Source organism: Triticum aestivum, chromosome 1A (genome assembly GCF_018294505.1).
Source record: "Triticum aestivum cultivar Chinese Spring chromosome 1A, IWGSC CS RefSeq v2.1, whole genome shotgun sequence".
Taxonomy (NCBI): Eukaryota; Viridiplantae; Streptophyta; class Magnoliopsida; order Poales; family Poaceae; genus Triticum; species Triticum aestivum.
Window position 1 is genome coordinate 354,361,824 of NC_057794.1, and position 72,089 is coordinate 354,433,912.

The window sequence follows — 72,089 nt, forward strand, 5'->3', positions numbered from 1 at the left end:
TGTTCTAGGTAAAGCGAACATCAAGCGTGCGTAGAGTTGTATCGGTGGTCGATAGAACTTAAGGGAATATTTGTTCTGCCTTTAGCTCCTCGTTGGGTTTGACACTCTTACTTATTGAAAACTGTTGCGATCCCCTATACTTGTGGGTTATCAACATGCTGGTAAGTAGTATGACTTGTATCGCCCATAACTTACTTGTGTTCTACTCATGCATATAACATCAACGCATAAAACCTGGCTCTGATACCACTGTTGGGGAACGTAGTAATTTCAAAATTTTCCTACGCACACACAGGATCATGGTGATGCATAGCAATGAGAGGGGAGAGTGTCGTCCACATACCCTCGTAGACCATTAAGCGAAAGCATTATGACAACGTGATTGATGTAGTCGTACGTCTTCACGATCGACCGATCCTCAGTACCGAGCGTACGGCACCTCCGCGTTCAGCACACGTTCAGCTCATTGACGTCCCACGAACTCACGATCCAGTAGAGCTCCGGGAAGAGTTTCATCAGCACGACGGCGTGGTGACGATGTTGATGAAGCTACTACAGCAGGTCTTCGCCTAAACACCGCTACAGTATGACCGAGGTGGAGTATGGTGGAGGGGGGCACCGCACACGGCTGGAGAGATCTCAATGATCAACTTGTGTCTAGAGGTGCCCCCCTGCCCCCGTATATAAAGGAGCAAGGGGGGAGAGGCGGCCGGCCAGGAGGAGGCGCGCTAGGAGGAGTCCTACTCCCACCAGGAGTAGGACTCCCTCCTTTCCTAGTTGGATTAGGAGAAGGGGGGAGGAGGAGGGAGAGAGGAAGGAAAGGGGGCCGCCGCCCCCCTCCTTGTCCAATTCGGACTAGAGGGAGAGGGGGCGCGCGGCCTGCCCTGGCAGCCCCTCCTCTCTTCCACTAAGGCCCATCTTGGCCCATTAAACCCCTCGGGGGGCTCCGGTAACCCCCATTACTCCGGTAAAATCCCGATTTCACCCGGGACACTTCCGATATCCAAATATAGGCTTTCAATACATAAATCTTTATGTCTCGACCATTTCGAGACTCCTCGTCATGTTCGTGATCACATCCGGGACTCCGAACTACCTTCGGTACATCAAAACATATAAACTCATAAAATCGATCATCACAGAACTTTAAGCGTGCGGACCCTATGGGTTCGAGAACTATATAGACATGACTGAGACACGTCTCCGATCAGTAACCAATAGCGGAACCTGGATGCTCATATTGGTTCCTACATATTCTACGAAGATCTTTATCGGTCAAACCGCACAACACTATACGTTGTTCTCTTTGTCATCGGTATGTTACTTGCCCGAGATTTGATCGTCGGTATCCTAATACCTAGTTCAATCTCGTTACCGGCGAGTCTCTTTACTCGTTCCATAATACATCATCCCGTAACTAATTCATTAGTTATCATGCTTGCAAGGCTTATATTGATGTGTATTATCGAGAGGGCCCAGAGATACCTCTCCGACGATCGGAGTGACAAATCCTAATCTTGATCTATGCCAACTCAACAAGTACCATCGGAGACACCTGTAGAGCACCTTTATAATCACCCAGTTACGTTGTGACGTTTAGTAGCACACAAAGTGTTCCTCCGGTATTCGGGAGTTGCATAATCTCATAGTCATAAGAACATGTATAAGTCATGAAGAAAGCAATAGCAGTAAACAAACGATCAAGTGATAAGCTAATGGAATGGGTCAAGTCAATCACATCATTCTCCTAATGATGTGATCTCATTGATCAAATAACAACTCATGTCTATGGTTAGGAAACTTAATCATCTTTGATCAATGAGCTAGTCAAGTAGAGGCATACTAGTGACACTATGTTTGTCTATGTATTCACACATGTATTATGTTTTCGGTTAATATAATTCTAGCATGAATAATAAACATTTATCATGAAATAAGGAAATAAATAATAACTTTATTATTGCCTCTAGGGCATATTTCCTTCAGGTTGAAGTCTCCATCAACGTGGATGTACGATAGCACCACCTATCGGAACCACGTCAAAAATCTCCGTGTCTACATTGCATTTGCTCCCTCCAAACTCCTTCCCTTTACCTTCATATGCAATGATTTACATTCCGGTGCTATACTCTTAGAATCGCATGTGTAGGTTGATTGCATGACTTGTGATAAGTTGCTAAAATCTGCTAAGACTTAAAATTGGGAAAAGGCTAGATTTTTATTTGGTCAAGTAGTCTAATCACCCCCCTCTAGACATACTTTTGATCCTACATATATGGATGGCTCAATAGATTGATCGTAAATGATGACTTTGAGGTGGTTTCATACCCTACAATAATTTCATCTATATTCTCCGCTAGATAAAAACTTTGGAGTGATTCTTTGTCACACATTGAAGGATTGTTATATGATTCAACTATGCTAACACTGTTGAGATTTTGCAGTAGTGAAAGTATGAACCCTAGGCCTTGTTTTCAAGCATTGCATTACCGTTTTTGCTCACTTTTGTTACTAGTTACCTTGCTGTTTTTATATTTTCAGATTACAAAATCATATGTCTACTATGCATATTACATTTGTATCACCATCTCTTCGCCGAAGTGGTGCACTTATACAATTTACCATCGTATTGGATGTGTTGGAGACACAAGAGACTCTTTTTTATTTGGTTGCAGGGTTGTTTGAGAGGCCATCTTCATCCCACGTATCCCATGGATTGATAAATCTTATGTCATCCACTTGAGGGAAATTTGCTACTGTCCTACAAAACTCTGCGCTTGGAGGTGATTTGCTTTTGTGAAGCAAGCCTTATAGCCTCTTATGGTTTGTCCTAACCCTCTAAAAGTCGACTCTCACGTAACTTAAGCCGATGTTTTAATTTTGATAAGTTTATGGTCAATATAGGACATGATAGACATCAATGTGATTGACTTATCAAAAGTACAGCCGGGTCATCTTTTGACTTATCAAAAGTACAGCCAGGTCATCTTTTCGGAGTATCATTTTTTCATGTACTTGTTCAACATTTTTAAATACTTATTCAACATTTTTTAAATACTCATTCAACATTTTTAATAGTTATTCAACATTTTATCCAAATACTTGTTCAACACATTTTGAAATGTGTTTTGAAGAGTGTTTTTGTAATATATATATATATATATATAACATTTTAAAGTTTAAAGAATAGTACGAAAATAAAGCAAAAAACAGGAACAAAAAAGAACAGGTCGCGGCCTCCCACGCGGCTGGGCCAGCCCATCTGGGGCTTCCCCCGATGCGAGGGTTCGCCCTGGTCTCGCATAATCCGAGGAATAGGTGAGGAAATCCTATGTGAAGCATTTTTCGTCAAACTGTCAACGTTTCGCACATCCTTTGTTTGTACTTGGGCTGACCCTTTTGCAGCGTGACCGGTTCCCCTCTTCTGTTTCTCCTCTTCCTCCCGATTCCTTCTCTTCCTCTCGATTCTTCTCCGCCGTTCACCTCTCATCCACTTCGCGTCTTGGGCGGCAGGTGGATGGTTCTTCTTGGAAAAGAATTCTATGAGACCAGGTCTCACGCGAGACCCATCCTGATAGATGACACGTGGCATTCACAAATCTCAAAGCATCCCCCACCCCCACTTAAAATCAGGGGAGAGAGAGATTAGATGCTTTGTGATTTGTGAATGCCACGTGTCATCCATCAGGACGGGTCTCACCTGCTAATCGTGAGACCTGGTCTCATATAATTTTTTTCCGTTCTTCTTCATCTTTCTCACCCCTTTCCCCGCGTTGATTATTTGGGTTTCCCATCCGACATATCTCTCTGATAAAAGCTAGGGTTTCTTGATTTCTTCTTTTTGTTGGCAAACGGTGTTGACATGTTATTCCCCAGGATATCACTTCAATTTTGGGCCAGGTTTGTCAGATCTCCACTTCCTCTTCGTAAACTTTGTGGCTTTCCTTTTTTTAAGTTCCCTAACTGTATTTGCCATGTGTTTCATTTTTTGTTGGCAGATTCGGCTCAAATCCAGTAGATTGTCGTTGTTCTACAGGGCCAAGGTAAATCGTTTCATCAAGTAGTAGATGAACTATCATAGTTCTGGTGCTGGCACATTTGGTCATAAGCTATGGGTGGATTTTTGGTTTCGGTCTGGTGCTTGTACAGTGGAATTGTGGCGCCAAGCATATAGTGCTTGTTTTTGTACATATGGTACTTGTACATATAGTGGTATCAATTTGTCATTCTTTCTTACACAACATTATTTCCATAGAGTTATGGCATTCCACTGGACCTTCTTTTGTGTGAACAATCTGTCTGAAACAATCAATTTCTTAGGTTCATCAAATTTTATCACCCGACAGCAAATCAATAAGATAACATCAAAACTGGTTCGTTTTCCTTTTCCTATTTTCCATTGTCTATGATTTTCTTCTGTAGAATTTTGTGGTAGGTGGCTATCACCTATTAAATAAAGTGTCTAGATAATGCATTGTCTGTTAATATCAACATGGTAGTGTGGTTACAAACTCAAATTTATCTTTTTATTTATATTACTAACCCAACACTATTTTCAAGTCTTTATGAATCGAATTTTGAAAAATGTTGAAGATTATGTTTGTACTTCCCCTGAGAACTGCCCATTGCAGGAAAACACCCGAGTTAACTCATCTTGTATATTCTTCTTGTAATATTCTTTTCTAATATCTTTAAGTGGATTTTTCAAGTGATCCATCTAACTTTTTTAGTTGACATGTACAACCACAACTTTGCTCCGTATGGATTCATTTACATGGACTTATGGGATGGGAAAATCATGAAGGACTTTGATGTTGTAAGTTTATCTGATTTACTATCGAGAATGCTACTTGTTTTCAATTATTTTGCTTTTTATACTGTACTACTGTTAGTAATGATCTTGACCCCCCCCCCCCACACACACATACACATACTCTTTGCCGGAGACAACCACTCTATATATCGCCGGTCATCATCTCCACTCGAGACCTCTGTTTCTCTGCTATATGCATGTACTAGTTGCTACTATAACCTGCTTATTAAGTTAATTTAACCTGAAGGATCTCATGTATGTTTGGTAGCTTAATTAGCATTCACCTCTCTAGTCTGCAAGTTTTGTGAGGTCAATTAAACAATAGCCACTTGCTCCCCTAAAAAAGCACCGGCTAGTTGCTTGTTGATCTGATTTACTTCCCTAGAAAAAGAGTAACTAGTTTGCGAATTATTCATACACCTTCAGTTTTTTTGACACAATCTTTTCTTCTTCTTTTCTACTGTTTTAGGAAATCACTCCTCAATTTTGGCCGATTGTTGATTACAAAATGGCAAAGTTTGACCTGAAGGAGATAGACTTGGAGGCATTGGATGATGCTTTAACAAAGAGATGCTACATTGATGATGTGTATTTCCATTTTTGCCTGATCAACGTATACCTCAGAAAGCATGTTGTTGTCTACTTCCTATGGCAGACAAAATTGCTCCCAGTGTGCAAGTGTGCTAAACGATTGCATGTTTGTTTTTCTTGCTATTTTCCTATGTATCTGACACTACAATATCAGAAATATAATTTTGTTCTGAATGTATATTAATGAAGTTTTTTCTGCTCTATTTGGATACATCTTTGATAACTACCTATTTGAGAATGAATAGGTTGTTGATTTAACATATAATAATTATTTCGTCCAAAATAAATTAAGCACGAATAGAGTGTGAATTAACTAATGTAATTTTATTAGAACTATTTTGTCCAAATGAATTTGTACATGCATATCTGTTTCATGCCTTGTCATATGTGTTAGCATCTTATACATCTTGAATTCCAAGAATATTTTTTGAATCTTAGCACACAGTTTGAATTCCAAGAATGAATTTTCAATGCTGAGAACATTTTCTGAGCACAATAGCATTTTTGGAATCCATGCACAAAGCTTGAATCTCAATAACAATTTTTTAATTCGAAAAACATTTTTTAAATCCAAGAACAACTTCTCAATTTCAAAGAACGAGTTTTTAATGCCCTAGAACATTTTTAATCCAAGAACAACTTTTTGAATGAGTCGGATTTTTTTTGAATCCATGAACAATTTCTATTGCAAGAACTAATTTTAAATGTATTGGACATTCTTTTAAGACAAGAACAAATTTGAATGTCATGAATTTCTTTTGAATCAACAAACAATTTTTCAGCTTGAAAGAACAATTTTTTCAATGCCTCAATTTTTTTAATCCATGAGCAATGTTTTAATTCGAAGAACAACTTTTGAATGCCTTGAACAATTTTTTAATTCCTTGATCCAAGAACAATTTTTTAATTGAACATTTTTTGAATCCAAGAACAAATTTCAAGTTCAAAGAACAATTTTGGAATCACTAGAACATTTCTCAGTCCAAGAACACTTTTTTAAACATCTGAAACATTTTCTGAATCCATGGACAGATTTTTAATTCCAAGAACATTTTTCATGCCTTGAATATATCTTGAATCCGAGAACAAATTTCAAGTTGGAAGAACAATTTTGGAATCACTAGAACATTCTTCAGTTCAAGAACACTCTTTGAATGTCTGGACATTTTTTGAATCCATGAACAAAATTTTTATTCCAAGAACATTTTTAATGCCTTGAACATATCTTGAATCCAAGAATAATTTTTGAATGTCTTGAATTTTTTTGAATCCTATAATATTATCTAGTTTAAAAGATTTGTTTTGAATTTGTGAACATTTTTGAATGTCTTGAACATTTTTTCAATCCAAGAACAATTTTTTCAATGGTTTAAACATTTTTTAATCCGTGAAAAACTTTGCCAAAAACATTTTTTGAATGCTTTGAGCATTTTTTAAATTCAAGAACATTCTATGAATTTCATGAACATTTCTAAATTTGAGAACAATTTGTCAATTTAAATAACACTTTTGAATTGGTGGACAATTTTTACTGCCTTGAACACTTTTTTAATCCAAGAACCAATTTTGTGTTTCTTGTAGAAATGAAACAGCGGCAAGAACTAGATTTATGTTTCTGTGCCTATTTTTTTTCGTTCTTGTCTTTTGGCTGTATTTTTCAAAAGAAAAAAATTAACTTTTCCGCTAGTGAGTGTTAAAGCAGTCAAAGAAATGGTATACTAGGTGTGCGTCGAATCGAAAACACGAGAAGCTACTAGTCCAACCAGGAAACGGGAACAGAAGCAGCTTTTTTTTAGACAAAACAGAAGCAGCTACTAGTCGAACAGAACGAAAAAAATGAAGGGAGTACTGTTTAGGCTGGTCGTAATGAGGGTATCATAAATAATATCATGCATGTTAACTAGATTGTTTGAATGATGTAACACATAATTAAATGAGAAAAGAAATGATGTACTCCCTCCGTCCGAAAATACTTGTCATCAAAATGGACAAAAAGAGATGTATTTAGAATTAAAATACATCTAGATACATCCCCTTTTATCCATTTTGATGACAAATATTTCCGGACGGAGGGAGTAGTATTCCTGTTGACACACGAACACGTCACGTGTACCCTCGACGCCGAGGATGATGCACCGCAGCTCACGTCGAAGGAGACCCGACCGACAACGCGATACGCAAGACAGTCAGCGGGCGCTTTTGAAGACCCGAAACCCCACACGCCCGGGAGGGACCCCGCCAGGGAGTGCGGCGGCTATGGGCTGCCCTAGGTCGATTCGCTCGCCCCTAGAGCCTCGTGGATCGCTACCCTCCAATGCGAAGAACAAACGAATAACGGGAAAGAAAGATACAAGGGTAGGGGATAAAGATAGATGAACACAAAAGTGTAATAGATTGATTGGTTCGATTGGCGTTGTTTCAATCGGCCGTCACCCACAACATATATAAGAGGCGGCTGGACTTCCCGTACAAGCAAAGAATTTATCTAGGCTTTCCTTACAAGAAAATTACATCAATTCACGTCCAAAACCCTAGTTAAATTCGAACTGGTTTATCCGAACTTTCCAAAACTGTTTGGTTTAAACTGGCTGCACCTTGCGGGTCTTTTTTGCGGTGACAAACGATCTCGGATGAAAACAAGCCCAAAAGCAATCTTGACCGTTTTGACGAGACGAACAACTTTCATGTTGAAGGTTTTTTTATCAGAGATAATCTTGAGGGTCAGACCGGTCTCGCAACACAGGCTATTTCCTTGCGCTACCCGTAAGACATGTGTCTGGTGGGGCGCGCCACATCTCGCCTCTTGACAGGGCTGCACTCCGATTGCTCTAACTTTTGCATACGAACTCGGATTTGAACGATTTTTATATCAAAATCGATCATTTCGATGAGACGAAGACAACCCGTGTAGATCATTTTTCCATCCGAGATCATCTGAATAACCTTTTGAGCCCATCTTCAACTTCTCGTTCGATTGACTATCACAGCCTCCAACCCGGCAAGTTTTCCATCCGAGTAAGCTTTCCACACCGGCAATGTTTCTACCCGGCAAGCTTTCACACCGGCAAGGTTTCACTCCAGCAAGGTTTGTACTCCGGCAAGGGTTCCTCCCTGACAAAGTTTCTCCCATGGCAAGATTTCACACCGGCAAGCTTCCACACCGGCAAGGTTTCACTCTGGCAAGGTTTGTACTCCGGCAAGGGTTCCTCCCTGACAAGGTTTATCCCCCGGCAAGATTTCACATCGGCGATCTTTCTGTGCCGGCAAGCCTTCACACCGGCAAGCTTTCACACCGGCAAGATTTTACCCCGACAAGGTTTTCGCCCCGGCATGCTGCTTTATGATCGTGCCACTTTTGAGCGTCAACACATGCCCCCTGTTTTTCGGTAAAGCTAGCGTGCCGAAAAATACTTGTACCAAGTTTGTTCTAAGGACGATGTAAACACTTCATCGGCCATTTATATGTTCTTAGGACGATAAGTATATATCGGCCATGTCTTGTGTGAACTTTCTGATGCAAACTTGGGTGAAACCTTCTCAGCTTGATTAACAATCCGGTGATAAAGTTCCATAGATATGTATCTCAATGTCATCCTTCGAACCATATTGTTCACCCTTTTGCTAGGATTTTGTAGACAATCAACAATAAACTTTCTCCAATACTTACTTTCGCCTGCATAAAAATTTCATTAGTGGCCGAAGTTGTGGACTTCGGTTCGGCCTTACCTATGTTGACGAGACTAAGCATCGGCTATTGAGAGAAATGCAATACAACATGATGGACATGGTAGCCGGATGCTTGCTATGCCAACTCTCTCCAATTGTCATGTCTAAATATATGAACAATTTTAATGCAACCCAAGGTAAATTCTTCATCTAGACATAACCCAAGATAAACTATAAGTGATTCGTCAAAACACATTGATAACCCTTGGATATTTGTTGCACTACTAGTAACGAATCACCGGAAGCCTTAATATGTATAGCACCTATATCAAGGCAAAGCTCCAATCGGAATGACAATGTATATTCGGCTTTGATCATTGTGCAAAAATATTTTAAGCGGCATGAGGCTTCACAAAATATCACCATAAGGATATATATAAACAACACCAACACCTTGGACATTGCTACAAATTTAACCATTAATATATAATCTCCATGGTTCTAGAGAGATCAAGCTGAAATCAATATTATGCATGATGTCAATATGATGCTCAATAATAAAATCAACCATGATTTGGCCTTACATAAATTCTGAATACTAATAAGCCAAAGCACACCCAATCAAAACATAAGTTCACTTTGCAATTTTGGTGAATTGGTCTATGCATAATATCTTCAATGGCATCAATTTGACAAATTCCTTTGCAAGCACTTATCTCAAACTAAGGACGATGTTAGAATACCACACCGGCCATTCTTAGATATATTCTTAGGGCGATAAATAAATATCGGCCATTACAATGAGGTCCATGTAGTATTCACCCACCAAGGTATGTATAGCCGAAATAAACAAATGAAATAGCAATAAGATATTTCGGCCCCTTTGTATTAGCAACAAAAATGTAACTAACCAAATGTATAGTGATTTGGTAATACTCTGTCATGATATAGAAAATTATGTTGCATCCATGGATCAAAATAAGTCCATGGAGGGTAACTGATCATACATGTGGATGAATTCCATGGCAAAGGCATCAATGGCATTGTTGAAGAAAATGGATGATGTGCTAACCGAAGATTTTGATGTTGTGATCCACACCTTCGGCTTAATTGTTTGTTGCTTCCATTATTCTCTTTCTTCACTTTTATTGTACTTGTTGCAATAGAAGCATGCACATCATTTTTGTTATGAATGATCCTCTTGGGAACCCATGTCATGTTCTTCTGTCTCAGCTCTTGTGCACTAAGATTTTGTAATTCCTTCTTTTGCCAATACGTTAAGCCGAGTGGGCATCTCGGCTGTAATTTTGTTTTGACCAATGACAGTTCCTTTTTGGCCTTATGCACTCTCAACTTCTTTTCTTCAGATTTGGCACTTTGACTCTCAATAATTGGTTGCTTTGTCTCATTGCCTTTAGTAGCCAATATTAACACTTTGATTGGCTCTTCTTTATTTGAGATCAAATCTGAAGTTGCACTCTTACGACCATCTCTTTTAACACGGTAAACTTGTTTGACCACCTCTTTATTCATCCTTGAGCTTTGGACCGATTCCTTATGATTGAAACGGTCTTTAACATGTGATTGTTCAGATATTGATCTTCTCGAAGCTGCATAATATTGGTGATATAGTCTAAAATAAGATGAAGAATGTGCCCTTGTATCATATCTGTCCCATGATGGATATGGATCTATATGAGCATAGGGAGGCATCCACGGCATTGGCATTGGCGGCCCAAAATAAGGATATGAATATGTTGCATTAAAATTCTCACTTTGCCAATACCGATCCTCATATTTGCACCTTGGGGTGATCTTGGTTTCTTTGCATGATTGGGCCGATAAGCATTCTTCTCTTCACTCTTCTTTTGATATTTATCCAATAGTTCAGCAAAGGTGATTTTTGATCTCTTACACTTGCGCTTACTTCAGCCTTTGTTTCCTTTTGGTTTGCTTTCATCAATCATTGGATTTGCTTGCTGCCCCCCAGTCCTTGGCGTCTCCATTGTAGCTTCGATGAAATTCTTGCCCTCAAGATTATGTTTATAATGCTCTTCGACAACTTCTTTACTTGAAAGCTTGATCCCATCACCTGCAGTTTTTACCTTCTCTTCAAATGGATCGGCTTGAAGCAGCCGATGCAAAAACTTTCTACCATCGGGACCAATCGGAATAGACTGGTCATCTCTTGGTGTCTCAACAAATTTCAATCGTCCTTTATCGATGACCGATTTAACTATTTGACGAAACATGTTACAATCCTCAAAATAATGCTTGGACGAATCATGCAACTTACAATACATTCGTCCCTGGACAGATGGCTCAACATGGTGATCAAGAATTCTAACATAATTATTCCTCAACAACAAATCAAAGATTTTATCACACATGTTTGAATTAAAGGTAAACCTTTTATTTTCTAGCCGATCTTAATGTGAGAACGGCTTTGGAATTAGCAAACGAATGGTTTAGATTTTGCACCACACCATTCGGCTATGCATTGTGTTTTGCACTCTATTTCCAATGTCTTTGGGTAAGATATTATACTAGCATCGGTTTTCTCAACAGAATTTAACCTTGGCTTTAAATTTCTAAAACGAAAATAGTTAGAACATACATGTCTCAATTGATATCAAGTGCAAGCCAAGTATGAAATAAGTAAAGCTACCCAAATAGATATGAACTTTAGATAAAGCAACAGGGAAAGCTTTGGCTGTAATAATAAGTCACTATCGGTCTTTATAAATGGCGTAATGGGTTGACCGATATGCTCAATAACAACTTTATTGCCAGCAAGTAAATTACCCTTCTTCATTGGTCTTTCAAAATTACTTATGAGGAATTTTCTAATAGATGCATCAACAATAAAGTCCTGACCAAATCTGAAAATAGGTAAATTACTTGCTAAACATACCTCTTCAAATATGTTGGGAGAGCACGATGATGGTGTGACTTGAACAATATCTTGCTCCGCCTTTGGATGGTTCCCCAACGCCTCTTCATCATCTTTTTCTTAATTCCGTGCATCATTACATTGAAAATTTTTGTCGGCCGAACTTTGTTCGGCTACTTGTTCTTGTCCTTGAAGTTCATCAATTTCTCTGGCACGAAACTCATAGGGCAGGAAGTAGGTTCCATTAACTTTGGAAAAATCAAATATGGTCGCCTTGCTATGCTTGCCATGGCCTTTCTCAATAATGTTTGCCTCTTTGCATTTGATGGATTCAGAATATATACTTCTTGATTCGGCTCTCTTAACCGGAACACTTTCATGTTCTGAATCATCTTTCTTTACATTGCTTCTACCAATTGTCAATGCTTCTTTCACTTGAGCCAATTCTGTTTTTTTTTGTTTCTGGCGGCGAGCAGCGAAATTGGCTTTAATCTTTTTCTCAATTTCAGCCCACTTCGGATATGATTGCCCCCCAATGCTTTTAGATTTTTTTCGGCAATGGCACATGGGTGTTGCCGAAACTTTGCAATTGTGTAGGGACTGTATAATATGATGTAATATTAGGTGAAGGCATATGCATTGTTGTAAAACCATATTTTTGCTCCCCAATTTTATCAATTGGCAAAGATTCATCTTCTTGTAAAACTCTAGCTTTTATTGCAGCATAATCAGGAAACAACCCCTTTTCATATTGTTCAAGGCAAAGAGCACTAATCCTCTTGTTTTGTGCCAAGCTCTTTTTTAATGCAGCCACAACCGCTTCTGGAAGGGATTGCTCCGCAACGCTTTTAGATTCTTTCGGCAATGATTCGTGAGTGTTGCCGAAATTCTTGAATTGCATAGAGTATGCATTATATGCTACAGTATTTGATGATGGCACATGTGTTCCTGTAAAATTTTCACTTATTCGGCTGTGACCATGAAGATGTGGGGCCGAATTATGAACATCTACAGTTGCATACGATGCTGAAAAATTACTAATATGAGGTGTAGCATATGATGGTTGAGAGTAACTGGCCGAATAGCTAGTAGTAGAATGGCCAATTCTCCCATCCATTGGCAAGGTTGGATTCACATATTGCAAATCAGTTGCCAATGAATAAAAAGGTGAAACACTTTCTTGTATGCTATTGGAAATTTTAACATGAGGTGTTTCAAATTGATTAAACAAACCCATCATGTTACTCATCGGCATATGGATTTGTGGGGTTGCCGATGCATGAGAGTTTGGATACATATGTTGTACGTTGCTAAAATCATAAGAATTTGAAGCATGAAAATTGTTTTGCATCGGCCCTTGCGCATAATTAAATGCATGATTGATAAAACTAGGGCTAGCCGATACATTATGCTCATTAGGTGATCCAGCAACAACATATGAATTATTTGCATCTACAAAGGAGAATTCGGTATTCATATTACCTTTGTAGATTTCAGCAACTTGATGACGATCTCTTCGTAGCAAGAACGGGCCAGAGACCGTTTGAAACTTCGTCCCCAGCGGAGTCGCCAAAAAGTGTGTTGACACACGAACACGTCACGTGTACCCTCGACGCCGGGGGTGATGCACCGCAGCTCACGTTGAAGGAGACATGACCGACAACGCGATACGCAAGACAGTCAGCGGGCGCTTTTGAAGACCCGAAACCCCACACGCCCGGGAGGGACCCCGTCAGGGAGTGCGACGGCTATGGGCTGCCCTAGGTCGATTCGCTCGCCCCTAGAGCCTCGTGGATCGCTGCCCTCCAATGCGAAGAACAAACGAATAACGAGAAAGAAAGATACAAGGGTAGGGGATAAAGATAGATGAACACAAAAGTGTAATAGATTGATTAGTTCGATTGGCGTTGTTTCAATCGGCCGTCACCCACAACATATATAAGAGGCGGCTGGACTTCCCGTACAAGCAAAGAATTTATCTAGGCTTTCCTTACAAGAAAATTACATCAATTCACGTCCAAAACCCTAGTCAAATTCGGACTGGTTTATTCGAACTTTCCAAAACTGTTTGGTTTAAACTGGCTGCACCTTGCGGGTCTTTTTTGCGGTGGCAAACGATCTTGGATGAAAATAAGCCCAAAAGCAATCTTGACCGTTTCGACGAGACGAACAACTTTCATGTTGAAGGTTTTTTTATTAGATATCATCTTGAGGGTCAGATCGGTCTCGCAACATAAGCTATTTCCTTGCGCTACCCGTCAGACATGTGTCTGGTGGGGCGCGCCACATCTCGCCTCGTGACAAGGCTGCACTTCGATTACTCTAACTTTTGCATACGAACTCGGATTTGAACAATTTTTATATCAAAATCGATCGTTTCGACGAGACGAAGACAACAGGTGTAGATCATTTTTCCATCCGAGATCATCTGAATAACCTTTTGAGCCCATCTTCAACTTCTCATTCGATTGACTATCACAACCTCCAACTCGGCAAGTTTTCCATCCAAGTAAGCTTTCCACACCGGCAATGTTTCTACCCGGCAAGCTTTCACACTGGCAAGGTTTCACTCCGGCAAGGTTTGTACTCCGCCAAGGGTTCCTTCGTGACAAAGTTTCTCCCCCGGCAAGATTTCACACCGGCAAGCTTCCACACCGGCAAGGTTTCACTCCGGCAAGGTTTGTACTCCGGCAAGGGTTCCTCCCTGACAAGGTTTCTCCGCCGGCAAGATTTCACACCGGCAAGCTTCCACACCGGCGATCTTTTTGTGCCGGCAAGCTTTCCACGCCGGCAAGCCTTCACACCGGCAAGATTTTACCCCGGCAAGGTTTTCGCCCCGGCATGTTGCTTTATGATCGTGCCACTTTTGAGCGTCAACAATTCCTAAATATAGGGTGTAGCACGGAAATTAAAGAACACACATGAAGGGAAAATTTCACAAGTTTTGGGCGATATTACAACTGACTAATTGGCATGATAAAATAGAGGAGATTGCCTAATATAGGTAAATGTAATCAAATCCCTAAAAAAATTATCCAAACGAATGATGCAACGCAATACACCTTATATTTTGAGTTTTTTCTCAAAAATCTATACACCTTATATCAAGGAACGGAGGAAGTATTATGATACCGTATATCATATTAAATGATGTACTACTTTATTTCATATATGATAATTAATAAGACAATCTAATATAGTAACCTATGATACTATGCATTACGAAAGTAGTATCATACACTAGTATCATATGCATACTGTCCATTACACGTTCAGGTTTTGCTATCAGAAGACTAAATTCTCCTCATGCCGCAGTTTTTTATTTCGTGGAGTGCATATACTACGGAGTTAGTACATTTTTCTGAGGGACTAGTGGTTGGGGCGCCACCCCGTGGCGCCGCTTAAGAGGAAATTGTGCGCATATTTTTATTTTAAAAAATACATAGAGTCCTTGCCTCCGTCTAAAAACACATCTCAAAAAAAATCCTCACCTTTATCTGAAAAAGAAGTAAAAAATAAAAAATAAAAAATTACCACAACAGCCTACCGGCGAGTGCCACTTTGCATAACCCTCCATTTAAAAATACCAGAGGTCCTCATTTTCATCTAAAAAATACATTTTAAAAAATAATCCACACCTTCATCTAAAAAGAATTCTAAAAAATTTCTCACTGCGGCCAACCAGCTTGCGCCATGTGACATAGTTGGTTGACCGCCCTTTACGCGTAGCTTAATGGTTTTAATAATTGTCTAGTGTTGTAATTCAACAGCGGAGATGGGCCCCAGGCAGCCCAGGCCATGGCCTGGGGGCGTGAGGAAATTCCCCAGCCTAGAAAAAGAAGTTGGCCTGGGGCGCAGCCCACTCTCTCTAGCCCTTCTGCTGGGCCTTGGCCAGTCAGCCCAATAACAAATAGCGGACGAGGGGACTGAGCAAAGAGACGAAAGAAGAAAGGAGCCGTCTCGTGCCCGTCGAACCCTATCCATCCCGCCGCCCGCCGCCCGCCGCCGCGTCCCGTGTCCGGTGTCTCGTTGACCTGCGCCCCTGCCCATCCGGCGAGCCCCATGCAGCAGCGAGCAGTCCCCTTCCATCTCCTTCTTGGCTGCTTCCCTTGCTGATCTGCAGGCTTGCTTCCCTTGCTGATCTGCAGTCCGGCATCCTTCGGCGTTCCGCCTTAGCAAAAGGTACAAAAGGTATCCCCTTCTAGCCATCTCAAGTTCTCAACTCAAGCTTAAATTCCACAGAAAATGTGGCCGTGGCCCTCGGCATTAATGCTTTGATAGATTGAAACATGATTTTAATTAATTCTTGTTGCCCTTAGTATTTTTTTGATCTCAATTGCCCTTAGTTTTGTAATTCCACAGAAAGGACCTGAAGGCCGATCTCCATTCGCTTTATCATGTGATATGCTAGTAATTGCTTTGTGTTTTCTACTCCCTCCGTAAACTAATACAAGAGTATTTAGAATACTAAAGTAGTGATCTAAACACTCTTATATTAGTTTACAGAGGGAGTACTTATTAAATGGCTAGTGTAATCAAAATTAGGTAGCTATTCCAGAACTCAGAGACTTGCTGCTACTCATCACTCTTTATCGTTATTATTCTAAAACTGACTCCTAATGCAGCATCCATGTTAAGCCACGTCACGTTAAAAAGAATAGTCATTGCACGTGATAAAAAAAAGTGCGACCACTGCATGTGATAAAACCCTGAGCCCCGCGCCCACCTGTCTGTCCAAACCCCCTCTCAGCGCTTTCACCTCATCGGGCTCCCCCGCCGTTCTTGCTAGGTTACCGGGCTCGCGTGTCCCGCCGCCAGCAAGCAACACAGCGCCGCAGCCGTTGCTCGCGATGCCGACAATCAGCGTCGGCCGTGACCGCCTCTTCGCCGCACTCGGCAGGGTCTATAGTAAGCGCCCCCCCTCGAAACCCTGGCACATACTCCTTCCCTTAACCCGCCGCAAGAACACCTAACTAATATCGTTTCTTTGTTGTGGATGCTCCAGCGCAAGACGAATTCGAGACACTCTGCTTCGATTTTGGCATCGAACTCGACGACGTGGTGAGCTGCTCAGATCTGTGCCATTTTTCTCTCCTACTTGCATGCTTTGGTATTTGGGTGTTAATTTTGTTTGATGTGATTTGCTTCATTGGGTTTGTGTAGACAACAGAGAAGGCCATTATCCGGAAGGAGAAGCACCTGGAGGAAGATGTCGAAGCGGACGGTGATGACGAGGTCATCTACAAGATTGAGGTTGCTGCCAATAGGTAAGCGCATTTTGGTTTCGCCAGCTGAACTGCTCTGACTTGAGTTGCTATGGTGTGAGATATCTGTCCGTCTTCGGGTATCACTAGCTCAATTAGTCTGCATTGAGCTGCTAATTGTCAAATCAAATGCGTGTATGCATTGGTGTCACTGTAGCTGTAGTCATGTAACCCGTTTGCTTTCTTTTATTTGGGTGAGCAAATTTTGTTCTGCTATTCAGTTCAAAGTTTTTGGTGTTTATCGGTATCGTGCATGGCATGTGTCACTTAATTATTGGACTTTGCGGAGATTGACCTTGTTATCCGTACTAATGTCAGCTCAAGTCTAACCTGCATATATGGTGATTCTTTTGGTTTTGGCATCAAATTCGGAACCAACATCTGTAGGTTTTGTTCACTCTGATTTTTATTTAATTTGACATAAACTTTGGCTGCACCATCCCTATATATGATAGTAATTCTTGTTACTGGTAAGGTTTTAATGAGTAGTTTATTTTGTCTTGCTACTTTTGTATTTAATTCTATTCTCTTGTTCATTTTGGGTGTAGTAAGAAATTATTTGGTGCTGTGAGACACTTGTAGTATATTAACTTGCTTTCTTGTACATGTTTGATGTGAGATAATAATACTTCAAATAGTTAAACTTCCACACAGCACATTGTGTTCAACCACGAACTTTTGCTTTCTCAGCAAAAGAGAAAGAACTGCTTTCTTGTATATGTCTGATGTGACATAAGACTTCAAATTGTTGAACCTTCAAATAGTCTACACTGGTTTTATAGATGGGAGTATCACCTTATTAGTATTGCTGGCATCAAGTATGCACTGGAAATGTCTTGGTTAGCCTTATGCTTTAACGATATGTTTTCTTAGTTTACTAAGTTCAATTGGATGACTTGTTGGTTGTTAAAAAAACTACAAAGAATTAGCATAAGATTTCTTATGCAGTGTGATGTCCATTACAATGCATGCAGATATGATTTGTTATGTCTTGAAGGATTAGCAAGATCTCTTCGCATTTTCACTGGGAGTGAAGCAACCCCTACATTTAAAATTGCTTCAATCCCCCGTGGTTCAATGCTTCAGATGCATGTTAGACCGCAGGTAATGAGTTGAAGAAGGTTCATTTTCACCCTCATCTAGCTCTTTATTATACATAAGGTTAATGCATTTTACCCTTATAATTTCTTATGGCCATATTACGGCATATGCCAAATTTTCTTTTAATATACTTGAAAAAATATGAGAAAAAACAGTAAGGCTGAGTATCTTCAGTGTTTTGCTAACTTCTGGGTAACGGTTCTGTATTAGCTGTGGATAAAATCGATAGACAGAGTCTAAGGGTTTGGTGTTCGTCTCAATTGGAAACTCTCTTGAACAACTTCATTAAAAAAGGGCAACCTGGTGCATGTAGCTCCCGCTTGCGCAGGGTCCAGGGAAGGGTCCGACCACTTTGGGTCTATAGTACGCAGCCTTTCCCTACATTTCTGTAAGAGGCTGTTTCCAGGACTTGAACCCATGACCTCATGGTCACAAGGCAGCAGCTTTACCACTGCGCCAAGGCTCCCCTTCTCTTGAACAACTTCATTGTTAATGCATATTCTGGATAAAAAAACATTTCAGAAAAGGAGAAATGACAATGTGAGTTAAATGAATGACAAAAAAGGGATTTGGAAAAAGAAAACAAAGGCGGACTTAATGCACTAGTTTAATTTCCTATACATATGTTTGTCATGCTTAATCCATTTGTGTCATAAATGTTCCGTTGTAGTCCTGACCATTAATATAACCGAAAGAGGAAATGCAATTCTTAGATGTTAACTTGCCCATGCTTTTGAGATTCTAGACGCTAGCAGCAGATGACATGCCAAGTAATGGATTACGTCATTTTTAAAATGTTGTCCTGTTTCTCTAGAAGGTAATGGATTATGTATGCACACATCTAGTATCTATTAAAGGAAAGTCAAAGCCTTGACCAGCTGATATTTATTTCTTTTGCAGACGTCACAAATTAGACCATATGTAGTTTGTGCTGTCCTAAGAGGAGTAACTTTTGATGAAGTCAGATACAACAGCTTCATTGATCTTCAAGACAAACTCCATCAAAATATTTGCCGGTATAACTTGTCTGGCTAGCAGTGGCGTGTTAGTTTGTTTTATGTGAGTTGAAGATCATCACCCTTAGTTAACTCACTGTACTGTGCTGGAGGACAGGAAGAGAACTCTTGTTGCTATTGGTACCCATGATTTGGACACTCTGCAAGGACCCTTCTCATACGAGGTAGATTTTTGACCTTGCTGCAATTAGCTACAGTTTTTTGATGCTCCTTATTAATTCCGTCAAACATCCCAGAGAGCTTTGTATTTCCGTCAGGCACATCCTTGCTACTTCATTTTTCTGTTCTTCTCTGTGGTTGGTTGGTGGGAGCCCATATTTCTGTTTGAGGATCATTGCTAAAGCTTTTTTTTAATGTTAGTTAAGTTTTTTAGGGATAGAGAAACGCAGGACATGTTGTGGTCCATTTAATTGATTTTGCACGCATCATGAAGCTGCGCATGCCAAGGCTATAGCTTATTGGCCCCAAAAGCTCCCTTTGGCTGCCTCAGGCCCTGTTTGGGGGAGATTCAGGTTTGTCTTGAGTTCACCAGAAGCAAAGTATACTTCTAAACAGGCTGTCTTCAAGTTGGAGCTTACTCTCAGCTTCTATTGATAAACTGGAGCTCCTTTTCACCAGCATTTTAGAGAAGCCATAATTTGGGGGAAACGTGGGCCCAAGGTGCCCCTGTTATTTGAACCTATTATTTGAACCTATTGCATTATGGTCTGAAGCTTTGTAACACGAGCCCAAGGTGCTCCCCACTGTTTGGTGTTATTCCAGCCTATGAGTTCAATCGGTGCGGACTGCTGTTGATTCCGGGGAGGTTAACTGACAGTTGAAAGGTGGGGATTCGGGTCTAGTTAGTAAAATTTGAAGAGTAGCTCTCCCTGACCTGTGTGCAATCTCCTGATGCTATTGACTTCAGATGGAAATTCGGAGAATCGGTGTTAATTTTGGTGTAACTGGTGCATGAACCTTGGAACCATTGTGCATCCTAGGCATGGTTTCGTGTTCATAGTTGTTGTTGATGTACATGTTGAATAGTGGTGTTTGGATGTGACGTCCCCAATTACAGTGCACTATTTATGCTGTCCATATTCTTTGATAGCTTGGCTATTTGAAGTAAATACAAAGAAACACCATAGGTGCTGAGCTTTTCAAGTGTACCATAACTTGCTATTATTTTTCTTTATGTTTCGAGATTTTTGTGGGAATTTTCCACCTTGCAAGCAATTCTTGACTATAGTATACATCTTCTTATGTGCCTCTTGCAGATAAGCTTTTTTCATTTTAATCAAAAATCAAAAATATTGTTTTTCCTTTATAGCTGATGATGCGACAACGCAAATGCCTCTGTTGATTCCTATCATCCTTTATTTGACATATTAATTAATCTTTTCAGGCTCTACCACCACAGGAAATCAATTTTATCCCATTAAAACAGGTAAATAACTCACCACTTTCAACCAGGTGATACATTATCCCCACTTTACACGTTACTGTTAGAGCATTTCTGCAGTCTTTTGTGCAGGTTTCTGGGAAAACAGAAGTTTTGACTTGCATTTCTTCTTTTCGTTTGCTTTGTTATATTGGTTCAGGAGCAAACGTTCAGAGCGGATGCATTGATGGATTTCTACAGAGTAAGTAGCCATGCCACAGGTTATAGTGCCTTGCTACACTTAATATTGCTACTTATGACCATGGGAACCAGGATTTTCTGAAGTTCTGCAGTTCTATACCCTTGATGCTTAGTTCTGATTTTCCTTAAATACGCTCTCTGTACATATTGGTCACCGATAGCTTACACTTTCTTTTGGCAGTCTGACATGAAGTTGAAGAAGTTTTTGCATATTATCGAGAATTCTCCAGTTTACCCAGTTATATATGATAGCAACAGGTAAACCAATTTCATGGTATTGTGGTTACATTTCTCAACTTGTTTTTGTTACAAGGCGTATAGTCTGGTTATAAAAGGCAAGACACATGTTTGGTTGCCAGTTCAATACTTAGCTTAAATTGTTTGTACCAGGACTGTTCTGGTACTTATTCTGGGTCCTTGGTACAAACAAGCAATTTATCGAATGCACTGTACAAACAAGCAAGCTGACACTCTAATACTTGCAGAACTTTATTATCGTTACCTCCTATCATCAATGGTGCACATTCTGCTATCACCCTGAAGACAAGGAATGTGTTTATCGAATGCACTGCTACAGACCTTACAAAAGCAAATATTGTTCTGAATACAATGGTAGGTGTGATGTAATGCTTGCTATCTTTTAGATTGGAAATGTGCTGTCCTTTTGGATGAAGATTAGATTTATTTTGTTGATGCACCTGCTACCTATGTGTCTAGGTCGCAATGTTTTCGGAGTACTGTGAAAATAAGTTTGAAGTGGAACCAGTTGAAGTGGTATCTCATGATGGAAGCACAGCCATTTATCCTGATCTTTCATGTTATAAAATGGAAGTTTCGCTCTCTGATATTGTTGGACCCATTGGAATCTCCCTAGATGAGACGCAGGTATATTTTATTGAAGCCTGAAAAATCATCGAGTTCAGCATATCATTTCGCCGGAAACCATGGACCTCATATCTGGATAAATAGTTCAAATAAGTGATAGATTTTGATCTTTACTGTAGAACAGCTGTTTTTTCTGATGCAAATTGCAATGTTCTACCTGTATGCAAAATTAAATTAAACAAATATTTTTTATAATCAAGTCAATGTTTTCTGCTTGAGTTCTTTGAATTTAAGTTCGCAGCTTTGATTAAGTGTGGTGATATGACTGAGTATTTGAAAGTTCAGGTTATCTCCCTTCTGAACAAAATGCAATTGCAAGCGGAACTTTGTTCATCAAATGGGGAGCCTTGTATTTCGGTGTCTGTCCCTCCTACAAGAAGTGATGTTCTGCATGCTCGTGATCTAGTAGAGGTAACATATGCAATTCCCTACCTATCGAAGGTTCTTTTTTTATAGTTATTATCTAGAATTGGTTGATAGTTTCTGGTTTGATTTTCATTTTCATTCCATACAGGATGTTGCTATAGCTTATGGGTACAACAATGTGCCAAAATCAAAACCAAAGTCTATGACAATTGGTGGAAGGCAACCACTGAACCGTTTCTCTGATAAAATTCGTGCTGAGGTATGTGCTTAAAATATTCAGTACCTTGTAGCAATCCTTCAGTGGTGTTCCATATTCATATGCATATGTTCACTCGATATTTTACTGGGAGAAAAATGTTTGTGGGGCAGGTTGCAAGAGCTGGTTATATGGAGGTGCTCACATTTGTTTTGACTTCACACGAAGAGAACTTTGACATGCTAAACAGGACAGACAATGGAAATAAAGCAGTCATTATTGCAAACCCCCGTACTTCTGAATTTGAGGTGAATTGCTCAAGTACTAAAGGGTGTCTTTATGATTGGATCTTTCATTTATTTGTTACAGCCGTTTGCAGTAGAAAAATGTCTGTCATTTCTTTTGTTAATTGCATGTTAATCAGCGAGCAGTGTAAGCGTCCGTTCATTGAGGCCTGGCCTTCTATGTTTGGTATCTTTATTAGCTTCGTTTTTGAGAATAGTTGTAGATAATTACATATGCGTACAAGTAAAATCAATAATGCATGCACAACTAGTCAACTACCACCAGGTGCTGCATTATCTACTGATTAAAGTTGATGAAATGCTATGGTTCTGTCTTTTTGATTAATTAGTATAATCATGAATTCATGGACAACTACTCTCTAGTGCCGCATTATTTACTGATTGAAGTTGATGAAATGTTATGGTTCTGTCTTTCTGATTAATACCTTTTGGATGCTCTTATAGTTATACATATTGTCATCATACTCCTGGTATATGTGGTCATTCATATTTAGCTGTCTTCACTTACCTACTGCAAAATAAATCAATACATTTTGTTTCTAATGTAAGATCTTGAAATATAATTATACAATTCACATGTGCTTATTCCAGTACGCAATGTATGTTTTGTTTTGCTTGTGATCTTGCAGGTTGTAAGAAGTAGTCTGATGTCATGTTTGTTGAAAACGCTGAAGCATAATATAGACCATCCAAGACCCATAAAGGTACTTTATGTAAACAAACAATCGTATTCATCAGCTTAGTGTTAGCAGTGTTACTGAGGTACCCTTCATGTGGCTAATGTGCATATACTCCCTTTTTTATATAATAACAACATTCTAATTATTGGCTGACAAGCACACTCCAAGTCTCCAACCCAACCGGGTTCTCTCTTTCCCTAGCTCGTTGAGAGTCGTCTTCTGCTCCCTGGCTCCTTCCCTTTTCTTCTCCACCGGCAGTGCCGGTTGGAGCAAGGTTGGGATTGGATGCGGGGCTTCTTCTGTAGATAGTAGGCTTAGATTTATGTTGTTCGGCCTTGTGCTGTGGTCTGGCTTCATGCCGTTGGGAGTCTGCCTTCAGATCTCGCGAGCAGAATCCGGTGGCCGTTGTCGTCGTCCTCTGCAGCGTCTTCATCATGGAGGCAGAGGGATGGCGGCGGATCTGGCGAATCCCCTCTCAATAAGCTCGCGGTGGCACTTGGAGACGCCGCTGTGGTGCTCCTCCCCTTCCTTCTCTGCCGTCATGTGGCGGCCGGGGTAGCGGTGGAGAATCGCAGCAAGTTCAGCTCCAACAGTGCCTCTCCTCGTCGGATCTATATCTCTTGCGAGGATGGAGTCCGTCCCTGCTCTCGAGGAGGTTCTCCAGCTTCTCCTTTCTTTGCATGTTCCTTCAGCAGATGAGAAGCGGCGGAGTTGATGCAGATGGGGATGACGCTCGTCACCAACGGTGGTCTTGGAGAGGCTACGGCGCCTACGGTAGCCAGCCGGTCCTGCCAGCAATCCGGTGCATCCTATGGCCGAAGGGCGGCCCTTTTCAATCCTCCCGGCTAAGTTGCCACAAGGGAGGCACTACAACTTCAGTGCAGATTCCATGGCATACAACCTATAGCTCTAATACCATGTTGATGATAATTAACTTGATATTAGTAGGAGGCCAAAGCCAACATATATACATGTACGAGAGGATGCCAAAAGGCTAGAATACAAAAGGCCAAAGATCATCATCAATATAACTCTAACAGAGGGGTCGTTGGACCAAGTGGTCTCGTCCCCGGCGCGGTTGTTAAGGACCCGATTGCATTTTACTTTCGTCTTCTGGGGTCCTCCTTGCATAAGTCAGGGATCTGGTTGTAATCTGTATTTTTCTTTGGGTCCTGCTGCTAGATGCTCTGTACCACCGCTGAAATATTAATGATGCATCTGGGGCCTTCGAGCCCCTACCAGTGTTCATTTTTTATTTATTTATCGGCTGATACATAATATTGGTTTGTAATAATTATGTTTTTTAATACACGTTATCATGATTTTCTAAAAGAAACGCTTTAGAGTTGCTTATGTTGCTAATAACCAATTGGCCATAGTATATTTTTTCAGCATTGTTATGTGTGCAGATTTTTGAAGTTGGTGATGTAGCGTCATTGGATACTTCACGTGATGTTGGTGCCTCTAATAATCGCCGGCTTGCAGCTTTGTACTGTAATAGTAATTCTGGATTTGAGGTAAATAAGCAATTACTTTTGTGCAGGAGTAATATTTAAAGTGCTTTGTTCTTGGCCTTGGCTAATTGTTATCAATTACCCAGGAAATTATGGGTTTGGTGGATAGGATTGTCAAAATCGTGAGAGCTCCACACATAAATTTCGGCCAGACTTACTATGTTCCTTCAAGTGTAAGCATTTGAAATTCTCGATACATTTGGGCACATCCAACGTTCCTTTGGTTGTTATGAACATCTGTACTGATGTCTTGTCTTGTAGGAACCCGAGTTCTTTACTAAAAGACAATGCAAAATTGTTATGAGTGATGGAAAGCAGGTTGGCTACTTAGGAATTGTCCATGCTGAGGTAATTTTTTTTTATCATGTGCAAAAAAAAAGCCATGGAATGATGATCTGTGAACAGTTAATTTGACCTAGTCTGTTATATGCAGGTGCTAAGAAAATTTGGCATTCCGGACCCCTGCACCTTCGTTGAGATTGACATTGAGGCTCTTTTGTAGCTGCCATGTATATGAATCAGGGGATTCGCCTGTTGGTTTTGTTCACCTGAGTACCTGACAGTTTGGCAGGCGTGTGGTATCTCAACACAACAGGACCCCCATTTTAGTTTGGACACTACATGCTCAATTGTAGTAGCTCACATTGGTGCTTGCATGTTTGAGTTGGAAAAGGAAGAAGTATCATGATACTGTAGACGCCTCAGCTTTTTGTGAGTGAAAGATGTGCCTTACTTTGTTTCCGTTTTGATACAATTATACAGCACCATTTTGGCACACATGTTTCTATGAAATATGCCAGTTATTAATATTGTGAAGAGTTTGATGGTGGAAAGGCAACCACTTAGTTCATGAATCCCTTCCGAACCATGTTTGACATGATGCTTAAGTAAATTTAGCGTTCAGCGTCTTTTTCACAAAAACCTGACAATTCAGTTCTGTTAGTCGAACAAACCCTGACCTGCCCACTTCTTTTCCCAGCTTGCGGCTGAACTCTGCTGTCTACTTCTCCTGATATCTGTTTGCGTTGTTTTCTGAATGGATCAATTGTAGGCGCTTTGCCTCCAGCTGCAGAGTTTTTCTTTCTTTTTTTCTTATTACTAGCAAAAGAGCATGTGTGTTGCAACGGGTTATGCATAATCTAGTCACTGATGCTTCACTACGGAGCAAAAACCGGACTTCAAGCCCCCTCCTCTTGTGTCGGTCATGGATGTTGCTGAGTCAAGCCACTGTGACAAAATAAGATGGTGACTTAAACTGTTCATTTAGGCCCTTGTGTCATCTTCCTGAAAAGTGGGAGGACGACTCTGCTTGTGGCTAGAATTTCCTCCTTTTAATACGTCCATATATATTACATGTTAATGTCACCAATCTCACGCTTGCAATGAATCATATATAATTGCATATATCATGCATTAGTAATAAATTAAGAAGAAAAAATGATGCCAACATGCAAAAATAGTAATCTAACCTTTCATCGAATGGTTTAGACAGACCTATGTTAGCATGGCGATGCTGGTTTTAATACCAGATATTAGCGTCCAACTCGGACTAGTCCATCCACATTCTGAACGTTTATGCGTACATGGACCAGTATTCAGCGGAAAGCACACTCCATTTCAAAAGTTCAGACTGAAAGAAGGATGGATACTCTCCCTTATAAACTGGTCATGGCCCTAATAACCTGGATCATGCATAAGATTGGAGACACTACGCTACACATAGCCGGCCCTGCCGGCCGCGCGGGCGGGGTGTAGCTGTCTACTTGATCCTAACGACTTCTTAATCGTTCATCGTCGTCTCACCATGACCGCTCAACCCCCCATTTGACTCAGCAGCAAGCATACACACGTAGTCTGTACTACGAGTAGAACTTACGTCCTCCTCATGTGAGTAGTATCAGGCTATCCAGGCAAACCGTCGAGCCGTGGAGTCCCTTTCCTTTCTCAAGTCCACGGCGCTGCAGAGTCGGACCTGGCCCGCCGGCCGGCACGTTCAGGTGCACGCACAATGCATATGCATGGCTGCACGCGTAAGTTTCCAGGCGCGATGGATATATGGATCTCTCCTGGCCGGTTCCGCCCTAAGTACTACTAGTAGTACGCTCTATTTTTGCGGAGCATGATTTTTATTTTATTTGATCGCTCCATTGTCTGATTTAAGCGGGCCTGCATATCATGTCACTGGTTCAATCTTTAAGTTGCTCCAATTTTTTTTGAGGGAAAGCCTTCATGACGCACTTTATTGCAAAACAAACAGCGATACATCGTTCATTACATCTGAAACAATAAATCTAGGGGGAACATCATCCCAAAAAATAGTAGAATTTGAAACAAAAGCATGTTTAACTAAGTTGTGCGCCACGTAGTTCACCTCCCGATTACAATGATGCACCGATATTGATCCAATCCTGGAGGCGATCTGAAAGCAATCCGCAAGTACTGCTGCATATGGAGACCATATTTGAATTGTTCCATTAAACGCTTCGACGAGTTCCAAAGAATCTGTTTCGACAGTAACAGGAACACATTGAAGTCCTTCGATGAGAGATAAACCTTTCTGGAGAGCTGTAGCTTCAGCCGTTGCTGCATCAAAAATATTGTGGAGAGGCCAACAAGCACCAGCAAGTGCCTCCCCTCTATCATTCCTTAACACAGCACCTGCACCACCAGTACCATTTTCTGAGAATGAAGCATCAACATTGAGTTTATATGTGTTCCTGGATGGCTTTGTCCACATAACTTGGAGAGGTTCAGTCGTTCAGACTTACAGTGCGCTGCAACAAAATTGCATGTCAGAGCATGGATAGAGAAGGCTATGCGTGTAGGATCAGCCACACGTTCTCCCTTGACGAATTCCCTCCTGCCACCATATATACCATGCTCCCACAAGAATTAATTCCTTCAGACCAACATTATCAATTACCGGCGATGTGGTTTTGGGCTGTCGAAGCATCTCTTCCAGAACAATAGAACCTGACCTATCTACAGGTGTAAATTCATCAATGTAGTCTAGCAGTCCCAAAGTATGCCATACTTCCCTTGCTCGACTACACGTAAACATAAGATGTTTGATATCTTCTGCACCACACTCACAAACAGGACACTGAGAAGTCGTTGGGATATGTCTGTTCGCAAGAATTGCCAATCCTGGGACCATACCATGTAAGGCTTTCCAGCCAAAAATCTTCACTTTACTCGGCACTTGCAATTTCCAAAGGATTTCCCACACTGGGTTACGCTCAGACGGTCCTTGGCCATCTGCCCGAATGAGTCTGTGTCTATGTGAATGATCCCATTCTATGTAGTATGCCGAACGCACTGAAAAAATATATGATTTTGTGAAGTGCCATGCTATGAAGTCCTCATCAAGGTGTGCACTCAGAGGGATACTAAGAATTATGTGCACATCAATTGGAGAGAGAATCTCTCTCAAAAGAACCTCATCCCAAGTTCCTGTAGTAGGATCTATTAATTCATTAACAGTTTGCAGCAAAGTGTTCCCTCTTGGTGTTTGGATCATACGAGAAGGACTACCAGGAACCCAATGGTCTTCCCAAATGTTAATCATTTCACCCGTACCGACACACCAAATATGCCCTCTTTGAAAAGTGCTTGAACCTGCCACAATACTCTGCCACGTAAAGAAAGATCCTTTCTTCGGACCTGCTCTAATAAAAGAATAGTTCGGAAAATACTTTGCTTTCAGAACTTGCGCACAAAGAGAATCCGGATTTGAGAGTAGCCTCCAGGACTGCTTTGCAAGCATAGCTAAGTTAAAAGAACCAATTTAGTTTCGCCTTGGTAGAAGAACGAAACCTACTGGCCATGCAACACATCTCAATGCGGCCAATGATGTTCTCACTTCTCTCCAATTTAGTTTCGTCTTGGTAGAAGAACCAAACCTGCTAGCAGCCATGCAGCACATTCACGAGTCCACCATCATCTTCTAGAAAACATGCTTTTTCCCGCTTTATTATATAGTATAAAGCAACAACCGAACCAAGTACATGGTCAAACAATACAAGATGATGAAGTGACAGTCTTACAAAGCCGACCCTAGGATAAGGCGAATCTCATAGCAACTCAATGGTGTGGATAAGGGGTGCAGCCACCAAACATGGGTACAACCACTACTTTTCCTTTTTCTAATCAAACAGTGCAAAAAATATTAGCATATGTTGACGAACATAATCGCTTATTCGCCTCTTGTTTTAATTATATATAATAGATAGATAATATAAAGTTTCACAATAACAAATATACGTGATGTGAAAATATATTCAATGTTGATTCTAGTGGTATTGACTTGGTATTGCGGATGTTAATAATTTTGTATAAACTTGATCAAAGTTTGAATTGATACAAACCAAATATGCAGAGTAAATAAAAATGAAGGTTTTTTTTGCAAAAAAAAGTAAAAAAAAAAAGAAGGGAGTACTGTTTATGCGTTCAGGTTTTGCTGTCAGGAGACTAAATTCTCCTCATGCTGCAGTTTTTTATTTCATGGAGTGCATATAATAGGGAGTTAGTACATGCTTGTCTAGTTTTTTTTTGAGACAAAAAAAAACTAGACAGCCCAGGCAGCCCAGGCCATGGCCTGGGGGGCGTGAGGAAATTCTCGAGCCTAGGAAAAGAAGTCGGCCTGGGGCGCAGCCCACTCAGTCAGCCCAATAACAAATAGCGGACGAGGGGACTGAGCAAAGAGAGTCGAGTTTTTGACGAGAAGAAAGGAGCCGTCCCGTGCCCGTCGAAGCCAAATCCTATTCGGCGCCTGGTACAGGGCGCACCCCCCCTGTACACTTGGTTTTATAGCGGGCCGGCCCATCTTGCTTTCCTGTTTCTTAAAAATTCCCAAAAAAAGGTGCTCCAAGCGACTCGAACCACGCCCGTTCGTTTAGGTAGCCAATCACAACAACCAGTTGAACCAGATAACCACATGTGCTATGGTTGTTCTTTTTATTTTCTTTATATATTAACGCAGAAAAGGTAGTTGTTTTCCCTGTTTCATTTTCTATCTTTGTTTCTTTTCTCTTTCTTATCTTATTAAAATGAGTGAACTTTTTTAAAGGTGACCAAATTTTCGCAAAATCGCTGAACTTTTTTCAAGTTCGATGAACTTTTCTCAAATTCGACGAACTTTTTTCAAATGTGATGAACCTTTTTTCAAATTGATGAACTATTTTCTCAAAGTTGATGAACTTTTTTCAATCTCGATGAACTTTTCCTCAAATTCAATGAACTTTTTTTGAAAATTAGTGAACTTTTTTCAAAGTCGATAAACATTTTTGGAAAATCGTTGAACTTTTTTTGAAAATCGGTGAATTTTTTTCAAAGTTGATGAACTTTTTTGAAAATCGATGAACTTTTTTTGAAAACCGATGAACTTTTTCAGTTTTATAAAAATTTGAATCTGTGAACGTTTTTGAATACATGATTTTTCAAGATTTAGTTTTTCTGCGCATTAATACATTTTTTGCACTGCCTTGCATTCTCATGGGCCATCCGCCATGAAACCACCACCCCAGCACCCTCTCCTCCTCGCCATCCGCCACCACCACCGCCACCGCCACCGCCAGCTCTCCTCGTCCTCTGCTGACGCCGTGGCCGCAGCTGAGGTTCTGGGGACGCTCACCACCGCCCCTTCACCTGACGCGTCGCGCGACCTCGATTGCCTGCTCCGCCGCCTAGGCGACCGCGGTCTGGCATCCGCCCTCTCATCCCTTCCTTCCCCCCTCCCAGCGGCGTCCGCCCTCCGCCTCCTTCACCACCTTGTTTCCAACGATCCCTCCTCCTCCAGCCACGGCCACGCCCACGCCGACGACCTCCTGCCCCCCCGCGTCTCCGCGCTCCTCCTCCCCTCCCTCGCGGCCGATCGCTCCACACTCCCCTCCGCTCGCCGCCTAATCAGGCGCCTCCTACATCACCACCCCCTCCACACTGCCGCAGCGGCTGTGGCCGACGCCTCCTCCATCCCCTCATCGGATTTACTCCTCAGCACCTTCCTCAACTCCTCCGCACGTGGTTCCCTCAGGGGGTGCCACGGACGCCTTCCATGTGCTCTCTTCCCGGGGCGCTTCGCCCTCCGTTAAGATCTGCAATATGCTCCTTGAAGCTCTTGTGCGTGCTGGCCAGCTTGACGCCGCTTGCAAGGTGTTTGCTGAAATGCGTGGTCGTCAGAACGTCACTCCGAATGCATACTCATATACCTCTATGATCAAGGCCCTTTGCAGGGCTGGAAAGGTGGACGGCGGTCTTAAGATGCTTGCAGAGTTAGTCCATGCTGGGCTGCAGCAATGTGCTGGTGTAGTGCCATACAATCTGCTGATGGATGGACTTTGCAAGAGTGGAAGAGTAGACGAGGCTTTTCGGCTGAAGGAGAGGATGGAAGAGAGCAAGGTGACTCCGAGCGTGGTCACCTTTGGCATTCTGATCAATGGTCTTGCAAGAAGTCAGCGCTTTGGGGAGGTTGGTGCAGTGTTGCAGGACATGGCTGGTTAGGAATCACCCCAAATGAGATCATTTACAATGAGCTTATTGATTGCCATTGTCGGAGGGGGCATTTCTCAGAAGCAATCAGGTTGTTTGATGAAATGCTCTCAAAGGAGATGAAGTCAACAGCAGTGACTTACAACTTGATTGCTAGAGCTCTATGCAAGGAAGGGGAGATGGAGCGTGCTGAGCAGATATTGGAGGAGATGTTATCGGCTGGGATGGTAGTTCATTTTGGTTTGTTTAATTCAGTGGTTGCAGGGCTTCTCCAAAGGACTGGAAGTTTGAAGTCTGTGGTAAGGCTTATAAGCGAAATGATTATAAGAGGTATGCGACCAAATGATGCTCTCATGACAGCTTGTGTGAAGCAGCTTTGCAAGGGCGAAAAACACCAAGAAGCAGTTGGAATTTGGTTGAAGTTGTTGAAGGAAGGTTTGTCTGTCAATATTGCAACTTCTAATGCATTGATTCATGGGCTTTGTGAGGGGAAGGACATGGAAGGAGCTACTGAGGTTCTAAGGACCATGGTTAATAAGGGGCTTGAACTGGATAGCATCACTTATAACATAATGATACTAGGTTGCTGCAAAGGCAATAAAATAGAGGAAGCAATTAAACTCCGTGATGACATGATCAGAAGAGGGTTGAAGCCTAATATTTTCACGTTTAATACAATACTACATGCTTATTGCATTTTGGATAAAATGGAAGAGGCCATTCACCTGCTGGATCAGATGAAAATTGAGGGACTTCGGCCAGATATAGTGTCATATGGCACTATAATAAATGGATATTGTAAAATAAAGGATATTCATAAAGCAAATGAATATTTGACTGAACTGATGACCTGTGGATTAGAACCAAATGTAGTAATCTATAATGCACTTATTGGTGGTTATGGTAGAGTTGGTAACATTTCTGGTGCAATTGATGTCCTTAACACCATGAAGTCTGCTGGCATAAGACCAACTAATGTAACTTACTGCAGTCTTATGCACTGGATGTTCCATGCTTATCTTGTTGACGAGGCGAAGACCATGTTTGAACAAAGCAGAGAAAACAGCATTGAGGTGGGAGTAATTGGCTACACAATTATGATACATGGTTTTTGCAAAATAGGAAAAATGGATGAAGCTATGAATTACTTGGAGCAAATGCGGTCCAGGGGTATACCTCCAAATAAGTTTACTTATACCACTCTGATGTATGCCTATTGTAAATCTGGTAATAATGAAGAAGCCTCCAAGCTTTTTGATGAGATGCTGAGCTCAGGAATTGTTCCTGACAACGTTACTTACAATACACTAGTTACAGGGTTTTCTCAAGTGGATCCATTGGACAAGGCTACAGAACTGCCTGCTGAAATATCAAGTGTTTTGACACAGAATGATTGTTTGTACAATGCATTAGTTAATAGGATAACCAGACCTTGGTGCCAGAAAGAAGCTACTTCCAGTGAATGATGTTTGATTAAGGAACCATAAGGAAGACTGTTTTCTGAACAGACCCATCCAAGCATGAAAGGGAACTAGAGAGACCACAGAGGCCCTCGCCTTGCTATTGGCTAGATAGCTTTCTCATCTAGCAGGAACATCAACCGAGTCCATTCATCTCTTATCTTGGACAGCTATCCAACAGCAGCAGGTTGCGCTTAAAGTTTATTTATGGTAATGTATAGTTGCTCATCAAGCTGCTACCTTGTGGCATGTGGGGGGTGCCCAACAGAAGCACCAGATTGCCTTGAAGGTTCATAATTGGTAAAATATACACTTTTACCCAATTAATTAGTTTTTTATTTGCCTGCCATAGTTACATGGAGTTCCTTTTATAAATCGACAGTGACAGATAGTACTGTGTACATGATTTGTAACAAATTTTGTGCTGTGCACTGCATCATGATTGTTTATTCATGCTAATGTGTAGCTGAAAACACTCTACCTATTTTTTTTTCTTGGTATAGCACCCAATAGTATTCTGAAATTAGAACATGTGAAGCAAATAATCTTGTTCTCAAGCAGGACATCTTTTATGCCTTCCCTTGACAATGGAAAAATAATAACACGTTATGCATAAGCATTGACTTGTACCTGCTTACACAGCCTAACTTTGGTTGACAATGACAACACCTTGATTGCCTCTCAGTGGATAGATGATGACTGAAAGGAATTACCTGCTTCAAGTTACAGAAGGTAATGATTTCTTCTCTTGTACTCATAGGACTATCATTGAACACATTAATTCTTCCCCATGTTCATATGAATCAGCATTAGGTTTGTAGTCCCTTTTCTGAGATGGACACGAGTGAGTTTGAAATTGAAAGTTTGAACTAAAAGAAATAAACAACATGCGTACAAATTATATTAATTTCTGTAATATTTTGTAAATGTACGTTTTTGTAAGAAATTTAACCTCCAAACTTAGGGCAAAAATATGTCCGTTTGTGCTTCTGCACAAAAATATCAAGTTCATTTCGTTTCTTTTGTACATCACTGCAAAATCTGTACTTCTCTACTATATTTAAAAAGAACGCAAGGTTCCTTTTCCTGCCAACGGACCGCGTTCTGCTCCAAAGCTTCATCCGCCCGTCTGTTTTTTTATTGGTTCATCCCCTCCCACCCACGCTGCCGTGAAAAAAGACAGAAGAAAAAATACACGCCTCATCCAACTCTCTAGGGTTCCCCGCCGCTGCTCCTTCTCTCCAACTTCAATCGCCACACCGATCCCTGACACGAGGAGCGTGACGCCATTCGGGGAGATTTGCACACCTGTCTCCATTGGAACGCTCAAGGAGGCGCATCTCGGCCACCGTCAAGGCCACCGCCGCCACCTGCGGGTGTAACGAGGTGGAGGAGGATCTCCAGTGCTGAGGCGCCGGGTGGAGGAGACGCCGTGGTGTCTACATTGCGCTCACTGCTGACGGGGGTCCGCAAGGTCGAGCGTTGGGAGGGGTTGATCAGGATTATGTCGAGGGCGAGACGTCGACGCTGGTGTCGGCAACCGTGACCATGACCAGGGGAGTGAGGCACCAACGACCATGACATTGACCATGCTGGCCCCTTGTCTTTCGTACCTGCCGCGATCCGGTTCAGGCAGCTGCCATTCAAACTGATCCCGTCCAGCAACCTTCAGGTGAGTGAGCAGCTTCTGCTCCACCGATGCAGACATACAGAGGTTCAACTTCATGGGCTGGAGCTCGGCTGTATTCACTTGCATATGCATTTTTTCTACAACATTGGATTCTCCAGGAAGTTCATGCATGTTCATCCTCTATTTGATGTGGTTTTCTCTCATAATGTGGGCCATGGAGATAGGTGCCCTTTTAGTTACCACAGATTTTAGAATTTTTCTGCTAACTGCCATCTCCACTTTCTTGTCAGATTAGGCAACTAATAACTGAATTTTTGCACAGTTCTACTCCCTCCGTCCCAAAATATGTGTCTCAACTTTAGTACAACTTATTTTGGGACGGAGGGAGTATCATTTTTGCACTCATTTATGGGTCCATCTACATTGATTTGATAAAATAAAATAAAATTAGTAGCGTCTTCTGCTATTCTGTAACTTAAATCAAGAATGCCGTCTCATGTGTCTGTTTTGATAATGCAGTTTGTAATGCAAGCTAATTGTAGTGCCATGTTCCAGCTCCTTTTATTTCCATTGTTGTGTGCTTGGTTGGTCATGTGCTCTCCTTGCCATGTTCAAATCAAAGTGTACCTGTAGATGCTCAAAATTACTTGAGTTATGTACTGCTTGGACTTTTTAGTTAAAGCATCATCTCTTAGAATTGCTTATATTTACCTGTTACACATCATTTGGGTCTTCTGCATTGCCAAGAGTTGTTAGCTAAAAGTTCGTACACTGTATAATTTCTTGTTAGCTTCTGTGCATGGAGTCATGTTCTGGGTTGTACAATCCAGGTTGACTATGCTGAGATAATCGTCATTTTGATTATGACACCTTACCAAGTTTAATATTTCAGTTCTCTGATGTTATACATAATCTGGTTACTTATTGCAGCATATTGTGCTTCCCATTTTTATTTAATTCTGTCACATACTTGGAGTATTCGGCACACGGTGAACTTCTTTTAATTAGGATAGCTACTTGTATTATAATTCTATCAGCAACCTAATCTCTCAGTATAAGTTATCCAACCTATTTGTAGTTCAGACCTTGCAAATATATATTGCTTCAATATTTACCTATGACCCGTAATAAGTAAACATATGTAAAGTTAAACTACTTCATTTATGTACTATTTGCTGGATGTAAAATGTTATTTGTGTTGCATAGTTCAACTATGAAGCAAATTGATCATGTGCTAGGATGGTATCTTAGTATCTATGCTTAAGTTGTTAATTGCGAACCAAGGTGATCATTACAGAAGATAATATTGTTTCTCTCTCTGCAGTTTGCCGTTTTCGTATGATACTATGATGCATGAGTTCATGAAGCAAGCAAAAGAATCTATCTCAAAATTTTGTGTTCCAACCTATAACAATTCAACAACTGTTGAGTGCTGACTTTGGCTATCTAGCATGCTGACAAGACAAAGAATAATCCTCGGTTGCTGACTTTGAGCACTGAAGTATGTGAATTTTGTTCTCATGGATTTATGCAAATATGAGAAATTTTCATTTTCTTACTGATGTTATGGTACGGCTATATAAATCGAAATTTCAGCTCATTTTCTGCTTGTGCAGTTTGTTTGGAAGTGTACATGTATTTGAAATTAGAGATCTAACTGATATTAGTAGTGTGTATGTGATCCTTTGAATACCAGTTATAACATGTGTCCCAAGCACGGTTTACAACCAGAAAGAAATACTACCTCCATTCCTAAATATAAGATGTTTGGAGGTTGTACAACTCTGAGCCATGGATTTACTTAAGATACTGGTAAAATATAGGTGCGCCACCAAATCATAATCAGGGTAAGAGCGTCTGGAAATAAAACTAAGCATGATTTCTATTACTTGCAGATTTTGTTAACCACATGAAAATGTATCTTCCTTGAGCAAGTAGCTTTCTTTGCTACTCTATTTCATAACTCCAATTATAAATTGTAATACAGTTACATGGTTAGTTGCTTGAAATTCAAAGTGTGTATGGTGGTGGGAGGGGGATTCTGAGCCGGGTGTGCCATTGACAGAGGTGGTGAGCTTGGATCGAGGAGGTGGAGAGATGAAGATAGTGAGCGGAAGAAGGAAAATATAATTAATAATCGATATAAAAGGAGACATTGCTTCATGACGTGAATAGAAATCCTAAACTTATATGTTATTACAAAAAAAAACCAAAATTGGTGTTCAACTATTAGAACATGTATCCCGGTTCCCTTAAAAAAATATCTCCGCTGCAACACATGGCAATTACCTAGTAAAAATAAAAATTGCAGGTTACATCTCTTCCAAGTGTATGCGTGGCTAACTATGCCTACGCTGAGGGCACTTGCCAATTCAGCGTGGCTAGCGGGTGGGGCCAGCTGCTCTTACCAATGTGCGATGTTTCTATAGGGTTCTTCAGTTTATCCCCGAAGCCCCGCGACGGCCATCATCCTTTCTCCCCATCGTCGCTCGCCTCCTCCCAACACAATCCCTCGCCCCACAATCTGCGTGGTAGCTAGGTCATGGACGCTCTAGCCCGGAGCACCGGTTCGTCCTCCTGTTCCTCCCATGGCGGACACCACCACTACACCCTCGTCCTCTTTCCTATTCGATCGCCATGTTTCCTCGCCTCCAATGAGAAGCCCGACACCACGAAGCCACCCCCCTTTGCATGCGCGCAACCGGCACTACTCTAGGCTTGCTTTCAGTGGCCTAGCCATCGGCGGCCGGTAAGGTCCAAGAAAGGGGCAACAACTGAGTACTAAATGGTGCTGCTGAGCGGGGCTCTAACAGTGGGAGCGTTGGGTGATAGTATGGTACGGGAAGAAGATAAATTGCTTCTTCTAGTATAAGGATCATACATCTTCACCATCGACAACTGCCTCCTGGACAAGGGGCGTACACAAAGGGCGTGCTCAATGTCAGCCTCATTAAATTGTTATTCTTTTATTTTCAGATTATAAAAACCAATATCTACTATCTATACTACAGTGGTATCACCATCTCTTCGCCGAACTAGTACACCTATACAATTTGCCATTATATTGGGTATGTTGGGGACACAAGAGATTTCTTGTATTTGACTGCGGGGTTGTTTGAGAGAGACCATCTTCATCTTATGCCTTGCACGAATTGATAATCTTAGATCATCCACTTGAGGAAAAATTGCTATTGTCCTATAAAACTCCGCGCTTGGAAGCCCAACATAAGTCTACAAGAATAAGTTATGTAGTAGACATCAGCGGACTACACCGTTGGTGCACCACCCACGGTCCACGCATCAGCCCCTTGTACTGGCGAAGTTGGCTGCCATTGAGAGGGCCCCGCCGGCTGTGCCCCATCATTGTTGGCGAAGCCGACGAGGCTCTAGATGGTGGCACACTACTCATCCATCTTCTCCGGATCCGGAGGAAAGTTCAGTAGTAGCTCCTCCTGCACTAGCGCCACCGCTGGCGATGTGGGCATGACTAGGCGCAAGGACTGAGAGGTGGCTCGACTTTTGTGCAACCCAGAAGGAGCTCCATATCTATCCTGCTGCCGCGACCGATGCTCTCGAGGGGTTTGACATGGCGGCAGGCCATTGCTACTTGTGAGTTGCGTTGGGATTTCCTCGAAGAGAAGAGGATGATGCAATACAATAGAGATAAGTATTTCCCTTAGTTAAGAACCAAGGTTATCAATCCAGTAGGAGAACCACACAACACCTCGTTAGCAGCACCAGCACACAGAATAATAAATCCTTGCACCCAACGTGAACAAGGGTTTGTCAATCCCTCGTCGGTTAATTGCAAAGATTAAATTGTGTAGTGATAGATAGATAGCACAAAAAATACGACATAAAATAAAGTAAATAAAATTGCAGCAATGTATTTTTAGGATTTTAATATAGGATAAAAGTAGATCCCGGGGCTATAGATTTCACTATAGGCCTCTCTCTTGAAAATAACATATGGTAGGTAAACAAATTACTGTTGGGCAACTAAAAGAAGAGCAAATAATCATGATGATATCCAAGGCAATGATCATGTATATAGGCATCATGTCCGAGACAAGTAGACCGTCTCCTACCTGCATCTAATTACTCCACACATCGACCGCTATCCAGCATTCATCTAGAGTATTAAGTTCATAAAGAACGGAGTAACGTGCGACACCCCTGATTTGACCGTACACTAATCATACACGCAAACGTGTACGATCAAGATCAGAGATTCACGGGAAGATATCACAACACAACTCTAAAAATAAAATAAGTCATAAAAGCATCATAATACAAGCCAGGGGCCTCGAGGACTCGAATACAAGTGCTCGATGATAGACGAGTCAGCGGAAACAACAGTATCTGAGTACGGACATAAGTTAAACAAGTTGCCATAAGATGGCTAGCACAAACTGGGATATAGATCGAAGGAGGCACATGCTTCCTGCCTGGGATCCTCCTAAACTACCCCTGGTCATCGTCGGCGGCCTGCACGTAGTAGTAGGCACCTTCAATGTAGTAGAAGTCGTTGAAGGTGGCGTCTGGCTCCTAGGCTCCAACATCTGGTCGCAACAACCGGGTATAGAAAGGGGGAAAAGGGGGAGCAAAGCAACCGTGAGTACTCATCCAAAGTACTAGCAAGCAAGGATTTACACTACATATGCATTGGTATCAATGAAATGGATAGTATCCGTGGTCTGAACTGCAGGCCAGAATAAAAGGGGGATAGCTAGTCCTATCGAAGACTACGCTTCTGGTAGCCTCTATCTTGAAGCAGTAGAAGAGAGTAGATGGTAAGTTAACCAAGTATCATCGCATAGCATAATCCTACCCGACAATCCTCTCCTCGTCGCCCTGTTAGAGAGCAATCACCGGGTTGTATATGGCACTTGGAAGGGTGTGTTTTATTAAGTATCTGATTCTAGTTGTCATGAGGTCGAAATACAACTCTGAGTCGTCCTTTTACCGAGGGACACGACTATTCGAATAGATAAACTTCTCTGCAGGGGTGCACCACATAACACAACACGCTCGACCCCTCTGACCGAACACACTTTCCTGGGTCATGCCCGGCCTCGAAAGATCAACACATCGCAGCCCTACCTAGGCACACTACAGAGGTCAGCACGCCGGTCTAAATCCTATGCGCGCAGGGGTCTGGGCCCATCGCCCATTGCACACCTGCACATTGTGAACGCGGCCGAAAGTAGACCTAGCCCCCTTAATACAAGCGCAGGCTTACGGTCCAATCCGGCGCGCGCCGCTTAGTCGCTGATGTCAAGAAGGCTTCGGCTGATACCACGACGTCGAGTGCCCATAACTGTTCCCGCGTAGTTGGTTAGTGCGTATAGGCCAATGGCCAGACTCAGATCAAATATTAAGATCTCGTTAAGCGTGTTAATTGATGTAACCACGGACGCCGACCAGGGCCAGGCCCACCTCTCTCCTAGGTGGTCTCAACCTGCCCTGTCGCTCCGCCACAAAGGTCCACTCAGAGGGCCGTCGGGACAAACATCCTTTTGGTCCCAATCCGTGAATCACTCGCGGGTACTCTATGAGCCGACCCGAATTTAGTCACCAAGTATAACATATTATGTATATAAGTATATACCCGTGATCACCTCCCGAGTGATCACGGCCCGATAGTATAGCTTGGTAGACGAACAAGAATGTAGGGCCACTGATGGAATACCAGCATCCTATACTAAGCATTTAGGATTGCAGGTAAAGGTAACAACAGTGGTAGCAAAGACAGGATATGCATCAGAATAGGATTAACGGAAAGCAGTAACATGCTACACTACTCTAATGCAAGCAGTAAAGAGAATGAATAGGCGATATCGGGTTGATCAGGAGGGGGGGGGGGGGCTTGCCTAGTTGCTCTGGCAAAGAGGGGTCATCAACAACGTAGTCGATCGCCAATCGAAGCACCAGCAGCGGCGTCAGTCCCGTAGTCTACCGGAGAGAAGATGGGGAAGAAACAATGAATACAATGCAAATAGATGCATACCGATGCATGACATGGCAAGTGACGGTGCCAGGTGTGCCGTAACACGGTAGGTGGTGATACCGGCGAAGGGGGGAAAACATCCGGGAAAGTATCCCCGGTGTTTCGCGTTTTCGGACAGTTGAACCGGAGGGAGAAAGTTGCATGTTCACTATGATAGGGGTGTGTGGCGGACGAACGGGCTACGTATTCGAATTTGTCTCGTTGTTCTGAGCAACTTTCATGTACAAAGTATTTTCATCTGAGCTACAGATTATTTTATATTAATTTTCAAAGTTTTAATATATTTCTGACATTAGTATATTTAATTAAATTCAAATTATTAAATAGCTATTTCGTTAAGTGCACCCAGTATTACACCCAGTTAGAGACTGATTGGTGGGTCTAGTCAACTGCTTTCTCAGTAGTCAAAGTGGCTTAGGTCAACAATGAACAGTGTAGGTGGGAGCCATCTGTCATTGGCTAGGTGATACACAGTCAGCACTTTGACTAGTCAAGGAGGGGCCACATGTCATAGACTGTGGCAATATTAAAAGAGTTTATTTAAACTAATTAACTTAGTTTGCCAGGGTGGGGCCTAGTGGTGAGTGGGTCAAATTACTAACAAATTTTATTGGAGTTAAACCTAATCGCTACAGTTGCATGGCCCACCGCCAGTGGCTATCAGGATTAGTTTAATTAGTCTGTTAATTATGTCTATAATTAAATAGGTGTGGGTCCCGTTTGTCAGGGGCATAGGGCGTCATTAGTAGCTGGGTTAATGGTGCCACGTCAGCGCATTGGTGTTTAGTCGCCGGCAGCCACAGTACACGGTGGAGGCTCGCCGGAGTTGTGTTCCGGCGACCATTCGGTCACCCACGAGCATCAGTAGGACGAGCGCGTTGGCGCACATCGAGTTGGGCTAGTGGTTGGTGCTGGAGGTGCCGGGATGGACGCCAGCGACGAGGTCTAGCGGCAGCCGAAACAAGCGCTCGACGGATCCGGTGAAACAAGAGATTGTGTGAGGAAAACGGCCAGGCTACATCCTGGGGCCTCCACGAACATGACGGTAGCAGCATTTCGTCCAGCGGTTAATGACAGCGGCGACAACGAGCTTGGCCGCGGCGGCATGGCCACGACCGGCTCTCGGCTTCGGTTACGGCTAGCTAGGCGAGGCAGGGAAGAGAGGGGAAATAGGGCGGCGCTTACATCGATGATGAGGAACAGCTCGGGGCAGCCGGAGGGAGACGACGGCGCGAAGTAGGCCGGCAAGAGGAGGCGCGAGCGCCATGGCTGGAGGTCAAGGTTGCCGGCGGGGCATCGGGCGCGGCACGGAGAAACAGGGCGCCGGGAGCTGTTGGGTCAGCTTGGCCCGTCGGCGGTGGAAGGGGCGCGCGCGAGGAGGCTCGAGGCGGTCGCTGGCGGCCATGGGGATCAGGGCGAGAAGCTCCTCTCCCCTGTGTGTGCGTTGTGTGGTGGCGGCGGTGTGGGAGGACGAGGGAACGAGGTGGGATCGAGCGAGGGATTCAGGTGAGGCCTAGGGTTATAGCAGGGGAGGGGGCCGACCTGGTGGGCGGCCTGGTGGCCCAAACGACCCACGGGGAGGGGGCAGGCTTTTGTCTTCTTTTTATTTAATTTTTTGGTTTATTTTCTTTTATCTATTTTCTTTTTACTGTTTTATTTTATTTTCTATTTACTATAGTTTTATAAAATATAAAATTAGTTCCTAAAATAGTGTTACTACTTATGCTAATGCCACAATAACTTGGACTCCGAAATAAATTAGCTTAATATTTTATATATTATAAAAAACATTTAATTATTGGTTTTAGCTATTGATTTAAATAGTTTAGTGCATTTAAACATTTTATAAAGACTTGGTTTCTCTACCAATATATCTTGTGAATTATTTGTCACAATAAGAACATTTTAGTTTTGACTTTTGAAAACTTTAATTGTTTGACTTGTTTTTGCATTTGGATTTTGAATCGATTTTGAACTAACGCGAGATTAGCAACAGTAACGGAGGTGACGTGACATCATTAGTACAGGTTCACTGTAGCTTAATTATCCGGGCGTCACAAATCTCCTCCACTACAAGAAATCTCGTCCCGAGATTTAAGAGGTAGAGTAAGGGGAAAGATGTGGTTACGAAAATCTATCGAGTCTTCTCGGTCTTGGTTGCTTTTCTCGAAGAGGTCGATCCATAGCGTTGATTTCTTCATTCCTATGCATCAATGCATCATGATGAAGTTGTCGCCCTTTCTTCGGGAACTCATCGTACTTACAAAGAATAAGGGGGGTATTTCGAAAGAACGGATCTCTACAAGGTTGACTATCTGGTTGATAACATCGGGGAAGGTGGCGGAAAGTAACTCTCAAATGGAAACTTAAGAAAATATAGAGAGAAAAGTAAGGAGGTATCATGGGAAGTTTCGGGCGGGCAGGCAATAGTTCGATGCCTGAAACAGGGCGTGAAAGGGTTCAGAGCAATGGGAATAAGTATTGTGTCTGATACTAGAATCAGTGATCTTTCGGAAGGTGGCTCATGATCTACATATGAAGCCAAGCATGAGGATTCACTTTTAGAAACATGGGTGTACAAGAGAGTCAGGTTTCGATCCTGTGGAACTGTGGGTTATGGGCCCACCATGGGAGTTAAAGGTAGAAAGAGCGGTGACATCTTGCACAGTTATGATAGCAAGGCTTGTTAGAGGATAGTCTGTCAGTTATATCAGCAACAACATCGATACCAAGGGCAACGGACGAAGAGAACCATTATCCTGCTCGTTGAACGAGGCGGGCCAATAGGCTAAGTTCCCGTCCATCGGTGGTTACCAGAATGTCACCACCAATAGTAACAGGGTCTTACTGACACAGTTGTACACCAAGGTGTTTACATAAACAGAAGAATATTACTTCTTAGATCATATAGATCACAAGAAAGGTCAAACAAAACAATGGAAAGGAAAAGTGATTAGTATAGTAATCAGGATAATGGAAAGGAAATTGTGGTTATACTCGAGTATCAAGAGTATATCTTTCCCATCCATGTTAGGACATCAAGTAGACGAACAATTAAGTAAAGGGGCAAGGGATTTCATGATGTTACCCATACAACGTTGTTAGGATAATCGATTAAGAAACATTTAGCATTGCGCTTCCAATGTTCTTATTGAAGAACGGAGTACCACAGACAAGCTTCGAGATAGCATTGACATGGTCTTTCAAGCAAAGGTCAGACTTGGATACACAAAGGATTCATCAGGAACAACTTATAGAATAAGTCTTACAATTTCCTCATGGAAGAATGGCTAAACTTGCTAAAAAGGATACTATAACAATAGGTCCTCCGCCCAGGTGTGTTGGGATTGACATCACCTTACCGGGTCGTATAAAGACCAATGCTATAACTCTTGGAAATATGTTCCAACCATCATATCTGACCGAGATTCATATCTGATTGGTGTCAGGATACCTCAGACTTAGGATACCTAAGAAGAAAAGGTGCAACACAAATTGACGAGATGACAATGTAAGATTCTCGGGAAATGAACTATGGGAGCGAGTTCCGACATGATGACCCACAAGTATAGGGGATAAATTGTAGCTCTTTTCGATAAGTAAGAGTGTCGAACCCAACGAGGAGCAGAAGAAAATGACAAGTAGTGTTCAGTAAGGTAATGCCTGCAAGTGCTGAAATTGTAAGTAGCGAATAGTTTGATAGCAAGATAATAGTGACAAGTATGCAGCAAGGTATCCCAATCCTTTTGAGGCAAAGGACATGCCAAAATGGTCTCTTATAATAAGCAAAGTGTTCTTGAGGGTACACGGGAATTTCATCTAGTTACTTTCATCATATTGGTTTGATTTGTGTTCGCTACTTTGATAATTTGATATGTGGGTGGACCGGTGCTTAGGTGTTGTTCTTACTTGAACAAGCCTCCTACTTATGATTAACCCTCCCGCAAGCATCCACAACTACAAGAAAGTATTAAGAATAAATTCTAACCATAGCATTAATCTCTAGGATCCAATCGGTCCCTTATGGAATAGTGCATAAACTGGGGTTTAAGTTCTGTCACTCTCGCAACCCACCATCTATTTACTACTCCACAATGCATTCCCTTAGGCCCAAATATGGTGAAGTGTCATGTAGTCGACGTTCCCATGACACCACTAAGGGAATCACAACATACATACTATCAAAATATCGAACACATATCAAATTTACATGATTACTTGCAACATGATTTCTCCCGTGACCTCAAGAACGAAAGTAACTACTCACAAACAATAAACATGCTCATGATCAGAGGGGTATTAATATGCATAATGGATCTGAACATATAATCTTCCACCAAATAAACCATATAGTAATCAACTACAAGATGTAATCAACACTACTAGTCACCCCCTAGCAACAATCTATAGTTCCGGTAACAAGATTGAATACAAGAGATGAACTAGGGTTTGAGATGAGATGGTGCTGGTGAAGATGTTGATGGAGATTGCCCTCCCCAAGATGGGAGAGTTGTTGGTGATGATGATGACGATGATTTCCCCCTCCGGGAGGGAAGTTCCCCCGGCAAAATTGCTCCGCCGGAGGGCAAAAGTGCTCCTGCCCAAGTTCCGCCTCGAGGCGGCGTCGCTTCGTCCCGAAAGTCCTCCTCTTATTTTTTCTAGGTCAAAACCACTTATATACCAAAAGATGGGCACCAGAGGTGGGCCGAGGAGGCCACAACCTACCAGGGCGCGCCAGGGGGGCCTGGCGCGGTGGCCCCCCCTCTGGTGTTTATTGACTCCAATATTTCTTAAATAATCCATAAAATCTCCGTAAAGTTTTAGCTCATTTGGATTTGTGCAGAATAGGTGGCTTGACGTAGCTTTTCCAGGTCCAGATTTCCAGTTGCCGGAATTCTCCCTCTTGGTGTGTTCCTTGTAAATTATGAGAGAAAAGGCATTAGAATTACTCCAAAAAGCATTATTATGGATAAAACATTATAAATAACAACAAGGAAACATGATGCAAAATGGATGTATCAACTCCCCCAAGCTTAGACCTCGCTTGTCCTCAAGCGAAAACCGAAATCGAAAAACATGTCCACATTCTTTGAGAGAGAGGTGTCGATAAAAACAAAATACGGACATAGAAGCATCATGTTGATTATTATAGCAGCAACAAAATTAAACATAGGACTTTTATCATATACTTCTCATGAATAAGTAACAGTTCATCACACAATCGAAGTACAAAGCAAAAACTCTATTAGAAACCAACAAACTATGTTCTTAGTCAATTTTGCAACTACAATTCATCATCTTTTCAGGAAGAGTCACATGTCGGAACCTTTAGGCAAGTCCACATACTCAGCTATCATATAGTCTTCTATGATTGCTAACACTCACCTTGTACCCATGAGCAAAACGTTTCAATCGGACACATATAAAGATAGGTCTTATAGTTTCGCCTCCCAACATACTCACCTCAAGGATGATGTCAACAATAATAACTCATGCTATCTATATTCAACTGGACATATGTGCCTAAATCTTTCCTCGCCACATGATGCTTGCCAAAAGAGAAAATAAAAAGGAATCGAAGGAAAACTTTGACTCTTTGCATAAAAGTAAAAGATAGGCCCTTCGCAGAGGGAAGCAGAGGTTGCCATGCGCTTATTTGTTTGCATGCTCAATCCCTTAGTGCAACAGAACGCCACGTTGCATTGCCCCTTAAGATGACAACCTTTATTATGCAGTCTGTAGCCTTTATTCTTTGTCATCCAAGTTTGTACAATGCTCAATTTTCTCTTACACTAAATGATCTCACATATTTAGAAGCAATTTTTATTGCCTTTTTGCACCGATGACAACTTACTTGAGGGATCTTGCTCAATCCATAGGTAGGTATGGTGGACACTTGAAATAGATTTGGGTTTAAGGGTTTTTGGATGCACAAGTAGTATCTCTACTTAGTACAGAATTTTTGGCTAGCAAATATAGGGGGCAAGCATCACATGTTAAGGGATCTATGACAATATGACTTCTATGTGAATATAAACAAACATAAACCATTAAGTTGTCTTCCTTGTCCAACGTTAACAAATTTGTCATATAATATTTTGATGAGTGCTCACAATCACAAAAGATTTCTAGGATAGTATATATATATATATATATATATATATATATATATATATGTGAATCTTCTCTTCCCTTATTAATTCTTTCATGAGTTGCATCATTGACTAATGCTATGTTTGTCAATCGCAAATAAAATTTTCTACCTATACTTTTCCTTATGTGGTGCCATCACCTACCATAGGATTGGTATATAATATTTTCATTATTTATTTCCTTTCTTCATTTATTTCCTTTCTCTTTTTCTTTCTTCCTTATTTATTTTCTTTATTTGCAACATGAAAGTAATAAAAGCAAAAAACTAAAACTAACTTCATTAAATAACTTGCACACGATTACAATGACAGATCACTAAGCAAACTTTCAAATAAGGAAGGATCAAACTAAACTTTATTTCATCTGAAGCAAAAGAATGAACTAAGATAAGTAAAAGCAAAAAGATAGTGGAATGATACGATACTGGGGCACCTCCCCCAAGCTTGGCGGAACCCAATGGGAGTGCCCATACCCGATACTCAATTCTCCTTTTGGTGGTGACAGAGATATCCTGTCCTTGGAGGAGCTTGAAAAGGCCAGGGTAGATGGAATCTGACAGAAAGCAACAAGGAAAAAAAGAACAGAGGATTTCTCCGTGATACGGTGATCAACAGGTTCGAGAAGTATATATATAGATTTTTTATATTGCAGGACAAGTATAAGGTAGAAAAACGGAGTACGGGAGGTGTCCGAGGTGGGCACAACCCACCTGGGCGCGCCAGGCAAGCATGGCACGCCCTGGTGTCTTGTGCCCACCAGGGTATGCTTCCTGGGAGTTTCTTTATTTCCAAAATTTTAAAATAATCCAAAACCGATAAAAAAATATTTTTGCAGATTTTTCGGAGTCCGTTTACTTACCGTATCATGCACCTCCTTATTTTCACAATTCTGGAGTGTTCCGGAAGGACTCTTTTATATGTTCTTCCGGTGTCAAAGTTTGGATAATATTACTTTCAACATTGATAGGCGTACCTCAGATATAATGCTTTATTTGTTGCCCATTGACAACCTTCGGGTTAGTGCCTTCGAAATTATTTATTTTGATGGCTCTAGACCGGTAAACCTCCTGGATGACATAGGGGCTTCCCATTTCGAGAGGAGCTTCCCTGCAAAAAAATCTAAAACGAGAGTTGTACAAAAGAACATATTCTCCAACTTTAAACTCACACTTTTGGATTCTTTTGTCATGCCATCTTTTAACTTTTTCTTTGAATAACTTTGCATTTTCATAAGCTTGGGTTCTCCATTCATCTAATGAGCTTATATCAAATAACCTCTTTTCACCAGCAAGTTTGAAATCATAATTGAGTTCTTTAACTGCCCAATAAGCTTTATGTTCTAACTCAAGAGGTAAATGACAAGCTTTTCCATAAACCATTTTATAAGGAGACATACCCATAGGATTTTTATAAGTTGTTCTATAAGCCCAAGGTGCATCATCTAATTTCTTAGAAAAATTCTTCCTGGACTTATTAACAGTCTTTTGCAAAATTAATTTTATTTCTCTATTGCTAAGTTCAACTTGACCACTAGACTGAGGATGATATGGTGATGCAATTCTGTGGTTAACATCATACTTAGCAAGCATTTTACGAAAAGCACCATGAATAAAGTGTGAACCACCATCAGTCATTAAATATCTATGGACTCCAAACCTTGGGAAAATAACTTCCTTAAGCATTTTAATAGAGGTGTTGTGATCAGCACTACTAGTTGGAATAGCTTCTACCCATTTAGTAACATAATCAACAGCAACCAAAATATGTATATACCCATTAGAGGAAGGAAAAGATCCCATGTAATCAAATCCCCAAACATCAAATGGTTCAACAACAAGTTAATAATTCATAGGCATTTCTTGACGCTTACCGATATTACCTATTCTTTGACATTCATCACAAGATGAGACAAACTTATGGGCATCCTTGAAAAGAGTAGGCCATAAAATCAAGATTGCAATACCTTGTGAGTAGTTCTATCTCTAGCATGATGCCCTCCATAAGCCTCGGAGTGACATTTCTGTAGGATTTGTCCCTGTTCATGCTCAGGTACACAACATCTAATAATACCATCCACTCCTTTATAAAGATGTGGGTCATCCCAAAAGTAATGTCTTAAATCATAGAAGAATTTTTTCTTTTGCTGGTATGTAAAGCTAGGTGGTAAATATTTAGCAACAATGTAATTATCATAGTCAACATACCAAGGAGTACTATTAGCAACATTTATTGCAGCTAACTGCTCATCAGGAAAACTATCATCAATAGGTAGTGGGTCATCAAGCACATTTTCAAGCCTAGACAAATTATCAGCTACGGGTGAGGGAGTCCTGGATTAGGGGGTATCCGGACAACCGGATTATATCCTTTGGCCGGACTATTGGACTATGAAGATACAAGATTGAAGACTTCGTCCCGTGTCCGGATGGGACTCTCCTTGGCATGGAAGGCAAGCTTAGCAATACGGATATGTAGATCTCCTTCCTTGTAACTGACTCTGTGTAACCCTAGCCCCCTCTGGTGTCTATATAAACCAGAGGGTTTAGTCCGTAGGACCAAGAACAACAATCATACCATAGGCTAGCTTCTAGGGTTTAGCCTCTTCGATCTCGTGGTAGATCAACTTTTGTACTACTCATATTATCAAGAACAATCAAGCAGGATGTAGGGTATTACCTCCATCAAGAGGGCCCGAACCTGGGTAAACATCGTGTCCCCCGCCTCCTGTTACCATCCGCCTAGACACACAGTTCGGGACCCCCTACCCGAGATCCGCCGGTTTTGACACCGACATTGGTGCTTTCATTGAGAGTTCCTCTGTGTCGTCATCGTCAGGCTTGATGGCTCCATTGATCATCGATAGCAATGCAGTCCAGGGTGAGACTTTTCTTCCCGGACAGATCTTCGTATTCGGCGGCTTCGCACTGCGGGCCAACTCGCTTGGCCATTTGGAGCAGATCGAGAGTTACGCCCCTGGCCACCAGGTCAGGTTTGGAAGCTTAAACTACACGGCCGACATCCGTGGAGACTTGATCTTTGACGGATTCGAGCCCCTGCCGAGTGCGCCGCACGGTCACGATGAGCATGATTTAGCTCTACCATCGAACAGTGTTCAGGAGACCGCACCGGCAACCGCCCCGACCCTCAATTCGGAGCCAATTGCACCATCCATGGACGAGTGGATAGACCCCGCCATGGAGGCCGCATTCTCAGCGGTGATCGAGCCGAGTATCGACCTTACCCTTCACGAGAGTCGTGACGCCAAACTACTGGATTCTTCCCCGGCCACAGACTCCGAACCGCCTGCGCCCGTGCCTATCGAATCCGACTGGGCGCCGATCACGGAGTTCACCTCCACGGATATCTTTCAGCACTCGCCCTTCGGCGACATACTGAACTCATTAAGGTCTCTCTCCTCGTCAGGAGAGTCTTGGCCGAACTATGTCCGACAGGATTGGGATGCGGATTACGAAGAAATTCGCCACCCACCCACCACCCACTTAGTAGCCACTGTCGACAATTTGACCGACATGCTCGACTTCGACTCCGAAGACATCGACGGTATGGACGATGATGCAGGAGACGAACAAGAACCACTGCCCACAGGGCACTGGACAGCCACCTCATCATATGATATATATATATATATATATATGGTGGACACACCCAAAGAAGGCAATGGCGACAGGACAACGGAGGATGACCCCTCCAAGAAGCAACCCAAGCACCGACGTCAGCAGTGCCGCTCTAAGTCTCGCCAAGGCAAAAGCGGTGATACCGGCACAAGAGATAATAGCACTCCGGACAGTGCCGAAGATGACGACAATCCCCTCCAGCAAGATTTAGAGCAGGAGGATGGAGAAGCCATCCCTCCCGAGAGAGGGGCAGATGGAGAGGTGGAGGATGATAATTACATGCCTCCCTCTGAAGACGAGGCAAAGCCTCGACGATGACGAATTTGTCATGCCTGAGGATCCCGTTGAGCAAGAGCGCTTCAAGCGCCGGCTTATAGCCATGACAAATTGCCTTAAGAAAAAGCAACAGCAGCTTTGAGCTGATCAAGATTTGCTAGCTGACAGATGGACTGAAGTCCTTGCGGCCGAGGAATATGAACTTGAACGCCCCTCCAAGAGTTACCCAAAGCGCAAGTTGCTACCCCGACTGGAGGAGGAAGCATTAAAACCTACATCTCCAGCGTATGACGCGGCTGATCGGCCACCTCGTGGCCGCGACAGAGAGGCATTTCAGCCAAAAGCTCAGCCCACACCCCGACGCCACTCAAATAAAAATGTCAAGGCACGGGGAAACACGCTAGACCTGCGAGACGTATTGGAGGACAAAGCAAAACATGCAAGATCGATCTACGGATCATGAGGGCGCGCCACTATGGGAGACGATAACCGTCATGCCGGATACAGTAAAAGTAAATCCAGTCGGGCCGAACACAGCGGACAAGACTCATTTGAGCTGCGTCACGATATAGCCCAGTACAGAGGTGCCGCACACCCCCTATGCTTCACAGACGAAGTGATGGATCACCAAATCCCAGAGGGTTTCAAACCCGTAAATATCGAATCATACGACGGTACAACAGATGACTTCCTCCTGCACATTCACATGGCCCGCGGTGACGATCTACACGCCAACAAATACCTCCCACTCAAACTCAAAGGACCAGCTCGGCATTGGCTCAACAGCCTGCCAGCAGAATCCATTGGCTGTTGGGAAGATCTGGAAGCCGCATTCCTCGACAACTTCCAGGGCACTTATGTGCGATCACCAGATGCCGATGACTTGAGCCACATACTTCAGCAGCCAGAGGAATCGGCCAGGCAATTCTGGACACGGTTCCTGACAAAGAAAAATCAAATCGTCGACTGTCCGGATGCAGAGGCCCTAGCAGCTTTTAAGCACAACATCCGCGATGAGTGGCTCGCCTGACACCTTGGCCAGGAAAAGCTGAAATCTATGGAAGCCCTCATGATACTCATGACCCGCTTTTGCGCGGGAGAGGACAGCTGGCTGGCTTGAAGCAATAACATATCAAAGAACCATGGTACTTCAGATACCAAGGATAGCAATGGCAGGTCACGTCGCAACAAACACAAGCGCCGCATCAACAACGACAATACCGAGGATACGACAGTCAATGCCGGATTCAAAGGCTCTAAACCCGGTCAGCGGAAAAAGCCACTCAAAAGAAGCACTTCGAGCCCGTCCAGTTTGGACCGTATACTCGATCGCTCGTGTCAAATACACGGCGCACCCGACAAGCCAGCCAACCACACCAACAGGGAATGTTGGGTGTTCAAGCAGGCCAGCAAGTTAAATGCTGAAAACAAAGATAAGGGGTTACATAGCGATGACGAGGAGGAGCCCCGGCCGCCGAACATCGGAGGACAGAAGAGGTTCCCCCCACAAGTGCGGACGGTGAACATGATATACGCAACCCACATCCCCAAGAGGGAGCGGAAGCGTGCGCTAAGGGACGTATATGCGTTGGAGCCAGTCGCCCCAAAGTTCAACCCATGGTCCTCCTGTCCGATCACCTTCGATCACAGGGACCACCCCACTAGTATCCGTCATGGCAGATTCGCCGCACTAGTCCTAGACCCAATCATCGACGGATTTCACCTCACTCGAGTCCTTATGGATGGCGGCAGCAGCCTGAACCTGCTTTATCAGGACACAATGCGCAAAATGGGTATAGACCCCTCAAGGATCAAACCCACAAAAACGACCTTCAAAGGCATCATACCAGGTGTAGAGGCCCATTGCACAGGCTCAGTCACACTGGAAGTGGTCTTTGGATCCCCGGATAACTTCCAAAGCGAGGAGTTAATCTTTGATTTAGTCCCGTTCTGCAGTGGCTATCATGCACTGCTCGAGCGAACCGCATTTGCGAGATTCAATGCGGTACCGCATTATGCATACCTCAAGCTCAAGATGCCAGGACCTCGGGAGGGTCATTACATTCAATGGAAACACATAGCGCTCTCTCCGCACGGAGGAGCACTCTGCGGCCCTCGCAGCAGAAGCGCAAAGCAACCTCTTCAGGCAATCCGCCAGTTTGGTGATTAAACACCCGGACACCGTCAAGCGCGCCCGGAGTAATCTGCAACAAGACCGCCTGGCACGTTCCGAGCTCGCATAGCAATGCGGCCCCCACCCTAGTCCCAGCCAAACAGTGAAATCCATGCCATGCGTACATAATTACGCATTGAAAATACCATGGGCATTGGTGGGGGGGCACGACTACGGCACGCCCCAAAACGCGGCTCAACCGCACTAGGGGCTTCCCGCTTTGTTATTCTTTCTCTCTTTCAGGACTTTACTCTTTGGAAACCCCGTCCGGCAGTACGATTGCCGGACACACGATACAACAACCAAGGAGGCAGAAAGCTACGTCGCACCATGGAACTCCCAGGTGGTCTCTGATAATGAGTGAAATACCTACTTAAAATACCATTCCTCATCTTGCCCTTGGAGGGGACATGTCAAATAGTCCTACTTTTTGCTTATCGCACTACTTGTATCATTCTGCTTCGACGCACCTTTTTGAATAAACAATGCATAGCACTAGACTATTACCGTATTCTCTATTCTTTTTATATATATGTTCATTCATGACATTCAGCACCCGTACACTCTAGTACGGCCAATACGCCAGGGGCTTACGCGTACCCCATAATACGGCGTGAGAAGTCCGAACACTTTCGACAGTGCGGCACCCCGAACTTATAGCATTATATGCATCAGCTCCGAATCATGTCTTGGGTCAATAGTTGGGTTTGCCCGGCTCCCATGTTTTGGTACCTTACGTTCCGCTATATCGGCTAAGGTAGCACTGGGAGAACTACTGTGATTGTGCCCCGATTCATCTGGGCAAGCATCTCAGTAGAGAAAGCTAAAACTAACTGTCATGATAAGGTGAGAGCTGGTCGTTGTTTGAGAGGTCTCGAGTCCCTAAAGACTTATGCCGCTTAGGGCGAGGAGTCGGCTTTGTCCGGCTTAGGCGTGTATAGCGCCCCGAATTCGGCCTTCCGAATACTAGGGGCTTCGCCAAAATTTAAAATTGTAGACTTCTATGGCTAAGTGAGAGTGATAAAGCATTATAGTCCGATTGCCTTGTTCGTTGTGCTGAGCACCTCCCTCGAAGGACCCAACAATGGGAAAAAGAGTGCTCAGATTTACCCCGAACACCCCAGCACTCGTGGCATGGGGGCAGAAGCCGATGACTGGCCATCTCTTAGATTTGATAAACAGCCGCATAGAAGATAATGTTTTAAATTCAAACAAGCATTGCATAGCGCACATGAACAAGTTTTCATAATACAGGATCACACGAGCAAGTTCATTCAAAAATTACATCCTACGCACACTCGTCCGCCACAAGACGGGCACCCTTCAGGACACCCTCATAATACATTTCAGGGTGGCGATGCTCCTTGCCCTGCGGCGGCCCCTCCTTCACCAGCTTCTTGGCGTCCATCTTGGCCCAGTGCACCTTCGCACGGGCAAAAGCCCGGCGTGCACCTTTGATGCAGATGGACCGCTTTATGACTTCCAGCCGTGGGCAGGCATCCACAAGCCGCATCACCAGTCCGAAGTAGCTGTTGGGAAGGGAATTGCTAGGCCACATCCGGACTATAAGGCCCCTCATGGCCTGTTCGGCCGCCTTGTGCAGCTCGACCAGTTGCTTCAGCTGGTCGCTCATAAGCATCGGGTGTTTGGTCCCAGTATACTGAGACCAGAACAACTTCTCCGTCGAGCTTCCCTCCTCAGCCTGGTAGTACTTTGCGGCATCCGACACACTGCGGGGAAATCTGTGAATGCTCCTGGAGAGCTCCGGACTTGGGTAAGTAACAAGTAATTTACTTTCACATGCTTGCTTTGCAAAATGAATGCCTTACCTGCCGCTATCTTCCTCATCGCCTCAATTTCCTGGAGGGCCTTTTGGGCTTCAGCCTTAGCATGCTTTGTGCTCTCGAGGGCCGCGGCAAGCTCGGACTCTCGCGTCTTCGAGTCAAGGTCCAAAGTCTCATGCTTCTTCACGAGAGCCTGGAGCTCTTGCTGCACCTCGCCCACCCGTGCCTCTTGTTTCTCTCGCTCGGTGCGCTCCTCAGCCGCTTTGTTTTCGGCCTCGGACAGCGCTCGCTTCAGGGTCGCCACTTAGGTCGTGGCCCCTGGCACATCCATGATGATCCTATCATTTTGCAACCACATCTTATATATATATATATAGACAAGGTATTACTTACCTTTGTTCTCCTCGAGCTGCCTCTTGGCAAGGCCGAGTTCTTTCTCGGACCGCTCGAGGTTCTGCTTCAGTGCGGCGACCTCCGCAGTCAGTGCGGCAGAGGTCAGCAGCGAAGCCTGCATACGCATATAGACATACTTGTATTAGACTCCTGCAGATATTGTTTGATCCTCTATTTGGCTTTTCTTTGTGAACACCAAACAGAGCATCAGGGGCTACTGTCTATGCGGTAATATTTTCCTATATTTTAAATACTTACCTCAAAGCCTGTTAGAAGGCTGGCACGGGCTTCAGTCAGTCCGCTCTTGGCGGACTGAACCTTCTTGATCACCGAATTCATAATAGTGCGGTGCTCTTCGTCGATGGAAGCGCCGCGAAGCGCTCCCAGCAGGTTGTCCGGTGCCTCTGGATAGACAGAGGTCACCGGCACGGGCGGCTTGCCCCTCTTGGCAGGGGGCCGCCTGCCAGAGTCCGGAACCACTGGAGGTTCCGGCGCGGTGTTCGGCGGAGGGCCGAACTTGGAGCCTTTGGGAGTCTTGCTCCCTTTGCGCCTGGAGTCCGGAAGGTCGCCTTGAGGCGCCTCTAGGACTACCTCCCCTCGGTTCGGTGCCCCTTGAGACAATACCTCGACATTGTCCGTAGGGCGAGGAGAGGAGGCGGTTGGAAGTGACTCGCTATTCATATCCGACGAGTCCAAGGAACCGTCCGACGAGGATACGTCGATGCGGGCTCGGGGCAGACTGCATGATCATATTCGACGTTAGGAGAAGTAGTGCAATAAAAGTATGCTATGAGTTACTCTGGTATCCGAATACTTACGACTTCGCCAGGGGCTTGGCCTTGAGTAACCACTCGTCCTCGCTGTCGGCGGCGGTGGTGGAATAGTCCGGAAGGAGAGTCCTTCCCCTCTTGGACCCTCCGGCCTCCCCGGTTGGGGCGACCTTCCTTTTCATGTCTCCCCTGGCTGGAGGGGGAGAACCGTCATCTTCCTCCTCCTCGTTTTCACGGAGGAGTGCGTCTCGGAGTTATCGGACGATGAGTCCGATACCACCTGGCGCCGGGAACTCTTTCGGGTTCTCGTGGCCTTCTTGATCTTCTTCTTCGGCACCTCATAAGGAGCCGCAGTCCGCATCTCCGTCAGGAGAGCGTCTGCAGGGTCTTCGGGCAGAGGGGTCGGACAGTCAATATGCTTCGATGTCTCCACCCAGTCCTGTCAAAGGCATGGGAGCTCAGACCCCGCACATGGTTAAACTATGGAAAATAAATACCCTACGAGGTGTACAGAACTTACCGAATTCACAGGGTGCGTCGTGCTTAGCCCGCGGTCCTCGGTAAGGGGAGGGGGGGCCTCGGCGCCCTTGAACAACACCTTCCAGACGTCCTTATGTGTCGTGTCGAAGATCTCGCGTAGAGTCTGGTGCTGGGCCGGGTCGAACTCCCATAAGTTGAAAGCCCGTCGTTGACACGGAAGGATCCGGCGGAAGAGCATGACCTGGACTATGTTGACAAGCTTGAGTTTCTTGCCTATCATGTTCCGGATACACTTCTGGAGTCCGTCCAGCTCCACCAATGGGCCCCAATATAGGCCCTTCTCCTTCCAGGAAGTGAGACGCATGGGGATTCCAGATCGAAACTCGGGGGCCACCGCCCAGTTGGTGTCGCGCGGCTCGGTGATGTAGAACCACCCCGATTGCCACCCCTTTATGGTCTCCACGTAGGAGCCCTCAAGCCATGTAACGTTGGGCATTTTGCCCACCATGGCTCCGCCGCATTCCGCTTGTTAGCCGCCTACTACCTTCCGTTTGACATTGAAGGTCTTCAGCCACAGGCCGAAGTGGGGCCGGACACGGAGGAAAGCCTCGCACACGAGGATGAACGCCGAGATGTTGAGGATGAAATTCAGAGCTAGATCATGGAAGTCCAGCCCATAATAGAACATAAGGCCACATACAAATGGATGGAGGGGAAACCCCAGTCTGCAGACGAAGTGGGTGAGGAAAACCACCCTTTCGTAAGGTTCCAGGTAGGGACGATCTGCCCCGGGCTGGCAGCTGGTGCGCAATATCTGCGGCTAAGTATCCGGCCCCGCACAACTTTTTGATGTCTCCCTCCGTAACGGAGGAGACCATCCACTTGCCTCCCGCTCCGGACATGTTTGGAGAGGGTTGAGGAGAAGGATGTGGACTTGGGCGCTGGAGCTCGAGTGCGTGAGAATGGATGAGCAAGGAGGAAGAAGGCGTGGGTAGAAAAAGGTGAACCCTTATCCCTTTATAAGGGCGGATGAAACTATGTGCCCCCACCAGCCTGGTAAAACTCGTTTATCCCCCAAGCACCATAATTGATGGCGCGGTTGGGTTACCCATGTCCGTTTTTATGGGAATCCCGTAATAAGGGGACACGATCTCTTCTTCGACAAGACATGCCAAGGAAACCGCCTCGCGAAACACGCTGAGGTTGGTTATGAAAAATGATCCGAATGGTGACCTGGCTGTGGTGTGATGTCACACTGCGGAATGCGTCGGCATATTAGATTTGTGAAAATATTATTCTCTCTACGGTTATATGTGGAACTTGTTTTGCAGAGCCGGACACGATCCTTGTGTTCAAAATCTTCTATGAAGTGTTCGGAGGAGGAACCCGCCTTGCAATGCCGAAGACAATCTGCGCGTCGGACTCATCGTCATTGAAGCCTGGTTCAGGGGCTACCGAGGGAGTCCTGGATTAGGGGGTATCCGAACAGCCGGATTATATCCTTTGGCCGGACTGTTGGACTATGAAGATACAAGATTGAAGACTTCGTCCCGTGTCTGGATGGGACTCTCCTTGGCGTGGAAGGCAAGCTTGGCAATACGGATATGTAGATCTCCTTCCTTGTAACCGACTCTGTGTAACCCTAGCCCCCTCCGGTGTCTATATAAACCGGAGGGTTTAGTCCGTAGGACCAAGAACAACAATCATACCATAGGCTAACTTCTAGGGTTTAGCCTCTTCGATCTCGTGGTAGATCAACTCTTGTACTACTCATATTATCAAGAACAATCAAGCAGGACATAGGGTATTACCTCCATCAAGAGGGCCCGAACCTGGGTAAACATCGTGTCCCCCGCCTCCTATTACCATCCGCCTAGACGCACAGTTCAGGACCCCCTACCCGAGATCCGCCAGTTTTGACACCGACAACGGGGTTCTCAGCTCCTTTTCTATCAATGATATGTAAATCAAATTCTTGTAACAAGAGAACCCAACAAATAAGTCTAGGTTTAGCATCTTTATTTTCCATAAGATATTTAATAGCAGCATGGTCTGTGTGAACAATTACTTTGGAATCAACAATATAAGGTCTAAACTTATCACAAGAAAACACCACTGCTAAGAATTCTTTTTTAGTAGTAGCATAATTTCTTTGAGCACTATCTAGAGTTTTACTAACATAATGAATAACATTAAATTTCTTATCAACTCTTTGTCCTAGAACAGCACCAACAACATAATCACTAGCATCACACATAATTTCAAAAGGCAAGTTCCAATCAGGTGATTGAACAAATAGGTGCAGAAATTAAGGCTTTCATGAGTGTTTCAAAGGCTTCAAGACAATCATCATCGAAAACAAAAGGAATATCCCTTTGCAAAAGATTAGTAAGAGGCCTAGAAATTTTAAAGAAATCTTTAATGAACCTCCTATAGAAGCCAGCATGGCCTAGGAAACTACGAATACCTTTGATGTCCTTAGGACATGCCATTTTCTCAATTGCATCAACCTTAGCTTGGTCCACTTCAATACCTTTTTCAGAAATTTTATGACACAAGATATTGCCTTCATTAACCATAAAGTGGCACTTCTCGCAAATCAAGACAAGATTTGTTTGTTCACATCTCTGCAAAACTCACTCAAGGTTGCTTAAACAATCATCAAAAGACTTCCCATAAACAAAAAAGTCATCCATGAAAACCTCAACAATCTTTTCACAAAAGTCAAAGAATATAGCCATCATGCATATTTGAAAGGTAGCAAGTGCATTATATAAACCAAAAGGCATACGTCTATAAGCATAGGTTCCAAATGGACAAGTAAAAGTGGTCTTTTCTTGATCTGGTTGAGAAATAGGTATTTGTGAGAAGCCAAAATATCCATCAAGGAAGCAAAAGTGTGTGTGCTTAGATAATCTTTCAAGTATTTGATCAATAAAAGGCAAAGGGTAATGATCTTTTCTAGTAGCTTTATTTAATTTTCTAAAATCAATTACCATTCTATAGTTTATGCGATGGTTACTTGTAACGCCCACGATGCGGCTATATCTCCCACGTGTTGAGGCACGACTTAGAGGCATAACCGCATGGTGGTTTAGTCGCAAGAGGGGTAATCTTCACACAATCCCATGTGTTGAATAAGAAAGGGATAAAGAGTTGGCTTACAATCGCCACTTCACACAAATAACAAGTAAACATACATCATCCAGAGTACAATCAAGGTCCGACTATGGAACCAAAATAAAAGAAGACAACCCCAAAAGCTAGATCCCTGATTGTCCCAACTGGGCACCTCTATTGATCAACCGGAAAAGACACAAAACAACGATCAAGATCTTCATCGAGCTCCCACTTGAGCTCGGTTGCATCACCTGCACTGGTATCATCGGCACCTGCAACTGTTTTGGAAGTATCCGTGAGCCACGGGGACTCAGTAATCTCACACCCGCGAGATCAAGACTATTTAAGCTTATGGGTAGGGTAAGGTAATGAGGTGGAGCTGTAGCAAGTGCTAAGAAAATATGGTAGCTAACATACGCAAATAAGAGGAAGACGAGAAGCTACGCAACGGTCGTGAAACTAGAGTGATCAAGAAGTGATCCTGAAACTACTTACGTTCAAGCATAACACAAGACCGTGTTCACTTCCCGAACTCCGCCGGAAAAAGACCCTCACGGCTACACACGCGGTTGATTCATTTTAATTAAGTCAAGTGTCAATTTCTCTACAACCAGATATTAACAAATTCCCATCAGCCAGATAACCACGGGCACGGCTCTCAAAAGTTTATACCCTGCAGGGGTGTCCCAACTTAGCCCATCGGAAGCTCTCACGGTCAACGAAGGATATTCCTTCTCCCGGAAAGACCCGGCCCGATCAGTCTTAGAATCCCGGTTACAAGACATTTCAACAATGGTAAAACAGGACCAGCAAAGCTGCCCAAATGTGCCAACAAATCTCGATAGGAGCTGCACATATCTCGTTCTCAAGGCACACCGGATGAGACATCCTATTAGTAAAACTAGCCCTCAAATTTCCCCGAGGTGGCCCCACAGTCTACTCAGTTTGGAACAACACTTAGAGAAGCACTGGCCCGGGAGGGGGGGGGTTAAATAAAGATGACCCTTGAGAGCGCGACTCCCAATGGAAAAGGTATAGGTGGCAAATGTTAAAACCAAGGTTGGGCCTTGCTAGAGGAGTTTTATTCAAAGCAAACTGTAAGGGGGCCCATAACCCCAACCGCATTAGGAACGCAAAATCAAGGAACATAACACTGGTATGATGGAAACTAGGGCGACAAGAGTGGAACAAAACACCAGGCATAAGGCCGAGCCTTCCACCCTTTACCAAGTATATAGATGCATTAATTAAAATAAGAGATAATATGATATCCCAACATATCCATGTTCCAACATGGAACAACCTGCAAGACACCTGCAACTAGCAACACTATAAGAGGGGCTAAGCCAAAGCGGCAACATAGCCAAGCAACGGTTTGCTAGGAAGGTGGGTTAGAGGCTTGACATGGCAATATGGGAGGCATGATAAACAAGTGATAGGTAGCGCAACATAGCGAAAGAGCGAACAACTAGCAAGCAAAGATAGAAGTGATATCGAGGGTATGGTCATCTTGCCTGAGATCCCGCAAGGAAGAAGAATGGGTCCATGAAGAAGACAAACGGACGTAGTCGAACGAATCCTCACAACTCCGGAACGAAACTGAAGCTAACGAGAGAAGAAAACCCGGAAAGAAGCAAGCAACATGGTAAACAACCACCACATAAACATGGCATGATGCACAATCAAGTATGATGCATGTCTGGTTTAATGAGGCATGGCATGGCAAAGTGCACAAACAAAACTACAAGTTAAGTGGAGCTCAATATGCAACGAGTTGCATATTGACGAAACACCACATGACTTATTTAGTTCTCTCCCGTTTATGTACTCAACAATATTAAATGTTATTAAACATGGCAAGAGGTGAAACATATATAAACTAACTATTTAGGCAAGTTTAAATGAGGCCGGAGACAACAAACAACAATTCTGGAAATCCTCATATGCATTTAGCAATATAATGGAAACAACAATTATAAACATTTTAAATGTTGTTATCATGATGCGGATGACACATGCAAGTTTTATGCAATTTTTGTTAAAAGTTGACATGAACATGTTATGAAGCATTTGTCATCGTGGCAGAAACGGAAGGAGTGCCATGGCAACGACAATGGAAATGGTGCCACGGCAACATTTCGGTTCCGGTAACTCGATTGAGATGCCAGTGCAAAAGAAAGTGTGACGGGGGCGTGTCATGCAAGGATGGTGGGGTGATTCCGGATACCGGGTTCCCACGGATCGACGGCGGTGCCAAGAGAGGGAAACAACTAACGTTCACGGGCGGATACAACATCTAAACATGCATCTCATGCAACACATGCATTCGTTCACGAGCGTCGTCTCGGGGTTATACCTTTGGAGCGTGCAATCGGGACAGTTCGGGTTCGAAGAGGGAAGTAGTGGTACATGGGTCTTCAGCGACGGAAGTCGTACACGTTTCGAAGAGGAAGTAGTCGTTCATGTTCGGGAAGCGATAGTGGCACACGGTCATCGAGGAACTTGATGAATCCATGGTCGACGGTAGTTGTACACTTGGTCTTGTCGAATCCACAGCGATGGTAATCATACACGTGTCAGAGAGGAACTTGGCGCATCCAAGTCCTTCGGGGTTCCTTGTTGTACTTGCTTTTCGGTGTGGTACTTCGCGATTCCAAGATGAAGAGGTACACTTGTCGAAGTGGAACTTGAATCCTAGGGTTGCCGTGTAGACGTTCGCTTGCCAGTCTTGTCGGTGGTGCACTTGGCGATATCGGAGGCAGTCTCGATCTTGATGGTCTTATGTTCCGAAACGAAGCATCACAAGGCCTCGGTTGGGCGGCAACAAGGAGGCGATGGAGCGGGCGCGCTCAAGGGAAAGCAGCAGAGGGCAGCAACAGCAGTGAGGCGATGGTGGTGGTCGAACGAGGCAGGGGCAGCTCGGCCGCGCGTGCGGGAAGAGGTCAGGGAAACCATGGCGAGGCCGAAGGTGGGTCTCGAGCAGGGGCTGTCCACGGCTGGAGCAGAGGAGGTCGACGGGCGGCGGCGCTGGCCCGCGGCTGGCCAGACGACGGCTGCGAGGCAACGGGACGCATGGAACACCGGCGAAGGGGCTTGAGGCAAGGCGGGCAAGCAGAGGACGGGGTCGTTGGAGAAGGGGCTCGCCAGCGGGCGAGGCAAGGTGGCTCCAGCGAGGGCACCGGTGGCCGGAGACAGGCGAAGCGGCGACGAGGAGGCTGGGGTGCGGAAGACGGCGTGGAGGCACAGTACAGGTCGCGGGGCAGAACTTGGCGGCGACCATGGCAATATGGGGATCGGGCTGTGAGGCCATGGCGGAGGGGAGACGAGGCAGCGACGCAGGGGAATCGAGAGCGAGGGGATCGGGCTCCTGGCACTGGCTGCGTGCGTGTGTGGCGCTGGAGGCGGACGAAGGGAAGGAGAGGACCGAGAGGGATCGGGCTAGGGTTAGGAGGGATAGATGGGCCTGCTGGGCCTCGGGGATGGTGCGGCTAGCCTAGGTGGGCCGCGGGGATGGGCCGGCTTGGATGGGCTGAGGTCCTGCACTCTCTCTCTCTCCTAGATCCCTTTTCCCTGTTTTAGCAATTAAACAGAGTGTTTGGAAATATAGAGAGAGATAGGAGAAGAATTTGAGCACGAGGCAAATTTTCTTGGACTCACAAAAATATGCTTGGTCCGAAAAAATTAGAAGTGGCAAGATCGGAAGATATGAATTCAAACTCATTTGAATTTAATTCAAATGGGTTTGAACTAGGACTTTGTAAAAGGAAGGGCCAAAAAAACATTGAGACTTTTGGAGGAGCCTCAATAAATGGAGAAAGAATTGTTGGCAAAGTTTTGGAAGTAAAACTTGAAGTGGAAAAGGCATGGGAATTGTTTTGCAAGTGTGTTCTGATTAATTCCAAACAAACGGAATATTTATAATAGCTCCATACTTATTAGGAGGATATGTTATAAAGAGAAATCACCATGTGCATTCCCTCAGTTTAAATAGATCAAAAGATCTATGCAATTTATTTAAAAGAGTTATAAAATTAATGATATGATGGCATGATGACATGATGCAATGCAAATGATGACATGATGAAAGCAACAAACAAACGAAACACATGACAACAACGAAAAACATGGAAGCCGTCTGGAGCGTCGGTCTCGGGCGTCACAAATTCTTTGTGGAATGAGTTCATTCTTATCATTAGGAACAACAGTAATACCTCCTTTCTTAGGAACACAATGAACAGGGCTTACCCATCTACTATTAGCTATAGGATAAATTATACCTGCTTCCAGAAGGTTTAATATTTCTGTTCTTACCACCTCTTTCATCTTCGGATTTAACCAACGTTGGTGATCGACAACTAGTTTAGCATCAGGTTCCATATTAATTTTGTGCTGACATAGAGTGGGACTAATGCCCTTTAAATCATCAAGAGTATATCCAATAGCAGCTCAGTGCTTCCTTAGAACTTTCAACAACCTTTCTTCTTCATGTTCTGAAAGGTTAGCACTAATAATAATAGGATATATCTTCTTTTCATCAAGATAAGCATATTTCCAAGTGTCTGGCAATTGTTTTAATTCAAATACATGATCACCTTTAGGTGGAGGAGGACCTCCAAGAGTTTCAATAGGTAAATTGTGTTTAAGCAAAGGACGTTGTTCAAATAAAATATTATCTAATTCAGTTCTTTCATGCATATGTAAATCATTCTCATGGTCTAGCAAATATTGTTCTAAAGGATTAGTAGGTGGCACAACAATAGAAGCAAGACCAATTAATTCATCCTTGCTAGGCAATTCTTTTTCATGATGGTTTCTAAACTTGGAAAAATTAAACTCACGAGACTCATCACCAAGGCTAACACCCATAGTTTGTTTCTGACAATCTATCTTAGCATTAACGATGTTCAAGAAAGGTTTACGAAAGATAATGGGAAAAAAGTCATCTTGTGGGGAACCAAGAACAAGAAAATCAGTAGGATATTTTATTTTCCCACGCAAGACTTCAACATCTCTAATAATCCCACAAGGTGATATGGTGTCTCTATTTGCAAGTTTAATAGTGACATCTATGTGTTCTAATTCTGTAGGTGCTATGTCTTCCCTAATTTCTTGATATAACTTGTAAGGAATAGCACTCACACTAGCACCCATGTCACATAAACCATGATAACAGTGATCTCCTATTTTAACTGAAATGACAGGCAGGCCAACAACTGGTCTATTTTTTCCCCTTTTTTCAGGTTTGGTAATTCTAGCAGCTTCTGCACAAAAGTAGATAACATGCCCATCCACATCTTCTTCCAAGAGATCTTTAACCATAGCAATATTAGGTTCAACTCTAATTTGTTCATTTGGTTTAGGTGTTCTAACAGAGCTTTTGTTAACCACAATTGAAACTTTAGCATGTTCCTTTATCCTAACAGGAAAAGGAGGTTTCTCAAAATAAGCAGTAGGTACAACTGGATCAACATTATAAAGTATCACTGGTGCGCGTCGGTCCTAAACAAACGGTTTTTAACCCCTTTTCGTGACGGCATTTGGAACCGTCGCCAAGTGAGTGTGGGCGATAGGGGGGTCCTTCCCACACGACCCAAAAACCGTTGGGGATAGGGAGCCTTGATGCATATAGTTGTCCCTATATAACCATTTCCGATATCTCGAATATCCCAAACGCTTCATCCTTGCTACTCGTTTGTGCTCACATTGCCATCGCAGTCGGAGTTTTGTGGTTCTGCCTAAAACCAGGCAGATTCCAGGCACGGGAGTTTTCCAGGCAGATTCTAGGCACGGGAGTTTTACGATGCCTGGCACATCACAAACAGTTCATGATTATAAATCGTGTACGATAGGTTGACAATCACACACATTTAGTTTTCCCAACCGTATGTGATAGTGTCTGACATCACACACGCTTTGCAAACGGCAACTATGTGCATGCTTGCACACGTTTCCTCTCTGTGAACCGTCTCGGATTATGGTGTATATCACAAACGTTTGTGTTTTACCAACCATGTGTGCCGTAATGACCCGCACAACATAATTTCGCCCTAATTTAATTGCTGCTATTTAAAATTGTACCTAATTTAAACTTGAAAGTAGGCTATAGATTTATTCATATCCATCAGGTTCAAACAACCAATGCATTATTCAATTCACAGGCACATATGTTTAAGAATTACAGAAACACCAAATAAAGAATGATGTACCAGGGTTCTATACTTGTACTATTACAGATGGTAAAGAAAGAGGCGACAAACATTCCAGTTGCTGAACAAGGTGAAGCGGAATGGCCCTATTGTGCTCTCCTCGATGCAGAAGGCATGCAGGACTCTAGTCCAGCCCCTTGTGATGGCCGGCTGCCAATCATGTAGTTTGAGAGGTAATCTTGAGTAAACTGCTTTAGGATCCACTGCAAAAGAAAAAAGATTCAGATATTGTCATCTAACACAACTCATTACGGGCAGTAAAAAGAAGGCTACATGGTTCTTACTTACCATCCCGCAGTTCACTGTTGTCCTGCATAAAGTGTAAACAAATAGTTCGATTGACATCTTTTGACCCATTTTAATATCAATCTTTATTAGTTTCCTCACTTGATGCTGGTTCATGAATATCTCATTGCCCCATACGCAGAAAGGGTCGAAGTGTGGATATTTGGCAATGATATATGTACCTAAAGCACCAAGTTAATATTAGAAGCTAAACAACAATTGAAAAATGATGTAGTACAACAGTCCATCCATCCCATTATATAAGATTGTATTACATGTATATCTAGACATCATCAGAACATTAAGGTAACACTCTTCCTTGTTGCTATGTAGCCTGGGATTGCATATTTAGTCATTCAGTACAATGCATGTTACTAAACAACAATTGAAAAACGAAAATGCATGTTAACTGTAATATCCTTAACAACAACCAAATATCGTAATTCATAGTGGTATTGTTGAAACTGTTATTGATGAAATTGAACTGCACGGCAAATAGTTGCACATATAGTGCATCACATTGTGAAGAACTGAAACAAACAAGTCACAAGGACATCTCTAGGCGATCCTTAAAAAGTTAAAGGACTAAAACCCTTAGTGGATATATATATACTCCAGCAATTTTTGGCCTTTTCTAGTCGATCCCCTAAACTTAAGGTTGTAAACTTCAATTTGATCAAGTTCAAAGCAGGTTCAAACAAAAGTAGCATGCATTCAAACATAAACATAGATAGTTTTGCATAACCGAACATAAAACATAAATTTAAACTAAGCTAAACCACTTTCGGTCAAAGTAGAGGTCGAGCCAATCCTTCCTCGTCATGTACGGTGTGCTGCGAGCTGGGTTCGGGCCAGTGCTGTCGTCGGGGTCGTTGGGGAAGGTACTCCTCCACTCGTCGACGTCGATCTCCTCATCCTCGGGGCCTATCTCGATGCCCTCCGCGCTGCCGTCGCCGCCGCCTTCGACCTCGTCATCATAGGAGAGCGCGATAACCTCGCCGCCCTCCGTGCCACCGTCCTCACCGCCTTCAACCTCGTCATCAGAGGAGAGCGCGATAACCTCGCCGCCCTCCGCACCGGCAAAGATCACCCGCTCCGCCTCCACGAGTGCTGCTGGCGGAGATCTTGCATGTAGGCCTCATCAGTGGCCTCGGCCTCGAGGTGCTCCCACGCCTCGTGGTCCTCCCGCGCCATAGCCGAGCTCACCACCCCTGGCTCCGGCGGAACGAGGTGGACCGAACGTGTTCCGAAGGGGAAATTGAGCCTAGCCACCGCGCCGTGGTAGCGGACGTGCCAGTGGTCATACTCCATGGCCGCGAGCTCGGCCGTGTGGAAGCTACCGAGCTACCGGCGGGTGTGGGTTTCTCGATCTGTAATCTCGGCGACCCACATCCCCCACCGCCGCTGCCGGACCCTGAGGTAGGATTTCGTCGGCTGCCGGGTCCGGTGGAGGGCGGGGAAGTCCTCGAACCGGCGTAGGGGCGTAGCAGCGGGTGGATCGGGGGACCGGCGACAGTGGATCGGGCCCGCGGAGGACGACAGGGACACCTTGGCGGCCACCTCGCTGGCGTCGGGCGAAAAGGCCGTGATAAACCTATTTTGGCCATTGGCTACTCGAGCTCCCCGGCACATAGGCAGAGGTTGAGGATGGAGGCGCCGACGATGGCGGCGACCTACCAATGGTTTCGAGGGTTGTGTGTGTCTGTGTGAGCGGAGGTTGTGTTTGAGGAAATACTGCGGCAACTAAAAATTTTACTAGGCGGGAGTAACAAGGCGGGGCTACTAAAAATTTGGATCAAGGGCGAGCAAATATTTTTGAGATTGCGAGGGATGCAGAGACGGGAGTAAAATGCCGGAGCCACTGAAAATTTGAATCAAGGGACTGAAGCAGAGCGGGAGTAACAAACATCGCACACGGTCCGCACATACTAATCATGTGCTATCAAACATTAAAACCTTATAGGCGGTAGATATTTTCGAGATTGCGAGGGATGCAGAGGCAGGAGTTTTTGGGGAGCGAGCTAGTGTGCTTGACACACCGGTTGTGGACTGTAGCCGACGCACCTTCTCGCGTAAGCCATAGGCGTACTATACACCGATGGTGCTCCAAGATATTTTGTACTATATCTCACATGGTTGGTGATAATAAACTGTGTGGGATCTACTTGATTTAAATTACAAAATGGGGTCACAGCGGCAATGGACGTTGTTTGAATTGCTAGACCTTTTATCTGCAGTGAACATGTAACTATATGTGTGTCGTAAAAGAATTGGAATTATTCAGGGTTCATTTGACATTTCATACATTAAACTGGTTTTCTAGCCATTTCAGGTGCACAATTCAAAATTAAACTACATGGACATGCTCCGGTGCATAAAAATTGGTTAAAAAATCAAATATGTGTCCTTCGGTGCATGCTTAGGTCCCATGCAAGAAATGGGAATGAATTTTTCGGGGTTCGTTTGGCCTTTTTATACATTAACTGGGTTTTCTAGGAATTTTATGTGTATAATTCAAATTTGAAGTACAAGCACATGCTCCAATGCACTAAAGTTGGTTGAAAAATCACATGTGTGTCCTTGTGTGAATTTCTAGGTCCCATGCAAGAGATGGGAATGAATTTCAAACACCAGGCACTGTTGATTGCTGGCAAATAGTTGAGATACCTGGTTTTTAAATTCTAGTAAATCCAAAACTCGTCTGAAATTCATGAAACTTGGCATGCTATCATGGAGCGGCATCAACATGCCATGGTGAAAATTTTGTCCTATTTGGGGCAGGTTTGGGTATAAGCTTCTCACAAAACATAGCTTCTCACAACAAGCATGATGGTTTCAATAGGGAACGTACCACCTTTGGGGACGGGACGATATCCATTGCCTCTTATTGCTTTCAAAAAATTTCTACTGTCAACATAGAACAACAAGAGTGTTGTGTTCAATCTTGGAATTTTTTGGGGTTCGTTTGGCCTTTTTATACATTAACTGGGTTTTCTAGGCATTTTATGTGCATAATTCAAACTTGAACTACAAGCACATGCTCCAATGCACCAAAGTTGGTTGAAAAATCACATGTGTGCCCTTGGGTGAATTTCTAGGTCCCATGCAAGAGATGGGAATGAGATTCAAACACCAGGGCATTGTTGATTGCCGGAAAAACATTGAGATGCCTGGTTTTCAAATTCTAGTAAATCCAAAACTCGTATGATATTCATGAAACTTGGCATGCTATCATGGAGCGGCATCAACATGTCGTGGTAAAATTTTTGTCCCATTTGGGGCAGGTTCGGGTATAAGCTTCTCACAAATCAGAGCTTCTCACAACAAGCATGATGGTTTCGATAGGGAATGTCCTACCTTTGGGGACGAAATAATATCCATTGCCTCTTATTGCTTTCAAAAATTTTCTAGTGTCAACATAGAACAACAGGAGTGTTGTGTCAATTTTTGTGTTTTTCAGGGTTCGTTTGGACATTTTTATGCACTAACTGGGTTTTCTAGGCATTTTATGTGCATAATTCAAATTTGAACTACAAGCACATGCTCCAATGCACTAAGGTCGGTTGAAAAATCTAACCTGTATCCTTGGGTGAATTTCTAGGTCCCATGCAAGAGATGGGAACGAAATTCAAATACCAGGGCACTGTTGATTGCCGGCAAAACGTTGAGATGCCTGTTTTTTAAATTCTAGTAAATCCAAAACTCGTCTGAAATTCATGAAACTTGGCATGCTATGATGGAGCGGCATCAACATGCCGTGTTAAAAAATTTGTCCCGTTTGGGGCAGGTTCGGGTATATGATTCTCACAAACCAGAGCTTCTCACAACAAGCATGATCGTTTCGGTAGGGAACGTCCCACCTTTGGGGACGGAACGATATCCATTGCCTCTTATTGCTTTTGAAAATTTTCTCGTGTCAACATAGAACAACAGGAGTGTTGTGTCAATTTTTGGGATTTTTCGGGGTTCATTTGGACATTTTTATGCATTAACTGAGTTTTCAATGCATTTATGTGCATAATTCAATTTTGAACTACATGCACATGCTCTAGTGCATATAAATTGGTTGAAAAATCAAATCCATGTCCTTGGGTGCATGCTTAGGTCCCATACAAGAAATGGGAATGAATTTCAAACACCAGGGCAACGTTGATTGCCGGCAAAACATTGAGATGCCTAGTTTTTAAATTCTAGTAAATTCAAAACTCGTCTAAAATTCGTGAAACTTGGCATGCTTTCATGGAGCGGTATCAACATGCCGTGGTAAAAATTTTGTCCCGTTTGGGGCAGGTTTGGGTATATGCTTCTCACAAACCAGAGCTTCTCACAACAAGCATCATGGTTTCGGTAGGGAACGTCCCACCTTTGGGGACGAAACGATATCCACTGCCTCTTATTGCTTCCAAAAATTTTCTCGTGTCAACATAGAACAACAAGAGTGTTGTGTCAATTTTTGTGTTTTTTCGGGGTTCTTTTGGACATTTTTATGCATTAACTGAGTTTTCAATGCATTTATGTGCATAATTCAAATTTGAACTACATGCACATGCTCCAGTGCATATAAATTGGTTGAAAAATCAAATCCATGTCCTTGGGTGCATGCTTAGGTCCCATGCAAGAAATGGGAATGAATTTCAAACACCAGGGCACCGTTGATTGCCGGCAAAACATTAAGATGCCTGGTATTGAAATTCTAGTAAATCCAAAACTCGTCTGGAATTCATGAAACTTGGCATGCTATCATGGAATGGCACCCGGCATGATGTGGTATTTTTCGTGTCCATTTTGATAGAAGGCGCACTCGATAATGACAACCAACAAAGGCATTTTGAAAAAATAGTTGCCACTTTAATATCTCAAACATTTGTATAATTCAAACCGCGTGCGTTCTGTTAACCATTCACGTGACGCCATGTGTCTTGGTTTTAATGGCTGTAGGAGGTGCCGTGCGGACAACTGCTTGACCTTGACTGAACGGGAGGTGTGCAAGCGCAGTCCGGTGCGCAGGCTGACCGAGTGGCATGCAAGCTGTCCTCCAATGCGCAGGCTCATCACGAAGCATGCGAGCTGTACGGTGCATAGGCTCACTGGGAAGCGAGCCCTTTGACTTCCATGGCCGCCCGTCTTCCTCTCCATTAATGGCACCCAAGCTACTGTTTAATATGGGTGGCCTTACTGTTCGCCTCCCAATCCCCTCCCCCCGCAGACCTCCACCAACGCCATGGCGCAAAATGATCATCTACCACTAGTCTTAAAGTTTGGTGAAGTCGACTCTGAGCCGGAGGGGAGTAGAAAATAAGGAGGAATGGGGCCTCATGGACATGGCCCAGAACGAGCTGGCCGCGGCGGTTGCTTCCCTCGCTCCCGTCCCAGCTCCCATCCCCGCCCCCGTGCCAGCGACCATCCCCGTAGCATTAACGGGCTGGTCGTCGAGCACTATCGCAGAGCTGGAAGCCACGGGCGTCAGTGAGGTCTACGCGGACCCGTGTGAGCTCGTGTAGATGCCAGCGCCAGCGCCCGTGCCCGCGCCCGTGCGCGCCCCTCCACCCACCGTGGCACCAGCCCCCGTGCGTTTGGCTGCACCCGCCACGCTCGTGTGCGTCCCTCCACCCACCGCGGCGCCGGTCCCCGTGCGTTTGGCTGCACCCACCGCGCCCGTGCCCGTGCACGTGCCCCCTCAGCGGCATGGGATGCTGCCGTCGACTGCTACCTCTCAGTGACACCAGTTGCCGTCTTCCCGCGCCCCGCCCGTCCATCGTGCGATGACATGATGTTTGATTTACAAGTGAAGAACATTTTGTGCTGCCTTGAAGACTTCAACAACGATGTCCCGGAGGACGACAACGACAACGACGGTGCGGCACGCCGCCTCCGCCATCGCCGGAAATAGTTTTTTGGGGTTTAATACTGTATCTCGAATTCTCGATCATATGAATATAAATTCGCAATGTGATTGAATGAAAGATATGATTTGAACGAACTTGCATTTTTCTCTCTTAATGTACAGACTTATCAAACGATTTTCTTTTGATGAAAACTTCAATGGTTTTTAAATATAAAACACTCATCGCAGACGTTTTAGTTAGAACACCCGTATGCAAACCGACATCTTCCCCAGGAAGCCAAGGGAAAATGTGCCGAGCAGGATTTCTGCACCCCTTCAATGCAAACGGTTGTTTTGCATGACCCGTGTGCAACCACGTACAAACAATTGGGTAAGATTTGCATATCTGTCATTTTGGGTATGTTGCCATTTGTCAAACTGGAAAGATTGACATTTGTTTATCTAGTAACATTGCCATTTGTCAACTTTGTAAC

General features: G+C 43.6%; 2 protein-coding genes across 5 annotated transcripts; both read left to right on the forward strand.

The window, feature by feature from the left end:
- The first annotated feature begins 15,891 nt into the window (after positions 1-15,891).
- Positions 15,892-25,727, forward strand: LOC123050526 (phenylalanine--tRNA ligase beta subunit, cytoplasmic). 2 transcript variants are annotated; one of them, XM_044473311.1, is made up of 20 exons: positions 15,892-16,145; positions 16,753-16,871; positions 16,969-17,024; positions 17,127-17,230; positions 18,202-18,331; positions 19,229-19,344; positions 19,442-19,508; positions 20,729-20,770; positions 20,925-20,966; positions 21,147-21,223; positions 21,451-21,577; positions 21,683-21,850; positions 22,136-22,261; positions 22,365-22,475; positions 22,586-22,720; positions 23,347-23,421; positions 24,807-24,914; positions 24,998-25,084; positions 25,173-25,259; positions 25,345-25,727. In XM_044473311.1, the coding sequence occupies exons 2-20, from the start codon at positions 16,814-16,816 to the stop codon at positions 25,411-25,413; spliced, it is 1,785 nt and encodes a 594-aa protein (XP_044329246.1). In that variant the 5' UTR covers positions 15,892-16,145; positions 16,753-16,813; the 3' UTR covers positions 25,414-25,727. The 2 variants fall into 2 exon arrangements, with proteins under 2 accessions (XP_044329246.1, XP_044329252.1); XM_044473317.1 differs by having other exon boundaries at positions 15,896-16,154.
- Positions 25,728-30,422: 4,695 nt separating this feature from the next.
- On the forward strand, positions 30,423-36,087 carry LOC123050545 (pentatricopeptide repeat-containing protein At4g19440, chloroplastic). 3 transcript variants are annotated; one of them, XM_044473338.1, is made up of 4 exons: positions 30,423-33,157; positions 33,500-33,589; positions 34,074-34,529; positions 35,812-36,087. In XM_044473338.1, exon 1 carries the CDS (start codon positions 31,205-31,207, stop codon positions 32,861-32,863), a length of 1,659 nt encoding a protein of 552 aa, XP_044329273.1. In that variant the 5' UTR covers positions 30,423-31,204; the 3' UTR covers positions 32,864-33,157; positions 33,500-33,589; positions 34,074-34,529; positions 35,812-36,087. The 3 variants fall into 3 exon arrangements, with proteins under 3 accessions (XP_044329273.1, XP_044329267.1, XP_044329259.1); XM_044473332.1 differs by having other exon boundaries at positions 34,074-36,087; XM_044473324.1 differs by lacking the exon at positions 34,074-34,529.
- The last annotated feature ends 36,002 nt before the right edge of the window (positions 36,088-72,089 follow it).

Coding starts and splice junctions, on each gene's coding strand:
- LOC123050526 (XM_044473311.1), top strand. CDS start 16,814: ATGCCGACAATCAGCGTCGGCCGTGACCGCCTCTTCGCCGCACTCGGC. Junction 21,224..21,450: donor GTTATATATGATAGCAACAG/GTAAACCAATTT, acceptor TAATACTTGCAG/AACTTTATTATCGTTACCTC. Junction 22,262..22,364: donor ATGCTCGTGATCTAGTAGAG/GTAACATATGCA, acceptor CATTCCATACAG/GATGTTGCTATAGCTTATGG.
- LOC123050545 (XM_044473332.1), top strand. CDS start 31,205: ATGTGCTGGTGTAGTGCCATACAATCTGCTGATGGATGGACTTTGCAA.